Source organism: Parasteatoda tepidariorum, chromosome 8, assembly GCF_043381705.1.
Source record: "Parasteatoda tepidariorum isolate YZ-2023 chromosome 8, CAS_Ptep_4.0, whole genome shotgun sequence".
NCBI lineage: Eukaryota > Metazoa > Arthropoda > Arachnida > Araneae > Theridiidae > Parasteatoda > Parasteatoda tepidariorum.
In genome coordinates, this window is record NC_092211.1 from 74500230 (window position 1) to 74572318 (window position 72089).

Consider the following 72089-nt stretch of genomic DNA (forward strand, 5'->3'; position numbering starts at 1 on the left):
TTTCTAAGTCTTGAATTTATGACTTTTACTTGCGCTTAAATACTGTTAATCATTTGACAATACACAAACATTCATAAAACAATAACTAATAATCTCTTTTATCTATCAGAATTTAATTTCTGCTTTTTTAATGATAAGTGAGTGACATAATTTTTGAATAACTTCTCACACTTTCATTAATGTAGCAAGTTCTAATTTCCGTGTTATTACAAACAAAATTCTCCATAACTTTTAAAAATAAGTTCTTTGAATTGCTTAATGGCTCCTTGCTTATCAGATAGCATTTGACTGAGAAAACAATTACGAGAAAAAACACACTTAAAGAAACTTTTTTATTTCGCTGTATTTGCCAATCTATATTTAACTTCTCTATTCTTTCTCACAAAAGAAAGTGAAATTGAAGAGAAAGTGAAATTTTAAAAGAAAGCAATATTTAAATAACGAACTGAGAAATTGACCCAAATACTATTTCTTCCGCTTTTCTTTCTCATTAGAAGAAATTGGTTGCCAATCACTTAAATTTTTCAATTATTTTTTGTCTTCCTACTTTCTTCCGCTTGCTATGCTGAATTTCAATTTCGAGTAGAATAGTAAGAGATTACTAAAAAGTAAAGTATTAATTACAGGCTATAACAAAGCAACCCATTATCATTCAAATTACAAACGTTTCTTGGTTGAAATGTATTTGAATGTAAAAACTTCGGCAGACGAATTATATGCCTATTACCTATGTCATATTAAGTAAACATCAATAGATTGAAACGGTTTGACGCTTTGATAGCAATTGATAGATTTAGACATTTTGAGGCCTCGCAATAGAGATGTCTAGTATTTTTGGCTACAAGTATTTTATATCTGTAATTAAATTACATATGTTCCGAAAGAAGCATGTTTCATTCAAAGCTCTTTTAAATGCATTGTAACTTAGTGAAAATTGTGATTAAGTTGGATTGTCAAAACCTTATTTTAATGTGAGGGTACAACTGTTAATTGGAAAATTTCAGATTTCAGAGGTTCGCAATTGAAACACAGTTTAATCATATTTATTAAACAAATGCCAGCCATTGACTATTATGTCATTAGGCTTCTAGCTCTCCAGTACTTCTTAACAATACAGTCAGAGTCCATTAGTGCAGAGCACGCGTCCAAATGCGCAGCAGTAATGGCTTGTCCGGAGTTACATAAAAGACAATCTAATGAAGTTGTGAGCTTGAGGCGAAATAAATGAGAACGTAGACAATCATGTCCGATCAAAAGTCTAAACATGGCCACAGCAGTACAATTTAATCTAATTACAGGCTTTATTTTTTAAAATAGTAGTGATAAAATAACTATACATGAATCAATAAAAATAATTATTTATTATTTACTGTTAAACTTCCTTAGGAATTCTTCTTATTTTGTTCATAATTAATCTTCTAAAACTTAAAAGACGTTTAGAAACTAATAAAATATTTCCACTGTTATAAATTCACTTTTATTGCTTATTTCAACAATTGCGTAGGTGAACATGGCTGCTGCGTAAATTCGACTTACAAAAATTCTTGTTTCTGTCAATCATAATAATAAAAATTCAACTTTTTCGGAATTTAATTATGCTGTTTGAATTATTACTTTAAAAAATTGGGTACTTGCAACTCGAGAAGAAGACGATCACTGATACACAGACACGTGACCAAAAACCTCAGTGCCACCTGATCGTTTATGGTGTGTTAAAGTCGAGTAAAGCCTCCTTTTATAAGTTAGAATGCTAAACGTGACATTAATTAAATACAACGCCGTATCGCAAATCTTATTTGTTAAAATATAATTATTTCTGACGTCTTTTACTTAAATTAGATTTATTATTTTTTTCATGTATTTTATTGTATTCGTGATATAGTTTTTTGTTTTGTGTACCTGGCAACTTCGCTGCATTATTAGTTTGTTTATGTTCTACACGGCTTTGTGCCTGTCGTTGTGTTGAGTAATAAATATATAGTGAAATAATTGAAATCTTTTCGGAAGAAAATCGAATGTGTCGCTTAAAAGAATTAATACTTGATGTGCTTGGCTTGCTCGAAATAGACTGGACAGAACAGTTGATATCGTAAACAAATGCCACGTTTCAACAATTAATCAGGATCGAGATACCCACACTACATCACTTGTAGGTATCCCAGTTAACGCTTATTTTACTAATATATTTATCAGAATTGAGATATTCAAATTATCTCCGATTTGAATTTTCTTAGCAAATATTGAAAAGAAAAGGAAGACAAAATGTAACTTTCTTTTTCGTACGCAATAATTAAAGGCGAAAAATGAACTTGTCTATTACGAATCCAGTTATTTTCATTTTATTGCTATTACAACCCATTGGCTATACACAAATTATGAAGTTAGTTCTTTAACAATTGGTTGCTTTGGTGTCCCATTCTAGCATACTACAAAAAAATTTTATATTTGCCTTTTTGATATATTTTATTATGGAAGTGACGTTGTATTACAAATGTATTTCAAAACCGTTTTTTTTTTACAAATTTTGAGTTATTCTTTATTTTTTAGCAAAGTAACTTGATTTAGCTATTTATAGATCTGCTATTGGAATATGTGAGCCATTATAGTGAATATTCTCATTTACTCGAATATTTAACAATTTCATCTGTTTTTAAATTTACTTTGTTTATTTGTTTCTATCAATTATTAAAATTTAATCTGTTTTGTTTGTTTTTCAAAGTATTAGTTTCATGTTTTGGTATTCGTTTAAAAATGAAAATAATTTAGTACATTTTATTCAACGAAAGCACCCCAAATCAGTTTTTAAGTTTTACTTGTAACTGCTTTTCAAAATGCCAATCAGTGACGAATACTTACATTCTCTATTCTGTTTTTTTTTTTCAAAGTTCTTATTTTATTTTAATTTTTCCGTTTGTATACTGATTTTAGAGTTCCTAATTCAAGCTTGCTCTTAAAATAAATGCAGAACTAAGCTATTTAATGTTTGATTGACAATAGTCATTTATTACCATTTTAATATTGAAGAAAAGAATCATTTATCATGTATTTAAAATGAAGAAAGAAATAACATAAGACATAAACAAGAAAGTAAGAAAATAAATTTTCACATTGTTATATACCTTTTGATGCTAATGTTGTATGTTTGGTCTAATTTTTAAAAGAATATTACGTCATTTTTCTTGTACTCTATCTATTGACGAGCAGTGAAAAGAATTGATGATTGATTATTTTACTAAATTTTGTCTCCTCCCTTTAACGTGTGGGCATTGTAGGCATCTTCGGTCAATACAAATAAAACTCATAACCTCAAAAATTGACAAACAAAATCGGTCAAATAAAACAAACTTTTTTTGAAAAGAAAAAAAAAAGCACGGTATGAAACTTTAAAATTTTTTGTTTGATTAGAGCTTTAAATTCATTATACTTATCTTATAAGTTTCACTTCTTTAAATTAAAAAATATATAATTTATGTAATTTTTAATGTCCTTTTTCCATCATAGATCGCAGAAAAATAAAAAATGTTACATTATGTGGATATAATTTTCAGACTCCCTTATCACCCTCACCTTATCATTTCCAGTTTTGATAAAATTTTAAAGAAGAGTACATGGATCTCATTCATATTCAAAGAACTTGTATCATATTTTTGTATTGGGAAAATATAAGTTTTGTATCAAATAAAAAAAATTGCATCACGTTAAAAAATTTTTTGTATGAAACAAAATCTTTGTATCAGGTTGAACAGTTTTGTTGCAGGAAAAATCACTTTGGTCGGATTCAGACACAAGTATAATAGAAAGAATATCTTTTGAAAAAAACCAACAGTGAAAATGTAATAAAAGAGAAATTAATAGTTATTTCAAAAATCTACCACGTTAAAAATGACCATAAAAACCTTTTAACTGTTCTAATTTTAAAGAAATTAGAGCATTAAAAAAAGATATTTTACTAATTGTATCATCAAATTTAACTTCAATGGTTACTAAAAGTTTGTGTATGCTATCTTCATCGAAAATTTCAACGGACAAACGATTCAAAAAATCACTCTCCTTACAAAAATAATCTATGATCATGCTTAAGAAATTTTTTTTATAAAATTCATAACAATATATCAATGTTGATAGTTATCTTAATAAATAATTATTTCAGGACGTATTACCATTTAATCTATGGCCATATTTGAGAGAATTTTTTATATCGATATTGACAGTTCTCAAAAAAATATTTACTTCAAGGCATTTTACTATTATTCATTGACGAAGACGAAATGAACTAAAGCTTTCGACCATTCTAATGAAAATTGATTTTCCGTTACATTACAAAAGTATTTTCATTAGTCCTCCAATTTTTTAAAAACTAGATCAGATAAAAACTTTTTGTAGAGTAAATATTGAAAATTCAACTGGTTTTATTTTATTACACAATTTTTTTTAATTTACTTTGTAACGTGTCATTCATTTTTACATTCTATGTAACAGGCATTTTATTACTTATGTCAAGTATTTCCTCTCTATATGGACACTGCTGTCTTAGGTGTTCAACTTATTTACATTTTGTTTAATTACCCTGAGATTATAAGACTTATAAACTTACAATTATAAAGGTTTATTAAAATGATTGTGCTAATAATGTTTTAAATTATCTATGAACAATTTATGCCCAGCTCAGAACTCAAAATTGCTATTAACCAATACATAGTAACATAGAAATAAATTCAAGTAACAAAATTAGTCAGTTCTATGTACTGATAAATCGATTACAGCCGACTGTTGTTACTTTCACCAGCTTTGAACTTAAGAAAATTTATGAATAACTGAATAGCCTAGAGTGTCAGATTTTTTTTTCTGCTCGTTACATACTATCACATTATTTCTAAAAATATTGAAAAATCTTTGTTAAAAAGTAAGTTGCCCCTTTATTTCCTTAAAGATTGAGTTTTGAAAACTATGTGAAATAAGACTTTTCAGGTACATGTATTTTTTCAGGTATAAATGTTTGCTCTTTGAAAACATAATTGTTACAAATTTTTGTCAAACTAATGTTTTAAATGCTTTGTTTAGTTTCAATTGTACTTTTTTCATCAGACGTTACGGGTAGAAATGTCAGTACATTTCTCACTGCTCGTAGCTGTATCACATATTGACGCTTAGTTTTAACTATTTGGGGCAGAAGGGGCGTCGGTGTTCCTTTTGTATTTTTTTTCTGATACTCTAAATACAAGCAAACATATATTTTGGTATTTTCTATTTATAAAAAAATAGTCTAATAGTTACTAAATAAAATCTGTTAGATTATCGGAACTATTGTTTTACTAAAATATAAGATACAAAAAAATAAATACTTTGAAATTTTTTTTTTTCATAGTCAAAAATTTGTCAACAATTGATTTTGCAAATTAAAAAAATTTCAATGCAGAGTAACTGCTTTTCTTAGATCTAAATAACGGCAAATAAGTGCAAATTAAAAAAATTATTGCTTGGAAGTGAGCCGTGTTTGGAAGATTTTACCCTTAACGCAGAAAACAGACCGATGTTTAATGCTATATTTCATAACCATAAGTTATTAAAATACTAAATATAATATTTTTTTCACTTATTTTGACCTAAATTAATACAAATTAATGAAAAAAGTATTAAAAATATGTTTAATAAAAATTCTGCGTTAAGAATTAAATAGTGAGAGGTTGGCAAAGTGACTTTCATTTTCCAATGGATCATAGGGTAATATTACTCAACTAAACAAAATTACATGCAATTTAATTTTCAAAAATTTAAAAGTCATTATCCTTTGAGCAGTGGTAGCTTAGGAGATAGAGCGCTGGCCTCCCAATGAGGTGAACCTGGTTTGAATCTCAGCGATGGCTGGTCTATTCGAATTCCGCACCCGGATCGCACTGACCCCAGTGCGGGGGTAAAATATCCTCAGTGTTAGATGAATCATGGGCCAGAGTCCCCTTGCCCTGAGGCTAACCATGAGAGGTTTTCATGGTTTTTCCTCTCCGTGTAACGCAAGTGCGGGTTAGTTCTAACAAAAAGTACCCAATACTTGATCCAGGAGTTCTCTTGCATCCAGGATCTAATTCAAAATTACAAGGCTACGGAATTAAACGTTGGTAGTCGTAAACCCATAAATTAGGTCGACTGTTCAACGACTATTATAAAATCAAATCAAATCATTATTCCTTTAATGTTTATTGAATGTGAGACAAATATAAATAATAAGAAAAAATTTCAATGCTTCAAAGATTGCAGCTTAAGAATAGCTGTTTCTAATTGCGGAGTTACAACTGGCTTGAAAAGTTGATAAGGTGCTCGAATTGTTTGCTCACAAGTCACTTTATAAATTAATCATTTTCATAATAATAAACTATAATTAAATTGTAAAACATCTATCTCAATATTGTTAACAGTACAGTTAATAGTCGTGATTTGTTGCAGATTTCTCGAAAACCAATGAGTAAATTTTTTTTGTTGTTGCTCAAGGTGTTTTTAAAAGAATGCACAAAGTTACCCCGCTGTCCAAAGTAACTGCAGTTGATGGTACAAGCATTGTTTAATTATGTTCATTTAGTTTTAAGTGACGTATGAACTATTTATGTCCAGCTTACGATTATTTAAAAATCTAACAAACAATATCAAATGCAAAGTAACAAAGTCAGAGAATTTTTTATGTACTGTTAAATTCGTATACAAGTATTGTAAAAATGCGTTGCTATCGTTTTGAGTGACAGATGAATTATTTATAACTGGCTCAGCACTGAAAACTGCGACTAATAATAGACTTCACAAACGGTATCGTGAATACATCATACTGAATCATACTGTTAAATTCGATTATAAAAATGTACAAAAAATAGTCCAATTTTTCTGAAAGCCATTATTCATTGATAGTTAATTTTATAGATTACGTCTTCCTATATTGACATCTTCAAATTATTCATTCTGAATTTGTTGAATACATTTTTGGCATACAACCAAACCTCGTCAAACTTTAAGTAGATCACATCACTCTAATACAGTTCTCTATTTTTTTTTCTCTAATAAAAAATAACTTGTGTTTAAAAGGTGAAAAGCAAACAGGTTTAAATGGCTTGTTTTATGGTTTTTATGAGAGAATTTTTCCCGAATTAGGACATTCTGCAAGTATGAGGAAGATCTCTTTTAGACTTGTAAGATATATAGTGACAATTATATGATTCTATGTTTTTGTATCTTCATGAACTTAATAAAGCCGCCGCAGAAAATAAAGAGTTGAGGAAATTATATGTTTGACAAGAGAGATATTGATAATAGTATTACATCTGGTAGAGTAAATTAGACAATGAGAAGCAATTGCAATCGCTACTGAAGTTACAGTTAATGGCATAAAGATAATTGTTTTTGCAAGTTTAAAAAGTAAAAGTGGTATATCGTTAAAATAATTTTTTTATTGAAAATATCATTGTTCCATAATCATGGCGGAAAACATCTTTTCAAGAGAAAAATGAAACAGAAGTAAATTTAGTTCATAATGAATGAAAGGAAAATAATATTTTAAAATTTTTAATCTTTTTAAACTTTATATGACATAAATTACTTTTATTGCAATTATTTATTCGATTTAATTGGTTGTAATATTAAACAAGAAGTTCAAAGTAATAAGAGCGAGGAACAATTTTTTATAACGTCTTGGTTAAAACGGAAAGCATACTTAATACGGAAGTTTTTAAATAATACTCTTAGGAGTTCATTATACCACTATGAAAAAATTTGAGCAAAATTGCGTCAAAATAGTTCCGAAACAAAAAAAAATAGTCACATTTGTAAACCCCGTTAATTTACAACTGAAACAGAATATGCTTATTTTTGAGCAAAGTGCTTAGTCTCAAAAGTGATGTGGTGGCAGAAATGTGAGAGATGTTCGTTGGCCACGGGAAGGATCGAACCAAGGACCTCCGATATTCTAACAACCACAGTTATACACCCAAAAAACTGAGTGAGCTTGGAAGTTTTATAAAGTGGGCGTCGCAAGGACGCATCATGACATAATCGTTTTCAATTTCAATGGTACAAAGGGTCAAGTGTTACATATAACATTCGGAAAACATGGACCCAATAGGTTAGTTAGTTGATCAATTATTTTGATTTCACTTTTTTGATTATTTCGTTATATCTTAAGAATATTGATGATTATTCAAATTACAGTGATTATTCAAATTTATTGCATCCTTAAGTTCAACCATAATATCATACTTCATAAACTTAAGGTTGCAGCACTTTTCCCGTGTATTGCAAGGTACTGATATAATGATTCAGCGTTTAATCGATTTTTCTCAGAGTGTTGGATTTTTTTTAATTCAGCGAAATAATTTCCAAACGTTTGGAATTTGAAAATTTAAGTAATAAAAAGAGATTATGGGTTTCAAAATCAAGCATCAGCTTTAAAAATCACTATTGGTAGCATAAGTGAAGTATTGGTTATTTTATTACAGAAAAAATATAATACATCGTTGGTGGCGGGAACATTTGTTAAAATAACCGACCCGGTTTTCATAGTGGGATCGATTCAGCGGATTCTGAGCCGAATTCCTGAATAAGTTTACTGGTGCTATTTGTTGTAACTATTGCCTACATTTACATTTTTTCCTGTTATGTTAAGGGAGTTACGACTAATCTAAAGATCGCAGTGGACATTTTAGACAACTTTGATTTCAGTATAAGTCGCTAAAAACTTAGTTTGATTTAATACATGCAATAATTCAAAAATTATTAATGACCAAAATGTTCAAGATTTTTTTTGTTCTATAGCGAATTTGTACGCTTCAACATGACTTTCCGTAACTATTCAATAAAACCTTTAGTGTTTTTTAAAAAATTGAATTACAAAACATTTGATAAGGGTATCATTTCAAAATTCAAATTCCAATAAATTCCATCCAAATTTCATAGAATTCCAATAAATCAATTTCCGTACTATATGTTTTGGATATGTTCATTAAGAAACATCTCAAGAAAAGCAACATCTAAAACTTTCGTAAACTATTGAAATTTTAACAATAATTAAATCATGCTCTCCCAATATTTCTAATTTTCATAATTATATATATATCTGANATATATATATATATATATATTATTTTTCTTTATTTAATATTTTCCTTATATTTTGATAAAATAAAGACCTTCATGTTTAATAATTCCCCTTGATTTTAGTTTTATTTATGAAAAATACATCGTTCTTCCTTCAAATTTCAAACAGCAACTTGTAATCTAAACACAGTTTGTCGTAACACACATTCATTAAGAAAATAAAAAAATTTCATTATCAAAAAAACACTTATTGAAAATCAGCATCACTCCTGTCTGTATAAATTTAAAAGCATAAGGAAAAACCTTTCAGTATATAATGTACTTCCATCAACATATCGTTTTTTAGAACAAAATATTCTGATGGACATTTAGACAGAATGAGATTCTGCAACAGCATGCATGAAGACAGAACAAACAAGATAAGGTGAAAGTTCCATCAAGCGACGTAATTAAAATCTGCAATCAAAAATATTTTCTATTGACCACTGAAATATGTCTCCGCCAATGGAACATGGACGGCTACTTTTCTAAAAACATCTCATCCACTTTCGAAGCTTTCAAACTTGACACACATTTCGAATTCGGATGTGGAACAGGGCCTAAGGGTGGATCAGGGAGTCGTTGCACCTCAGAAGGGATGTTTCTGGATTAAAAGAAGAGTAGGACTTATTCCAAACCGGTGGCAGAAGGAATACCGTTCGGTCAACAGCACTAGTGCCAAAAAGTTTTAGTAAAGTGGACGATGGCTACTAGATACGAGCTGTTAGTGTGTTTTGTATTGGTCACTCTAAGTAAGTGTATGTTTTTGATATTGAAGTATAGATATTTTGTATATGATAATTGTTAAGAAAAAAGGATTTTTTTTTTCATGTCATGCTTCATTGATTTTTAAGTCTGTTTAAGTTTTAATCCGTGTGAAAGTAAACTTTCACTTTCTGAAAATAAATAAAAATAAATCACAATGAAATTTTATTTATTTATTAGGTTAGTTGCTTTTCTACATTGGATATCTATAGAAAATGCATCAAATGTTACTACATTTTAAAACGAAATGGTAAAATAGTTTGTTCAAATTTTCCTGAATGGCTATTTTTGTTTTGAAATCAATCTTATCGGTTGATATTCATTTTTTTAACAAAAAATAAAAGCATTATTTAAAAAACCGTAAATATATGTACCATTTCTTTTTACCCTATGTAGGTAAAGAAAAGTCGCCACAAATTTTCATAGTGAAATCTTTTAAAATGTAACGATACAAAAGAAATTACTAAAATAACTGTAAATTATGTAGTTATATACGAACTAATGAACTGAACGAAATAAAAAATTAATAAATTGCAATTTAATTGAAGATCAAATTTCTTTCATTGGTATAAATAGTGAGAGGTAATTTATAAAGGGGGTAATTTCATTTTTTTATTATTTCTATAATAATAAAGAATTCTTCCAGATTTTTATCCCTTATTCTTTTCCAGTTAAACAAAATGATGATTCAAATCGGTATAAAGTTTTTTATCATTTAGAGACGAAAGTTGATTTTTTTAATATTATTCCTGGACGCAAATATCCTACAAATGCTCACAAATTTTTATATGAAAATTTAAAACTTTTAATGAATGTATAAATTTAAAAAATTAATATCTTAGTTCGTCGTATTATAGTGTATAACTCGTAAATAAGATTTAAAAACAAAGTTTATTGTAAATGCAACAAAATATTTGTTTTCCAGTGTAATGATTGTTAAAAAGTCGAAAAATGATAAGAATCAAAAGTGAAAAATTTCAGTGACAAACAATTTGGCGCTTAAATAAAATAATAATAATAGTAATAATAATAGTAACAATAATAATAATAATAGAAATAATAAAGTATAACACAAAGATGGCGGGTTTTCTGTTATATAACTCTGCACACAATTGATAATCTTATAATCATCAATTTTCTTTTTTCTTATATCTTCTTATAAAAAGAAGAAAAAAACATGCTGGATTTTTCGATTTTTCTTTATTTGTGGATAAATTAGATTTCATTTTTGCAGTTAAAATTTCCTTTGGGAATGATGGAAAATTCCAAATTACCCGGAAATAGATCTGTGCAGTAATGCATGGATTTTAAATAAACACATTTTTAAATACTTTATAAGAACAAAGCTATTTTTAAACTACCAGCCAGCTGTTCTTTAAATCAATATATAGACTAGCACAAGAATAATAAACGAAAAACGTGTCTAATAATAGTTCTTTCAAAGTTAGTTTAATAATTTCTACGAATTTAAATTCTGAATGGAACTCTATTTTTTGTTTCTTTTGTGCCAATTATAATTTACGTGTTTTTTGTTTGTTGCCTTTTTCAAACAAAAAAAAAGTTTATTGTTTATTAATATTATTATTTTCATATTGTTTAATGTCAGTCTCAGGTGGATTTCGGTAAATACATTTTATGTTGAAAGGACAAAACTTTAGGAAAAAATCATAGAATTGTTGATATCCAAGTATTGGGAGGAAAAAAACACAGAAAACAATAGGGAAAAGAACAGTAAAAACACACGTGAAAGTTATTCAATATTGAATGAAAAGCAGGAAGATTTGACAGTAAAAATGTCAATGAGGCAACTTCAGTCAAGCATGAACTTATTGATAAACCGGTGCTATTTTCTATAAAATTTAAAAAAAATGGCTTACTTTGTTTGTGTGGCTACATCTAAATCTATTAAATAATTTTGTTTTCGCAATAACAGGTAATATAACGTTTTAATTAAAAATACACAAGTGAGGAAAAAATATTAATTCCATATGAAATGTTTTAACAGATTATTGTGACCCGTGTCTCCCTAAGTGTTTTCAGCAGGGCGAGTCGCCCTGCTTGCTCTTTGATCCTTGTAAATGAGCCCTCTTTGCCTTTTTTGTAAAAATAAGTAGAGATCCCTTAAAAACACTGCCTTTTTATTCATATTCCATTTTTAAGAAAAAATAATTAACTGTTAAAATAATAATTTCACACAAAAATTATCTGTGTTTATAGGTTTAATTCTGATTCCTGTTATAAATATTTACTTTGTTTGGATTATTCGGAGCTGGCTAAAATTTTTTACCTTTCTCTTTTTTCAAGAAGGTATATTAATAAAATTTTTTAATTATTTTAAATTTAAAATTGTTTTTTAAATAAATACTTCTTTTAAAAAAGATGCACCTTTAAATGTTCATTTTTCTAATAATTTTCAGCATAAAAAAATCTTTTAAACTGCTTATCAAAAAGTAATTTATTTAGTTTACGTTTTTTTAAAAAAAAAATGCATGCACAGAGATTGTTCTCTTAGCATGCCTTTAATTATTATTTATAAACAACAAATTTTCTCTTATTTAGATAATGAATGAAGATTACTTTTTGAAATATACACATAAAATAATATAAGACGGTAACTCAAAAATTGTTGAGCCGCAAATTCAGTTATTACATGATATTACACATTTTGATACATTTTTACGGTGTTAAGTGAGTGCCCTTTCAAAACTCTAAGCGCCCTTTTCTGTGAAGAAGCATCCTACCCTTTTTTTTTTATTCCAAGAGAGAATCCTGTATGACGTTTATAAAATTTCAACTTCCTATTCGTAAAACAGTAGGAATTAAATGTTCATACCTAAAAATTTATTTATTGATAAATTAATTAAAGATAAATGTTTTTCTCTAGTTTAAACAACAAAAATTTAATCATTCAGTTTAACAGTAATGGAGAAAATTTACCGACCAGTTTAATAAAAAATTGCTAAACAAAAAATCATGTGAAGGAATTAAGAATAATCTTTATGATTCAAAAATTAACTAATTGATAAAATGAAACTTTGTTATCTATTAACTTGAATTTTTAAATTGTATTTTAAAGTTAAGAACAAAAGAAAATATGCGAAGAGAAAAAACGCTATGCTTTGTTAAATATCTGGCTAATATAATTTCAAAGAAGTGTAAAATGATTCAATTAGATTGGGACAATGGTATTTTAAAATTGATTTTTTTTAAAATTTTATTTTTAGCTTTCGATTAATTGCCTGGCTTGACGTGAGATGTTTCTAAAAACTATCGCTTTTAGAGTTTAATTCCGATTGACTTAAAACCTTGGGGAAAATATTCTTGACGTAATTAATAACAAACAAAAATATTATTAGATTATTTTTTTTTATAAAAACAATACATTTTTTATTTGATTTTATTTCCATTTTTTATTTGATTTTATTTCGTTATTGAAATTTTAAAACTCATGTAATCCTTTTGAGCTTTTTGAAATCATCATTTTAACAATATTTATTATCATCAAATTCATTTTTGTCCTTAACAGCATTGTTTTCAATAACATTATTTTCAATAACGCTATTTCTTTATACATATCATTTTTTTTATATCAAATGCAATTTTCAATCCAGTTATTGCAATTACAGTCATTAAAACATAAAATTTCATTGTGCTATAAGACTTGAATTGAGGTCCCCTGTATTATGCCTATTTTAATCCTTTTTACATACCTGAGATAATGTATCTATCTCTTTGCTTTTTCTTTGTGTAACTTAATAGTTTTGCTCTCGTTAAGGTTTCGGTAATTAAAATATATAAAATGTTTACTATTATCGTTAGAAGCGTCTAATTGTGTAAATATGGTAAAATATTTAAAGTTTAGTTTCATTTTATTCTAAAAATTTTACACCCAGCAGTTTTAGAATTAAAATACATCATTAGAATTGTTAAAATGTATTGGTCTCTAACAAATCTTGTTTGATCATAGAAATCGATAAATAATTTAACGGTCATTAAATTATAATAAGTTAAATTATAATAAATTCAAAATTAGGTAAACGATCATAGTTTTAATTTTTATAAAGGAACATAGTGAAACAACATTTCTATGGCTTTTTTTATGTTCATAAAAAAAGTTTTAAAAAAAAATAATTAAAAAAAAAATGCTGGCTCAACTGTTTATTTTTTAATCAGTTTATAAAGAATTAAGTATATAAAGTATTTAAAGTGAATATTGTATAATTTCGTTCTCTTAATATCTTAATAATAACGTTCTCTTAATATCTTTTTGTATTTTTTCATAACACTTTAAACTACTTCAACTAGAAACTTTAAACTACTTAACCAATACCTTTCTACAACATTTTTGATATTTTTAATTTTTCTTTTCTTAGCGTATTCACTGTTTTACCATAACAACTTTTATGCATTAAATATAATAGCACATATGAAAAATTTACTAAAAAGCTATTTTTTTTAACTTTCATAATTTTCTTGGTTTTCTTGAAAGCACCTTTTTTAAATATTTAGTAGCTTCGTGTTGAATTTTATGAAAAAAAAATTAGGAAATATAATACTGAGTTATGTTTTCCTTATTTATTAAATCTCTTCTGGGAGGCAGTTAGCAAGTATTTTCTAAACTGCTCGTGTTTGTTTCTATGTTATTATTGTTTGTATGGTATTATTATTTGTATGGTATTATTATTTTTAAGCAATTAGTGCTCAAGTTGCTTGTTTTCAAAAAAATTTCGTATCATAATGTTAAGTGTCATAAATCAGGATAATTACTTTTACAAAAAATCTTGTCTGGAAGTTTTTGTTTTATTTGCACAAAAGTCGAAAAGTTTGTAAAATTTTGAGAAATAAATTGTCATAAAAAAGGAAAGGAAAAAAACTATCTAATTTATATTAATCTAAGATTTTAAAGAGAAAAAAGTATCTTTACAATCGTTTATTTTCAGAAATATTAGTTGAATACTAATTAATCATTCAATTAAACATTAAACAAACTTTACACTCCACCTATACGCTCGAAAATATACTTTCAAAACTGACCTAAAAGTAAAATAAAATATATATTATTAAAGAAACGCTTGATTGTATACTAGACCTGAAAATAGCCACTCGTCACATGGCAAGTCAACAAAAAACAGCGGCGACGTAAATTAAATAAGCAACCGGTTACTTTTTCCCATCAATTTCGAAAAGAAAAAAAAAAAAAACGATAAAAATACATCAATGCAGAAAAACTCAGGAAAACAGAATTTTCGTTAAAATGTCCTATGCAATGCCTCCATTTAAAATTTTGCTCCTTCAGAATCCATCAATTTGTGATGCAGAGATTTATTTAGAAAGAGAGTTCTTTAGCAATTCACATATTTCAAAGTTGTAATGTATACATTAAATGTATTTTGCTTCCATAAATATTTTAAAATAAATTTATTTATTTAGTACATGATAGTTCTTTATTTAGCTTAATATTATTCACTATGTTTTCTCTGGCTAGTAAGAGAAAATGTAAATCTTCCGGCCTATTGTATACGGTTTTTAAGCAAATTACCATTAATAAAATGTAAAAGAAAAAAATACTGAAAATTAAATCAAGTCGGGAAAAATTTGCTTATCTTATTTGCTTATCGTGTATTTTTATAATCATTCTTTAACGCTAGAAAGATTGAAATACCTATTTTGCCAAAAAGTAGTCAAAAGGACTGCATTGTGAAAGAATAACTAATGTATAAAGAAATTTGTTTAAAATCAATTTTTAATATTTTTGATATTATTTTCAGTCATATAACAAGTTATTAGTAAATATTAATAATAAAAAATTACACGTTGTACAGAAAGTCACAAAATTCTAAGAAATTGTGTCATCGTTGTTTTTCTAATTGAGATTAAAAAGCAGTCCAAATGACTTCCTTGGGCAATCTTGGTGTTAAAAGAACTCGATAGCAGTAATGTGTTAATCATTACTTCTTCTTAGAAATGGTCAAAAAATGAAGTAAACCTTCTTTTAAAGAAAATCAATTACAGGAGCAGGTATTTTTAGCTTTTGGACAAAGAATATTACAACATTTTTCTATTTTTTTCCTACATTAACTTCCGTGAGAGAAAGTAAATGCTTCATTACGAGCTTTATCTTCGATTGTTATGAATCACTCAGATGCGGATGCTTGATAGGGTATGAAAGTAACAGCATGATGGCTATTATGAAAGGGTGTTGTTTCCCGATCTTCATTAAAGAATAATCTGATCTGTTCGCTTGAGTGCTCAACTGGGACAGAGAGTGGAATTCTAGAAGGTGTATCGGTACTTTATTATTAGAAATTTGATCAACACACCTCAGGACCAATAAGAGCTAATTGATGCATAGTTTTAATCAGTGTGGTCTACAGATCCCAATTTCCTGATCACCTAGGCATCTAAAGTATTTTAGCTTAAACAGAGATTTTAGAAAAATAAACTTTTAGATTATGAGTAAAACTTCTTGAATAGTAGTAGCCGTTCTTACACAATTATTACTGGTTCCACTTTTCATATAGTAAATATTTAAAAAACTGCTTTACTGAAAAGATTAGCCAATGAATTTTCCAATTTATTATTTTTTAAGTTAGCTAAAATCACAGTTTCAAAATTACAGGCCTAATTTATAAATTTTATATTGTTAATATATAACCGTAGACAGATTTGTTTTGTCTTCTAGATAAAAATTGCACTGGGGAACAAATTTTTTGTTGCCTATTACATATAAATGCAAATTTTTTGGTTGTATTCATATAAATACTTAATCTTGACTAATTCGAGAGCAGGGATTTCGAATTTTGCTTCCAAAGTTACAGATTTTTTAAAAAACCTTTTTAGTCTATTTTTGTTAAAATGTACACGTTTAAAAACGTTATAAATAACATGAGGTCGCTTGAATACTGAGGCCAACTTCTAGAAGAGTTACGGCACATCATCAAGATTAAAATTGGTACATAGGCACCCAGGCCGGAAAAGTCGTCATACATCGTTATGAGAGCTTCCCTACCATGACCTGTTAAAATAAGCACGAAGAAACAGTTCATAATAGGGATGCATACCTATCAGCATTTCACGCCATTACCAGGCATGGGTTCCTATGCAATTTTAATCCTGAAAATGTGCTTCAACTTTCCTAAAAGTTTGCTGCCCTATTATACATAACCGTTTTAAACTTAAACATTTCGTATAAAAATTCCATTAAAAAAACTGTAGCTTTTCGAGAGAAAACTACTTTCGAAATCAGCGATACGAAAGTATCTAAAACCTGTTTAAAAATATTTCATGCAACAGAAAACAAAAAATAAATGAATAAAAAAAAGTGCTATTGATGAAAATATTGGGCTACCTATTTTATTTTATTTTAACGAAGAATTGGACGATTATTCTTGTTGCTAACAGGTTAAGGTAGTAGGTATTCTATAATGCATGTAAAAATAGCCATATTTGATGTAATTTTTATGTGAAATGCTAAATGCGTCTTGTGGGACACATATAGGCTTTTTTTTCTTAATTTTTACTCGTGTTAATCATTAAAGTTATTATTTAATTTACGTCTAATGTTTATCTTTTGCCCAAAAATATGGAATACTATAACATTCGAGAGGCTATTTTTGATCCATCATAGTTAATTATTCTTACATGGGATGGAATAGAACATTCATTTAGCTTAAATTATTTTCATTTCATTTCTTTGGTATTCTCTCTGGTTATCAGATTTTGATGAAAAATTCTTTAAGTATCTCTCTCTATATTAATTAATCGTAAGTGACGGCGGGATCAAGCTGTTTCGAGTGATTAATAATTCATTACATTTTGTTTGGCTTAAAAATAAGATTTAAATACAAGAAATTACGGAGAAGTAAAACAAATGTGCACGAAATATCATTGAATAAAATACTTAAAAGTCGTAAATAGTTTGAAAATTACTTACTGTTAAATCTGTTGTCAAAAATACCGCAAGCCGCAGAAATGCAACTAGAGTCGAAATTTTAGTAGCTGAAAGAGTCAAATTTTTGTGATTTTCTTTTACTTTGTTTGATTTACTTTACATTTTGTTTTTCAGAGCAAAAACGAAAAAAACTAGAAATTACAAAGGTGAATAGAAAAACAAGGAGTGTGATAAATTAAAAAAATAATTCGATTATTAGTTCAGAAATTATTAACTGTGAAACTATTAAATAAAAAATATCATACGGTCAGATCTACATTCCGCTGAATTGCAACTACAAAGTAAAGACAATGAGTACTATGAAATTTCAAGCATTTAACATTTGATAATTTTGCTCGAAAATTAAACAAATTTGTTCGAAAGACATTGCTTTATTTCTTTTTTGCTTTAAATATTGATTACTTATCCACAGTTTAAGGAAAAATCATTTATCTCTCGCAAGATTTTTCTCTTATATGCGAAAAAAAAAAGATAAAAATGGAGAACTTTGATGTTGCCGGATATAAATATTAACATTCATATTAAACTTCAGAATAGTAAAAACTTAATTCAATAATAACCGTTTCCAATTTTAAATATTATAATGATATAAGTATCGTCAACGAGCAAAATTATTTCTTATTTATTTCTTCCTATTGTGTAACCATATTCTATACTAAGTGTAATTCTATGCGTCAAGTACATTTGATTATTTCTTAATGTAAATAATTGCTCATTATGTTACGATAAAATCCTATTACGAAATCTTCTGATATAAAATTGCAATAGTTATAAATTTTATTAATTTATTTACCCTCAACAAAACTGTAATGTTTGAAATAGATGTAAAATTATTTGAATCAAATCTAAGCCTGTGTAATTCCTTTTTTTCAACTAGGAGAATTATAAGCTTGTTTTTAATTAGGTATGCATGCTTTTGCTTTAAAACATTGGACATAGAGTTTGTATTTTCAAATTTAATTTTGATATTGCTAAAGAAACGAAACTGTAATGTTTGAAATAGATGTAAAATTATTTGAATCAAATCTAAGCCTGTGTAATTCCTTTTTTTCAACTAGGAGAATTATAAGCTTGTTTTTAACTAGGTATGCATGCTTTTGCTTTAAAACATTGGACATAGAGTTTGTATTTTCAAATTTAACTTTGATATTGCTTAAATCTTTGTTGTAACGAACCAAATAAATTTAAAACGTAAATTGTATTGAAACTTCAGCTAGTTTCAGAGCACTTCGATAGTATATGATAATTAAAAAATTGCATAGTACTTCATTAAGGTACCTTCAAAGTATCTTTAAAGCATTCATCTTGCATTTTATTTTAATTTATTTATTTAACTTTCTTCCAATCAGGGAAAAATATTTCATCTTCGCCATGATTATCTGAGAAAGTTGTTGATCAACTTTTGATTCAAATTTAATATGATTTTTCTAATGAAATTCTTTAATATATAATATAAACTTTCGCAAAAAAGAAAGTATTGCTATAATTATGTAGCACCGAGAAAACAAAATTTTAAAGTTGAACTTCATAAAGAAATGAAATTATGCTGAAAAAATAATTAAACCACACAACCATGTGGTTTTATTCTTTAGAATAAAACAAATCTTACTAAAACCTTTCTGAAATAGTAATCATGAATTCCGTAACCATTGATTTTAATATAGAACTTAAAATCCTGATCAAAAATAAAATTTAAAAAAATGTATATTCACATGAGTTTGCAAATTAATTTTTGAGGTAAGAAAAAACAAAAACTTCATCAGATGTTGTGGAATCGCTATTGAGAAGACGGTATAACAAACTGTAAAAATTAGTGACCATGAGTGACGTCTGTGACCATGAGTTCTAAAGAATTAAGTGGTATCTGGAATAACCAGTATATGCATCAGAAATTAGCAATAACACTACAGACTTAAAAGCTCATAAAATGAAATTAAATATTTTGTAAAATTATAAATAAAAGCTTCTTAAAACTAATTAATGTAATTTTTATAGGTTCTACAGTTTTTGCTTCAACATCCAGTTATCCAGATGAAAATCGCTTATCTGCAGAAGTAAGAATACAATTTTTTTTCTTTTCTTTCTTAAACAAAATTAAGATATTATTATTTGCTTGTTTTTCGTTAACCTTTATTTACTACTACTGGGAAAAAATCTTGTACAAAAATTATAATAGCTAGCAGCCATGTGCAGTGGGTATAATCTAATAGCTGACAAAATTGGGGCATTTTAGCTCATTAAAATTTAGCCTCTTCGAAAAAGATAAAATAATCGCACTGAAATTGGATATTCTTTAATTCAATTATCACTTTAATTAACTTTTTAAAATTGAAGAGCTAACCACAACGAACAAAATCATTACTATAAGTTAAAATTTATGTACCACTTTTTTTAGTTTTATTTTTTGCCAATGTCTTACTAAAGGATCTTCAGAAAATACACTCTTCCTCCCCCTTTTTCTATTTAAAATGCAAAATTTCGAAATTTTTCGATTCGTTAAACGACAAAAAAGAAGATGAAAAAAACACTACAGTATTTTGCACGAAAAAGCACAAGTATTTCAATCTGCTTCAGACAATGCTAATCACTTCGCTGTAATTAAATGCTATTAGATTAGCTAATTTGAGTTTGAAGCCAATGAACTGCATCTCATTAATTTCAAAAAACTAAATTTCTTTTCATTTATTTAAAAAATACTGATTCAAGGCTTGCTAGTTTTAATCAAACAAAAGCAGCTCTTCAAATGAATTGCCATAAACAAAACACGATTGAAATTAAAAGAAGAAATATTTTTAAAAGTTATTAAAACTTTATAGACCTAAATCAAAGGTAGCGATTTAAGATCGTTTGTCTACTAAGAATGTTCCCCGTTAAAGTAACGATCTTATCATTCACCTAATTTCCTGATTGCTGTACTTTAATGATTCCTTTGTTCCTTTAATTGTCAAAGACATTGCTCTAAAAATAAAGAGAGCTGCTTTTGTCTTTAGTTCATTTTTCGCTAATCTTAGTTTATTGGCGTTAATAAGTTCAAGATTAAATTACTACTATTTGTAATGAATAGTAAATGATGCTAATTTTGCAAATGTAACTAGTTTGGAAGGAAAATTATGATTAGCATTTATCTCTAAAGGTGTTTTGAAATTTTTCTTGTATTTCAGTTTCTTGAAGCGAAATTTCGCTGTAACCACATCTAGAAGGTATACAGCAAAATTATCTATGCAAAAAAAATCAGGAAAGATACCTTACTAAGTAATTTTTTATGAACTTTACTGGTGTATTATAAGATTACATTGATAGTGAAGCTTCAACACTTTTAAATACCTCTCAAAAGAAGAAAAAAAATCCTAAGACTTTCAAACATTTTTACCACAATTTAAACTAATTTCTCTTCAAAGTAATCTAAAATTAAATTAACTCAAACTATTACAAATAAATATTTTTGTTACTTTAAGTCGAACCAAGCCTAATAGCCATACCGGCATAACTTTTAATATGCTGTATCACTTGTAAAACTCCGTGCCGGTTCAAAATAATTAAGAAAGATTTCTCCAAAAATTTAAAATCCTTTTTTTTAATAATATATTTAAATGATTTTTTTAATGAACAATGGGCTTTAAAACGATTATGATTAAGGGAGAAATTTCTAATTTATTTTTAAAAAAAATTTCAGTAATGAAATGAAAACTAAAAGCTCAGTTAGACATAATTTAATAGAAGTTATTTTCAATAATTTAATAAAATAATAATCCAGAAAAATGTTTCGGATCAAATAAAGAGAATAAAACATTTTAATCTTAAATTATTAGAATTTTTAGACATCCTGTTGAAGATATTTTTTAAAATATGCTTTTGTACATTGTAAATAAACTTTCTTCCTCCAGTTAACAAAGTTCAGGCAGAGCATAGAAAATTTATAAAATGCATTATTTTTATTGAACTATACTTAAAATATATTCATTAAGACACAAAAAAAAAGTTTCGCGTATGAAAATTATATTTTAGTTACGAAACAATATGGTGCGTATGATTTTTATGGTGCCAAATCAATGGGCAAACAATTTAGTTGAACAATAGTTTTTTTTATGACAATTGTTATATTATTATTTTATTTACAGACTCTTCAACTTTAATCCATCATAAAAACACATTTTCATTCTCAATACACATTTTCAAAAAGTCGACAACCATTTCAAGTTTTAAAACTAGCGTAGTTCGAAAATTTCTCAACGGAAAGTGTTTACTCCAATTAAATTATTAATATTTTACACATGCTTTAAAAACTCATGAAAACGGCAGAAAAATAAAATTAGTGAAAAATATACATATTATTAGTGAAATATACATAAAATTAGTGAAAAATATACAAATAAAAATTGTTCATTGAAATGGTGCTTTTACGCCCACGGAGATCCACGATTATCCTAAAATACACTTTCTCGTTCCTAGTTTGTAAAGGGTAAATATGTGTAAGAAAGTCAGAGGAAGCTAGGAAGAGAAAGTGAATGTTAAACGATTACCATTAATAGCAAGCATCAAAATGATTCCGTGGTCCTATTAAAATACAATTTAGCAAAAATTACAGGATTTTATGAATTGGCAATAAAATAATAGCATGCAAAAGAAAAGTTTTGTATGAAATAAAGACAATAACATTTTCATATACTAAATTATTTTATTTTATAATCGTCGTTGAACAGCCGACCCAATTTTAGGTTTACGACTACTAACGTTCAACTCCTAGCCTTGTAATTTTGAACCCAATCCAAAAGACGAGGGAGTTCGTGGATCAAGAATCGGGAGAACTTTGCCGTCGTGGAGGACTTTTTGATGGAACTAACCCGCACTTGTGTTACATGGGGAGGAAAACCACGAGATCCTCCCACGGTTAGCCTGATGGCAAGGGGACCCTAATCCATGATCCGTCTACCACTGAGGATATTTCACGTCAGCACTGTGGTCGGTGCAAGCCGGATGCGGAATTCGTATCAATCAGCTAAAGCCAGGATCGAGCCCGGTTCACCGCATTGGAAGGCGAACGCTCTATCCCCTGAGCCACCACAGCTCCATATACTAAATTTGAAAAAAAAAAAAAAGAACTTTTTGCATTCAGTAGCAAATATTGTTTAAACGATGTTTTTCTTCTTCCTTACATTACGAATGGCGTATGGCACTGAAGTCTCCCACACTTATAAACCACGACACTTTTTTTTAACAGTTTCCTTACACACAGTTACGCAACACTTTGATCATCCAAAGATTCATCTTCTCTCTCAAAAAAAAAAAAAAAAAAAAAAAAAAAAAAAAATGCAATTAAGCGCAAATAGTTTAAAGTGTCTGAGGAAGTTTGAAAGTAAGAGAATATGAACGTTAAACAATTGTCATTAATAGCGAGCATTAAAAAGAACCTGTGGACTTGGACTTATAGCGAAAATCACAGTTTTTTTTTTCTTTTTTTTAATGAATTAGCAATAAAATAATAATGTGTAAAGGAAAAGTTTTTTATGAAATGAAGACAGTAACATATTTGCGTACTAAATTAGAAAGAAATTTTATGCCTCCAGTTGCAGATATTGTTTAAACGATGTTTTTTTCCCTTCTAAATTAACTTATTACATTGTGAATGGACTATTATATTATTACACTATACCTAAGATCTCCCACACTTACAAACCACGATACTATTTTGATAGCCTCCTCCTCACAGTTATGCAATACTTGGATCCGCTGTCATCAAAAGATACACTTTCTCTCAAAAAAAGTGAAGCGCAAATAGGTTAAAGTGTCTGAGGAAGTTGGGAAGTAAGTGAAGGTGGATATTAAACAATCGCCATTACACAGATCCGGTGGCATTAACCTTGTCTACTGCTCCGCTTAAAATATATTGCCGCTGTCCTCAATTCTATTTTACGGAGAGAGAGAGAGAAAAAAAGTGAAAAGAAGTAAATAATCAAAATGCTGAGGGAAAGTTGCGACTTGATTTTGGGAAATTCCATTTTATTCGGAGATGAAAGCGGAGAATTATGGGAATTATGTAAAGTAACGGGTGTGAGCTGCGTATTGATGAGTCATCTACATTAAGATCCAAATCACAGTTACTTTTTTTTTCTTTCAGAGTATGTGATTGCATGTTGGAATTGTAAACACGTTGCTGAATTGCATTAAAAAAATAACAATGTCTTTTGATGCTCCATTTTTTTTTCTTCAGACTTGCTTTTCTATTTTCCTATTTGCTGTAATTATGTCTTTATTCCTGATTCAGTTATCTATTTATATCCCGTGTTACACATGGGTGTTGTTACATTTTAAAGTGTAACCTCGATAAAATTTGAAGTTTTCATTTCTTCTAGATCTTTTTCGCTTCTTTTGATGTAGATTTTAATAATCAGCAATCAAGGGTAGCCTCAAAAACTATTAAGATTAAGTTAATTCAATTTACCTCAGTACGGAGTTTTTTACAATACTCTTGTAGATTTTTTTATTTCTTTTTTTCATATTTTTTTATTTATTTATTTTTGTACATTTTTACTGTTATATTTATTTTTTGTGGTAGTTCTCATTTCTTGTAATTTTTTTCTATTGATTATATTTTATCTATTGATCGATATTGATATTTTATCTATTTATTGATATTGATATATTTTATCTATTGATTGATATTGATATATTTTATCTATTGATTGATATCTATTGATTGATATTTTATTAGCATTTGAAAAAATGCAAATAATTAGCAAGTTAAGGTTGTAATTGAACTTCAATAATAAATAAGATTAAATTAATTTAATTTACCTGCGTTCTATCAATAACCGTAGTGTTTAAAAAAAAATTTGTTTATTTTTTTATTTCTTGCTTTTTACCTTTACCTTTAGAATCGTACCTCTGGGGGTACTGAATGAGTCTATTATTGTCTATATTATTTGTAATTAAAGTTCATTACACCAAAAAATCTACTGCAGATAGATGACTGAAATTTGATTTGTATTTAAAAAATATGTTTTAAGAAAATGACAAACACTGTTTGAAAATTATATTTAAAAAAATTATTTTAATTACGTTTTTGAATTTTTTATTTTTATTTTTAAGTAAATAAATAAAGTAATATAAATTTTTTGATTTGATATTTGCTTATTTTAGATAAACGTTTTTAAGCATCTTAAACTATCTTTAAAGTTGAAAACATAATTGGATTAAATATTATTATTAGATCATAAAATTAGAGTATAATTAAAGAATAATTTAGAACTCTATAACTAGTAATAAGGGATTGTATTTTTACCATAAAATTATTAAGGTTTAATAAATTTAACTTATTACTATCAATAACTAGGTGTTCATCGCAACTTATGTTACCGTTTAAATTATTCTGCTTATTTTGATATCTAGTTTTTGTTGACATAAATAAATAAAAACCAAATTAATTTTTTCACAAACATTTGTTTCATTATAGCTAGAAGTTTTAAAGAAAAAATAAGAATGTAAGATGCATCTCTTCCAGAAAGAGAAAAGAGAGAATAATAAGATACTTTACTTTCTGTCAAGTTGCAAACAAAATTAAAGTTTAATAATTAGGTGAAGAATTTTGTTTTGATTAAAAGTAATTTATATTGAAATATTTGGGAAATAATTTTTGCTGATCAAAGTGAAACCACTTTTCTGATCTAATTGAATTAATTTTTCAATGATGTCTAGAAAAATTATTTTACAATTCCATTTTTTTAACATCTTTCTTCATAAAATTATTCACAAATCTGTAATATTTCATAAAGAATCTAGTTAACGCGGTAAAAACTAGATGGCACTAGTGTTGTATTGAAACTTAAGAAAAAAATTTATTGTAAAGAAAAAAAAAGTTGGCGGAATAAAAATAATATTATATAAATTTATCTCTGAATAGTCAAAATTTACCAAAAGAAATAAGCAATTGTTATCTCGCCTGTTTTTACTGCAATTATATGTGTACAATACTTATATTTTGAGATTAATAAAAAAATTACTTAATAATATAAAAATAAATTCAAAATAATAAGAAAAGAAAAAAAACTTAATGTATTTTGTTTATATATGACATATACTGAATTATCAATGTGCCGAAATAGCTCAGTTGGGAGAGCGTTAGACTGAAGATCTAAAGGTCCCTGGTTCGATCCCGGGTTTCGGCATAGTTATATATCCTCGGTAGTATAGTGGTCAGTATCCCCGCCTGTCACGCGGGAGACCGGGGTTCGATTCCCCGCCGGGGAGTATTATTTTATTAAAAGTGAATTTCTTTTTTATGAAATTTTAATAAATTCATTCTTTTTCATTATTCAAATGATAAGCCACACTCTTTCTACGAAAAAAATAATTTAATTTACGGATCAAGCTGCTATTTAATATTGTTTTCAGATAAGCACTTTACAAACATCCGTAATTTCTTCCTGAGACAGCCAAACGAGACTTAAAAAATACTCTGCATATCCAAAACAAATTTTGAAACTTTTCCTACTTTTCGTAGACTTCTATTTTCCAAAGTTAATAAAGAAAATATAATTAAAACTGAAAAATAAATCTGACAGAATTGCTGGGTTTGTTGATGTATATAGATTTTTTATACACATTCGTTGACTTTATTAATGACATTGTTTTGTGTGTAAAATAAAAATTATACATAAAATTTAAATAAACAAAAAGCGATGTACGGTACACTTGCCAAAATTTTAAAATAACTAACACAGCAGTTGCGAGCAGCTTGGCCACTTTTCAGAATTATCTTGTAGAACGTGCATACTTTATTGGTAAGCAAGTCGAATGCACAGCACAACTTTATTTAAATATTAAAATTGTACAACCCCTACTCCAATACTAACAAATTAATTAATAACCAAATTTCCTCACCGTTTAGCTATGGTCCGCGTTTAAGTAATTTAATTTCAATTTTATCTACTTTCAAGATATGTTCGTGATAAAGTCAAAGTTGTGGTCAAAGTTTGCAAAAAAAAATTTAAAAAAAATAGCTTGTTTTAATTTGTTATGAAAAAATTAAAGTTTTTCCTTCTAAAGCATGCTTACGGCAATCGTTACAAAGAAACAACGGCTTCATTTGGGCAATGGTTACATAGTATTCAAAATCTTCATTTAACTTTTCGCCCTTATGATAAATCTTTATTTAAACCAATTTTCATCATTATGATAATGTGGCTAGTTTTATAACGATTTTTCATATTAAGTGCCACAGAGTTATAAATAATGACAGTCACAACTATACGTGTATAGACAATTTAAAAAAAAGAAGAAAAAAAAAACAGAAATAAACAAATTTAGGATGGTTATATACACTGCGTCATCCCTTAATTATAACTAATGTTAATTAACGTATTAATTTTTATGAGTAAATAATCAATGATTTTTTAGGGAAATCTTTAAAAATTTATTTATTTATTTATTTATTTTCCTTTGTCCTTAAGCCTAGCTGATTATTTTCCAGTCACTCAGAACAGATTTCAAGCAATACATAATATATTCGTTACAATTCTCACGTTTGCGGCAAGTAGCCAATTTGAAAAAATTCTGCGTATGCGATTGTTTCCCAATAAACTTATACATTATTTTAGTTTTCAATAAAAGGCTTTATTTAAGCAAATAAGCTTGATTAGAGCAATTTATAAACTGCCGGAAATAAATAAATGAATTTCTTTGTAATAAGATTAAAATTTTGAGAAACGAAAAAAAAAAATACATATGTAAATTAATTACATATTTTTACTTAAAGTACATATAATTACATAATAACATATAAAGATAATTACATATTTTTAAAATTTTGATTTGCTGCCATCTAGTGATTAATTATTTAGAAATAAAGTTTTTTTTAAGGTTTTATAAGAATAGTTCATTGAAAATACATTAATGCATTAAAATTGTTTGGAAATATTTATTTAAATAAATATGTTAATGCCCAAACTGTGAACAATTATATCCCATTAAAGATTCCATAACTATTCATTTTTCATACCATAGCTAAAGTTTTACTGTGTTTAAATTTTTATTTATTGAAGATTATTACAATTTTCTGCAATATCAAATCAAATAAATGTTTATGTTTAAATATCACCTAAATTTTACTTTTTATTTGGTATAAAAATGGATGGAAATGTCACATTAGAAACACAGCTTTTGTAAAAATAAATAATAATAATATCTCATACTAGATGGCTCTAGAGGGCAGCATCAAGTACATTGAACAGCATTAAAAACTGAAGGAATAAACAAACTTTTCCTGACTGCTATCGTTATCCCTATCATTTCTTCACTTACTTAGGGATTTTGGAGTTTCTCCCACCCACTAAATAATATTGTTATTACTAGTGGAAAAAAAATCACTTTTAAAAAAAAAATTCCTTTCATCAATAATAAATATTTCAATATTTACATTCAGCTTTTAAATCCAAATTGCATTATAAAATTTTTTGCATTATATCCGACACGTTTGAATAAATATATTAATGGCCAAACATTTTATGCACAGTTTTCTAATTTTAAGACGAAAAAAAACTGGTAAAGGGTAACAAACGGCCTCTGAAGTCCAACTCAACTCAAGAACTATGTTAAGGGTCAAATTATGAAAAGTTAAAAAATATCAAATGAAAAAGTGTGCACCATTATTATTTGAGAAAATCAGATTAAGAGTATTATTTAAGCTTTACACCACAAAACTAAAAAAATATTACATAGCAACTCAATTTAAAATTTAAACTTGTCCATTATTTTATCCAAAATTTAATTAAATATTTAACAAAATTATAAAAAATTTATATCAAAATTACACCATCCTTAAAATCACTTTTCAAAAAGTTATACTTCTTTTTTAGCTTTTTAAAATTGTTTTTGAATAAAATAACAAGTCTGGAACAATTGTGAAGCAACAAGTCATTGATAAATTGAACAAAGTTTAAAAGCAATTTTGAGCATAATTATTATTAGTACTTTTTTTCTTAAGTAGCAATTATAGTGTTTTTCCTCTATTGTAGAGTATTCTAATGTATAGACATTAGAATTAGAGATAAATAACCTAAAATAACGAGGCTTAAGGCCCAAAGGTTATTCTTACAATGGGAAAGTAGACATTGGCTTGATAACGGAAAATAATTCATAGGCTAATCATTGGCGTTAGAAATATTTTTACTCAATTTCCCGTTTTTATTTATTTGTTTTCTTCTTTTTTTAAATGTACATAATTTTTTTTTTTATCTTAATATGATACCTAAAGATAGAGCAGTGACAGTAAATTTTAGACTTAACATATATCAACGCACAATATCGTGCTCTAAAAAAATCTAGATTTCGGGATCAAAATATCGCGGAAATATCGGATATCAAATGGGAATCCAAATTCATCCTATACAGATTTTATTGCAAGAATAAGCTTTCAATATATAATTATTGTATTTAGTATAATTGATTAATATAATAATTTATGTATTCAAACTGAAGAAATTCAATTTATTTTGTACACCACATCTCTATTTTTCCTCAACTACATCAATATACATTTAATTACCTTCTGATTTTGAAATTATTTTCTAATTAGTATAATAATTACAAATTTTAAAAATCAAATTTCAAGAAATGCAAAGGAAAAAATAACTTTATGATTTAACATATTTTTATTTAAATCATCGGAACGATTATAAAATAAAAATATTTTCGCAAATTATATATTAAAAATATATCTTCAACATATTAATAAAGAGATTCAACTTATGTTTATCACTCCACGCCTCCTTTTTTTATTGCTTATTGACGAATTTAGTTTCTGACTTTAGAGTGCATTAAATGTATTAAATTAATATGAGTGTATTAAATTTTAATTTTACAAAAAATAAAACTCACCTCATTCTTAATGAAATCATTTAGATGTACAAGTTTTAAAATAAGAGAATATTTACTTAAAATAATGAAAATGAATAGATAAAAAAGTGTAGAATTATACCTTTTAAATCAATCCTATTTAAGATATCTATCGCTTTGGCCTAATTTTAAAATCTAATCGCAGAAGAGTTATCTATTTTTAAAAATTAATAATCAACATGTCTTGAGGTATTAAATGTCATTTCTCCGCACGCATCCCTGTTAACACAATCAAAGTATCATGCTGTGGAACATGGAACTTTCGTCTTTTGTTTTTTAATTTTCCCGCCTCTTTGTTTTGTTCTGGTTACGGTTAATAACCTCATAACACGTTAAAGAAAAGAAAAATCGTTTTCATTTAAAGATCGACTTAAATTGAATGAGATGGTAAAGTAGGTCTTTGGTCAGCTGAGGGCTCTTTCTTTCCAATAAAACAGAAAAAACTGTGATATGAGAAGACATTGAAAGAGAAATTGTGGGCCACAAGGTCGTTTTGTTAGATCACATGCCAGTTTTTTTGAGGAAATCGCGAGCTATAAAGAAGGAAATGGTCTGTAAATAAAATTATCGTTTGCGCTCGTTCTTATAAAGAGGAATTTTGTACTTTTTTTTAATAGTGCAACTAAGAAATAAGCTGATTCACAGATGTTACATTACCTATTACTAGCAATGATCTTTCAGACCTTAGGCCTAAATTTTTACAAAAAACGAGAAAGAAAAAAAATCTCGTTAAAGAAATAAATTTAATCAAGTAGATCTCACTGCTGTAAGGAAGTACATTCAATTGCTAGTTTGAAGTATATAACTAGCAACAAGTTTTATTCCATGGAAGTTACTTCAAAACGCAGACTTTTACCCTTGTTTAGAATCAATAATAAATAAAAAAAAAGAAACGGGTACGGAAAAAGTAAAAATGTTGATATTTATAAATAGCTGAAACAATTGAGTTAAAATTAAAATTGAATCTCTTTGAAGCAAACATTTTGCACTGAAGGTTTTGATGTTCAGATGCATGTCCCATGTGTTTTAAATTTATTTATATCATTATAAATTTATTATTTTTCAAAATTTAATTCATCTTAGGAAACATAAATTTACCTAAATGAACAATATATTTTTTCAGCATGAAAATCATAAGAAATATGTAATTGAAAAAATTAAAAATTTTTGGTAACCCAATGTAACATTATTTGAAATTAGTATCATAATCCTGGTATTTTTCTTTAATATGTTATTGAAGTAAGATAACGTTCTATAAAAATAATAATAAAAATAAAAAAGTGAATAAAATGGTGAGACTGATGAGAATACTGGTCTTGCTCGACTGAAAAGCAACAAAAAAACACCATGTTTCCGCCCGGGATCGAACCGGGGACCTTGCGCGTGTGAAGCGCACGTGATAACCACTACACTACGGAAACGATACCGAATAGTGAGTAAATACGGCAGTAAAAAATAATTTTTGTTTATAAATTTTTATTTTTTTTAAATGAAATTAGTTGAGGAGCAAAAGCCCAAAATTTCCATAATCTATAAAAACTATTTATTTATATCTCTTATTTCTTGCTTTTTAAGCTAAGATTTTCAAATATTCAACATCTCTGAAAGAGGCAATTTAATTATTAAAGCGCAATATTGCAATTAAACACGATTTTATTCAATGATAAGATTTATTTGTTTAATATTAGAAACAATGTGTTTGTTATTGTTGAATGAGGGGTGTTATAAAGTTCTGTATGGCAAAAAGTTAGAAGGTTTAGTTAGTATATGCATTAAAATTGGCAACTATTATGCAATGTCCAAAAATTTTAATTTCATTAATTTGTTCCAAATGTTTATTAATGACTTTATAGGCTTTAACATATGATATATACTTTAAAAAATAAATATAATAATATTAAATGCTACTTAATAATATTAAATATCACTAAAAAATTCCTTTTGTTAATTTACTTATATTTTGCCTTGTTTTTCGTATTATAAAGAGGAAAATAAAATTTCTGATGGTGCGTTTTTTAAAATGAAACTTCTTTTTAGAAAATTACGTAATAATTTTTTTAACATTTTTATAAAATTAAATTTGTGTTCAGTCCAGTGGAATAAAAATGGTTATCACACATTTGACAGTATCGAAATGATCACATAAATATCAGAAATACCGAGTGTATTTTGAAGCATTACTCTCAACTGATAGTGCAAATGCATCACTTTACTCTTTTTATTTTATGTGTTCCTTTTTTTTTCTTATTTTGTGTAAAAAAAAAATATAAGTGTTAACTAATAAAAAGCTTTCAAAAAGAAGGAAAGGAAAAGTCAATTCAATAATTGAAAATTTATTTATTATGATAACTTAAATACATTTGTTCCTTTATTCAAGGAATGGTTGAAAAGAAAAAAATGAAGAGTAATTCCAGTAATTGAAAATTCATTGCTTTTGATAACGTAGATTAATTTGTTCTTTGTTTTCAAAAAATGAAAGAATGATTAAAAAGAATAAAATGAAGAGTAATTCCAGTAATTGAAAATTCATTGCTTGTGATAAAGTAGATTAATTTGCTCTTTTTTTTTAAACAATGAAAGAATGACTATAAAAAAGAGAAATGAAAAATAATTCCAGTAATTGAAAATTCATTGCTTGTGATAACGTAGATTAATTTGTTCTTTGTTTACAAAAAATGAAAGAATGATTAAAAAGAATAAAATGAAGAGTAATTCCAGTAATTGAAAATTCATTGCTTGTGATAGCGTAGATTAATTTGCTCTTTTTTTTAAAACAATGAAAGAATGACTATTAAAAAGGGAAATGAAAAATAATTCCAGTAATTGAAAATTCATTGCTTGTGATAACGTAGATTAATTTGCTCTTTTTTTTTAAACAATGAAAGAATGATTATAAAAAAAAAAGAAATGAAACGAAATTCCAGTAATTGAAAATCTATTGATAGTGATAACGTAGATTAATTTGTTCTTTGTTTTCTCAAAAATGAAAGAATGATTATTAAAAAAAGAAATGAAAAGTAATTCCAGTAAATGAAAATTCTTTTCTTATGCTAACGGGCAAAAATTAGTCCCCCCCCCCACCGTTTTAGTTAGTATTCAATAAAAAATCGAATAGAAATATATGATTCATGTTTAATAATGCATACGTTTAGTCTCACTATTATTGAACTGTTATTAACTTATTATTAACTTTTAAAGAAGTTCTTAAACGTTTAATGTGTAATTAATTCCTTTTTTCTGCCAGTTCCCTTGTCGTTCGGGGCAGATTTTCATGCAAAAGTTGATTTAATCGCTGTTCATCGAGTAACCAGAGCGAGGAGTGATATTTAAGTCAAAGTGCTCCTTTTTAAACTTGATAGAAGAAATCATAAGCAGTTCTTCCAGCTATGGGTTCCTCTCCATACACAGCACAAATATCACGAGCAGATTTTGCGACTTTGGAACCTTGAATAAAAACAAAAAGAAGAAAGTTTCGAAAATGATCTTTCTTCTCAACTTGGCATATTCCATTTTAAGGGAATGTTCATTGAAAAAAAATCTTCGTTCGAATGATTTATAACAGTGGTTATTAACTGGCTGCCCACGGGCCACATCCAGCCCGCGAAGCCCTTTTTTGTGGCCCGCGAACTAAAATATATTAGTTGTCATTTTTTTGCGGACAATTTTCGTAAAAATCTATATGAGTTTAAAGTACTTTTCTTCGTTAAAAAAACACCCTAATTTCTTCGTTTCTGGGAAATTTAACATACCAATGGTGCAAAAAAATTTATTTCTCAGGTAAAAATCTACTTCGTATTTTAATTTGTAATTCAATACTTTGTTTTGTACAGCTTGAGATGAAAAGACAGTAATATTTAATGTTCCTTCAAACATAAAAGAGTCCTATATAAAATTTTGTTAAAGTTGCGCCCGCCATTTGACTGGTATTTTTAATTGCCGCCCCGGCCTCATGTAAGTTGGAAAGCCCTGATCTATAATATTTTCCGAAAGCAAGCAATGATCTAAAATATTATGTCAATCATCGGTGTTGGTTGTTAACCATATAGCAAATAGATTCTTGTATCACATAGTTTCAATTTTAACAAACAGATCTTAAATTTAGATGTGCATAATGCTAAATGATTAGATTGTAATGGTCAATAGAAAAAAAAATCAGAATTCTTATTTCTATAATCTATTATTCTATAATCATTCTTTATAAAACCTGATTCATTACGACTGACCCTATAAAAAAAAAGGGGGGGGGAAGCTTTGTACTATTTTGTTTACTCCAATCTCATAAAATTTTATCTTTCTTTTTAACAGGATGAAAACGACGCGAGGGAAGATTATCCCGATTTGGATGATTTGAGTTCTTTCTTCGACTTCGATCTCGTTCCTTCCAAAGAAGCAGGAAGTAACCGGAAGCGACCTGTGAGACTCCGGCCTAATCTAAGCAAGCATTACTATTACTACAAAGCAACAGATTCTTTCTACAGAGGCGACTCTCCTCCTCAAGACAAAGGCAAGCAAGTGGTAACATTAGGCTCACATTACAAACCTGAGAGCGAACCAGAAACCACTTCATCGGAGCAAAGTGCCAATGATTCGAAAGAAGCTGTTAACAGATTTGTTATGGGTAATTACCAAGTTTCAGTTGTGGACGCCAACAGTCCAGTCCTCTCTAAACTAGGACTGAATAAAGAAGATTTGGATAAATTATCTGTCTTGACCAAGCGCAGCGCTAATACCAATATCATGGGATCAGACTCAGTACACTCGCCAACATATGCAGAGAATCCTCGAACTGATTACAATCACCCTACCTATTCCCATCCACCACCATCCTATGACACATCAAGGTATACACACCACTCTCCTCCTGAGCGACATCACAGACAGGGTGAATATTACCCAGAAGACAAGCCATCTTATTCTCATGGCCACAATCCTCCTTCATATTCCTATCAACCCTCGTCCCACTCCAGTCCTCCTCCGCAAGGATCATACGATCCTAAAAGTTACAAAGTAGTTCGTAACCCTCCTCATCGCGGTCCAAGCGGTTACAATCATCCACCTCCACGTTACGATTCATATCCTCCACCAACCTCACATACTCCAAAAAGAGGATCCAGCGAGTCGTGGAAGCCTCGTGTAACGACTCATACTGATTGGGATGATAAAGATAGAAGGCAAGAATACCAGGAATCTGACTCCTATCCTCCTCATCCTTTACCATTACCACACAGAGAACCAACCTCTAATTCAGTTCCTTATTCAAAACCAGCCTACAGTTCCGATTCTTCTTCAGACAAACATGGTTATCACCACCCTTCCTCCTACAGTAAGCCCAAGACAACTTATGGTCCCTCATCTTCTAGTTCCGGTGACTACCATGCTTATAAGCCAAGTTATCAATCTTCTCCGAATTACTCCACTTCAAAATCAACTCCATCAAGAGCTGGATCTGCTGAATATCCTTCCTCATCATATCACAGTCATCACGAACCTTCAAAGCCGGCTGGAATCACAATAAAATTCAAAGGAAAAGCTCCGGGAGGACACAGTGGATTGAATATACCTCTAAGTTTCAGTCCTTTTGACGTTGCTAAAAAGTTATTGCCACAACTGAATCCCTTGAACAATAAAAAAATCACCATTGGAATAACTATTGAGAACAAGGAAAAGCAGCACCATGGTTATCATGCCTATTAATAATATAGTGATATATAATATAAATAGGCCAGAGGCCCTTTTGCAAGCCAATTATCCACTGTGATATTAAGTGATGAATTAATGACTTATTTCGTCAGTCAGCAGTCAGTTAAAGAACAAAATATTGTATACAGTAAACGATCTCTACCTAAGTTTATTCAAAACTGGCATTAATCGAAGGATTTCAGAAAAGAATCTACGGAACATTTTACATTCTAATAAACTTTATTTGAAGTTGAATAGATTATCATGACAATGGGGGACACAATTCATAATTCCCAAGCTTTGGTGAAGTAAAAGTAGAGAGATAGAGTAATAATATAAACTTAAATAAAGGTTAAGATCTTTATTATGGTTTATCGAGGAAATTACGGCTTTCCTCGTTGTAAATCGCGAAAATCAAACATTTCCCCGTTTACAACATCTCTACCATGAAAAATCGAGGAAATTAAGGTTTTTCTCGGTGTAAATCGCGAAAATCAAGGACTTCCCCGTTAACAACATCTCTACCATGGTAAATCAAAGAAATTATGTTTTTTCTCGGTGTAAAGCGTGGAAATCAAGGATTCTCTCGTCGTTAACAACATCTCTACCGTGGTAAATCGTGACAATGTTAGTTTTTTTCGTTGTAAATCGTGAGAATCAAAGACTTCCCCCTCTAACAGCACCTCTACCATGGTAAATCGAGGAAATTATGGTTTTTCTCATTGTAAATTGTGAAAATGTCGTAAGAAAGGAACTTTTTCAGGCCAGGTTCTATTACTTTTTTTAAGGCCATATTTTTTAAAGGTGTGCTTAAATTGTTTAATACTTATGTGGAAAAAAAAATAGAAAATGGAAGATTGGAAATAAGCATTAAAAAAAAGAGTTTGAAAGTGCCAAATTATAAATTCGAAGTAAAATCGATTTCAAACTTAAATGAACACAATGTCAGATGATACAATAAACTCAAAAACAAAGTAGCCATTTATGTACAAAACTTCAGCTTTATTTCATTACAATGCGCAGGGACCGACTTACAGATTTGGGGGCCCCAGTTAAAGAGCCGATAAGTTTTAGTTAACATGCAAGGTATTAAACTTAATATTGAAAAAGTATTTTTCAGACCATAAAAATTGCAAGTAACATGAAACCTTATTTAGAAGTACGTCCCCCAGATATTCAGAATTTAATTTAGTGAAATTGTTAAAAAAAAATACAAAAATTTAATAAATATGTCTAGAGGTTTTGGCTAGAATGTTAAAAATTATGAAGGAAACAAGATATTTGTACCGAAATCTGATAAAAGTAATTGAAGTCTGATAAAAGTAATCATCAACATTCGAAAATTTTTAAGATACCATAAACAACAATGATTAACTAATGCAACAAGCTTCAGAGAAATTACTAACAGAAGCTTATAGCTTAGTCTTGTAAAAAGAATGGCCTTGCACTAGAGCATTAAAAGTTGTTATAATACTGTAATAAATAATGTCAATAGCAAATTATTTTGCTCTAGTGTGAGTGCGGAGTAAATAGTAATGATATAATGGAATAATGAAATAATGCAAGTACCCCATTCATGAAATTTGATAGTTGTCCCTGTTCTAAACATTCTTTCAAAGGGATCTTCTACACAAGGTTTTGTATTGGCCATGTAATGTAAAAGATCATTTATTGGGAAAGGGGGCCCTCAAATGTTGGGGGTCCCGGGCACGTGCAACGAATGCCCTCCTGTAAATCAGTCCCTGACAATGCGTCAGTACTTATAACCTCTTAAGTGATTAAAAGAATGAAGAAGATTTTAGAAGATTATTTTCTATTTACAATTGCGATACAAATATGAAAAGTAAAAATCTCAAAGTCAATAGACAGAAGAAAAGGGAAAGAAAAACGAAATGATGTGCAAAGATCGTACGTAGCTTGAATGACTTTATCACAAAACCAATAATCTTTCAGTTTTATGTACTCGAGAGTTGTTCCCGCTGAACTTTTAGTGAACGAGATATTGATCCTCAAACCGAACCACACACATGACATGTCTTAATTTACAGGAATTGGGATAGGGTACTTACTAGCATTCTGGAATGTCTCAGATCGAAAAATTAATTATAATTATAATTATTAAATGACCTGATTATTTAGCATATCGAAACTAAAGAATATTTATAGTAAAATAATATGAATGTTCGTGATGAATAATTATTAAATAGTTTTTAGGTGATGGCCACCCTGAATATATTGGATCACCGCAGACTTCAATATATAAGGTGTTCTATAACCATTACCCTTTATATATGCTTTCAAAATCATTTTAAACAATTAACTGTAAATGTGAAAGGCGTTTGTAATTATTGCCGTTCATTTCCTTTTAGTTTGATCCGACAATCAAGCATATTCTGAAGGTTTTAATTCTATATTCAGAGCATAGTTCGTTCACCAGGAGTTGGTACTTGGCTCCGCCTTCATCACGTGGTATCCGACCATACTATTTCGCTATTTTTGGGAGAAGGATGTGAACAATCCTGAACAGGGCTGCTATTTTGCGATCGTATGACAAAAATATTTATTTCGCAATCTTAATGTGCATTTTTTTAACATTAAATATTTTATAAATTTGATGATACTTCTCTCTTTTAAGTGAATAGTTTGTCCTTTTTGAGACATTTTGTTGAGAAAATAGCAGTTTTTAAATTTCAAATATATTTAATTTGCTAGAGTAACGAGAAGTATAATAGCGGATGGTAAAGCGAAGTAAGTGACTGAAAAAGAATTTATTGTTTGCGTTTGGCGCTCATTAAGGGTTGTCTCATTTTTAAGCGCGGAAATGTTTCTTTACTTAACTTTATTTACAAAATCTGGGCACCGAGGCCGCGCAATAGGCCCATATTTCATACATCATGAAATATTACAAAAAGTTAAAATAAAAAACACTTTGAATTCAGCAGTCTATGGGGTGGCTTGAGATATTTCTCCTCTTACTCCCGCGGTGAAATGAACTCAGCGTCCGAGGAGGTGGAGGCACGTGCCAACCATAGAGTCTATGGTATCAGATATTGATATTTCATCATTTAATTATCAATTTAAATATATTTGAAATGAGAATATATATATAACTACATTCTAATTGTAATGTTTACGTAATATCCTATATTATGGCTTCAAGTCACAATGGTGAAATTCTGCATATCAAGTGTTGTGTGTGTATAGTTTGTAGTGTAACTATTATGTATATTCAGGTTTTTATAGATTTATCTCGTAGAAGTGTATAACTAAACTTCGATATGGGAAGTTTAAAAATAATAATAAAATTGAGCTTATTTTAATAATATTTTGTCTTTGAGTAGATTTGAGTTTCTTTCATTGCTATAAGTTTCTTAAATATTAAGTGTTTTAAATTTAAATCATTAAAATGAATCAACTTAATAATCTGGCATTATCTACGAGCACATGAGTGTCGCAGTTTAACGAAATTAAAATACACAATCACGCTAGGTCTCTAAATTTTATTCATAAAAAATTAATTAAAATAATTAATAAAAAATTAAAAATCAATAAGCTGGAATTATCTCTGAGCACATGAGTGTCGCAGTTTAACGAAATTAAAATACACAGTCATACTAGGTCTCTAAATTTTATTCATAAAAAATTAATTAAAAAAATTAATAAAAAATCAAAAATCAATAAGCTTGAAATATCTATGAGCACATGAGGGTTGCAGTTTCACGAAATTAAAATACATAGTCACACTAGGTATCTAAATTTTATTCATAAAAATTAATTAAAAATTAAAGATTAACAAGAAATTAAAATTAAAAAAATTAATAAAAAATTAAAATTAAAAAAATTAATAAAAATTTAAAATTAAAAAAGTTATTAAATACAAAAAAATCTTAAATTTTCTAAACAACTGTAAAAATCTTGTGTTTTTCTTTAATGAATTTAAATTGATAAGGATTGATTAGAATATTCTCTGTTTGTCCGAAATATTGAGGGGACTTTTAGAAAATGTTAATTATTGAGAAGGACATATACCCTTGCCTTGAATAGACATTTAAGATCAACTGAAACACTCTGTGTAACTGTAACTGTGCGTCTTTTGAATTTTATTTAGTTTCAATAAATTTATTCGATTCTAAACTGCTGATTTAATTTGTATAAACATGCGTTCTCAATAGCTCATTTAATTCGAATTGCACAGGTTAATTCGATATTTCCGACATAACATCATAATCGAATTAACATAATTTTGAAGTGAAATTATTCAGTTAGTTTGAATTAATAAAGGTTTGATTCGAGTTAATTCAAATTTATATTAACTCGAATTTAAATCTATTTTAATGAATTCGAATTTTCTAATTACAGTTTATAAAAAAAATTATTGCTTGGTTTTTTGAAAAATGAATATGTCATTTGTCAATTTTATTGTAAGAGTCTGAACTTGTTTCCCTTTTTATATTTTGTACTATTTGATGGAAAAAGAAATTGTAGAATGTATTATTAAAAAATATATTTAAAATAAAGTGTTGTTTTTCTTAAATAAGGAAAAAAAAAGGAATTTGAACATTTAGTTTAGTGTCTTTTGTTTGCTACCTATTAAAATGAAGAAGAAAGCATGCTTTTTTTTTCTTCTTTTTTTGTACTGATGAAAACAATTTTGCGTCTTACGTTAAATTTTTTTGAAATTTAAATCCATAATTGCCAGCTAAAATTAAATTTTTTATTAAAATTTTAAAGTTGCTTGTGAATTTTTTTAAAAATATTTTTCAAAATTTCTAGCTATTGTTAGTTTTTTTAATTGTTTTTTTTTAGCTTTAATTATTTATCTTATTTAGTAATCGAAATATTGATTTAAATTTTAAAACATGTTCTAAAATGCACTACAAAATTTCCTATACTATGTACCTTTTCTATAAATTTTTACGTAAAAAATTAAAAATAGTTCACCAAGTCAGTAGTGGTGCCATCTATCTTCTAAACCCTGAACTTAAATTTACAGCATTATTATTCTTTCTTAAAATTTTTTGCCACTTTATATTTACTAAAAATACTTTTTTTCTTTAAGAGAAAAAAAAAGGAAATTACTGCTTTGTCTATTAAAATCCTTACAAAGGTTAAATTTTGAAATTGATCAAGGAAAATAATAAAAAACCTTTTTAATAAAGAAAATAGATTTTCTTATATAAAAAATCAAAATTTATTCCATTTTTGAAAAAAAACTGTATGTAAATCATAAAAAGGATAAAATATAATTTTAACTTAACTGTATTTTGCAATAGTTTCATTTTTAAATAAGAATTACTTATAAGTAGAGTTTCCTAATAATAATAGAATATATTCACTTTGACACAAATTGAATTTATTTTTTATTGAAATAAAAAGATTTTTTCCAAATAGTGCAAGCAACTAAAACAATTCATTTATATATTAGTTATAGAATATTTCTTGAATTTCCAGAGGAAACCTTCCTTACTGTTTCCTTGATTTTAAATGTGTTAAAAACAAGAGTGGATGATATTTTATTTTAGTTTTTTTATGCTTTCGGTAGTTTGAATTTTAATAGAAAATCTATAAAAACAATTAAATCTAGACAAGTGCATAAAATATGCTAAGTGGAATATTTAAATTTATGTGTCCAAAACAAATTCTTGTTTATATTTTGACACAAACCTACAGGCCCTTTTTTAGAAACAGATAAGTTAAAAATTGGGTTAATAAAAATAGTAGTGCACTTTTAGTATTAGCATTCACGTTACAGATTATTTGTGTTCAAAATATTACATAAATAATGCTTAATTCTTTATTTGTAGCTGAAAAAATATCGGAAGAAAATCATCCACTTACCATAGAATTTTAAATATTTTATAAAATATATTTTTGCAACATTTGTTTAATGTCAATTGAGGAAACTAATTCGAAATAATGAACAAAAATTCGTTATTTTATTTATTTATTTCGTGAAATAAATTTGCAGCCTACGGCGAAATGACTTTCTGCCCCCTAACATTTATTATTGCATAACAGTTTATTATTGCACACTGCAAAACTTCTTGTTATTGTATATACAAATAAAAAATTTAAAAACAATCAAAAAACTTACCTTCGACATCTATAGTTTTGAAAAGTTTTTTGAGGGAGGAAAAATTCCAAAATAAAATATTAAATTTATTATTATAAGTACAAATAGCTAAATCATTAATTATATTATGATTCATCATATTATGATTCATTATATTATTGTTGTTATTATTATTATTTTACTTACATTGTAATTATAACTAATGAAACATAATAAAACAGCATCCAACTTAAGTTTTAAACTATTGAAAAAAAAATGTTTTTTTTTTGGAAGTGTGATATGCTTTTTAAATTTCTTTAATACCAGACAATATCAGGTGATCCAATCAAAATCAAAATCAACCCTTTTCCCCAATTATAAGTATTCTCGTTGGGTGCATGTCTTTTGAAATACTACACAACGTAATTGCTGGTGTTTCGCAATCGGCTCAGAATGTTTTGCTCATCTTAATTTCTTTTACAAGTATTGCGAAGTCTACGAAAGAAACACAATCAGATAACAATTGTTGCAGTTTAAACACGAATCAGTAATAGCAGAAAAATGGCAGGTATTTCAGAAGTCAATTCTACTCTAGATACTTTAAAATAAATTTTTTTCAGACTGTTAATTGTATTCTAGCTATCGTTAGAGGCCATTTAAACACAGTTCTCCAGTCTATTTCAAAATACCAGAACGGGTAACATCCATATCATAAAGGTATTTTAAATCTTCTTTAAAAATTAAAAGTTGACAAATAAGATGTATCCGTAAAAGTCACTACGTTACAAAGAAGTTTTTTTTAAATTTATTTTTTTAACTTTTAAAAACAGAAAGATCTTTTTTAAGAATGGTTTGCAAACAGATTTTTTTCCTAAAGAATGTGATAATTGAGTTAAATTTACAATTCGTTTGCATATTTTTTACCACCAGGTGACTGAAACAATAAAATAATCAATCTCTAATAATAATAATAAGAGTTAGTGCTGCTTGTTTGTCTACGTATGTGTCTTACAACTCCAGGACCATTTGTACTCTTGAAATTTGAACGGGGAGTTCAAAATGGAGTTTAAGTACCCAATCCTAGTAATTTTTCAAAAGTTCCAATTAGTACATGTACGTACTGGAGGGGCATTTGAAGAATTTTTTAAATATGTTTAACATTGGACAGGCATTGTAATAAATTAAACTGTAAACGATTCTGTTTTATATATATATATACAGCTCTATTTGATCAGAAAGTAGTTTATTATACACTCTTAAATCAAGGAACAACATAGATGGCATGTGAGAATCAATAAATTAGTTTATCTTAAATCTGAAACCACGTGTTCATTTGTTGTTAAACTTTTGAAGCGTATTTCTATAAAAATAAATATCAACGGTACTTGAAATAGAAAAAAAAAGCTAAAATATCTACTAAATTGAAAAATTAATGGAGAATAGCTTGATTGAGGTAAATTTTGACAATCCTGAGTTTGTCGTGAGCAATAGCCTCATTTTATGTGTCGAATGATACTGAGTGAACGATTTTGAAGAGTTGAACGTCCGAGAACTTTATCGGCTTAATCTAATAGCGTAAAGTCTTCTGGATGGACAATAACAAATAATATTAAAAAATACATTAAGATTATATTAGCTTTTTTATTTGTGGCGGTATGTGTCTTTAAGTTGAATGCATAACCACGTAATGGTTTTAAAGAGCAATTTATTGTTTGTTCCCGTTTTTTTTTTCATCCCGTCTTCAGATAGTAAAAATAATGAAGCATTGTCGAATTAATAATTTTAAAAGTATTTATAAAATGTAAAATTTTAATTACTTTTAATCACCTGTAAATAAATTTTAGGTCATCCGGTTTATTAGGTATCTAGTTTTGCAACATCTAAGTCAGTGATTTTCACAATGTCACAGTCTGAACAAATGAAAAAGATGTTAAAATAAAATGCAGACATGTAACATAAAAATATTTTTTATTCAAAGTTGTCTTACAATATTCCTTGGACTTTAAAATAACCATTCGCCGCTTGGCAATTAAAAAAAAAAAAGTGGCGACTTCAATAACAATCAATAGTACATTGTTTTTTTTCTTTTTTTTCTTTTAAGTCGTTTAATGCATCAAAATGCTTTAATTCTCCTTTCAAAATTTTGATTCTTTAGAATCCATCAATTTATGATGGAAAAATTCATGAGGAAGAAGAGTTGTTTAACAATTCACATATTACAAAGTTGTAATGTATGCATTAAATGTATTTTGCCACCCCGAATATTTTTAAATAAAGATCCTTAAGGTCAGGTTTAACTAAGTTTTATCACAATTTCATATTGTTACTATTGAGCTAACTTTTTACAACCGTAGATTACTTCTATTAGGAATTTTTTTAACTCCACTGAGTCAGTTCATCTCAACCGCGGCCTTCCCCGCTTTCTTGTTCCAGTGGGTCTAAAAAGCTGCATCTTTTTTAGTGTATTGTCATCACACATTCGAATCACGTGGGCCATCCAATTCATTCTATTTATTTTTATGTATTTAATAATATCAGGTTGTTTAAAAATCTTGTACAGTTCAAAGTTTGGAAGATATCACAGATAACGGTTAAAGTGTAGTTTTTCTTTCTCATTCAAATTTCGCTTGAATTTAAATGCCTTTAAAATCACAAACGATTAAGATTTCTCTAAAAAATTATTCATCTGTGGTTAGTTAATTTACTACTAAATAGCTAATCAAACACCGAACATAATAGTAAAGTGGAAACAATATAATATAATAACTTGAGATGTGCCATCATTTGACCTTAATGTGGAATCCCCGACAAAGCAAAGATGTCTTCCACCCCTAAAAGACCCCTCAGAAGAAGAAAAAAAACTTAACATCTCAAATTACGTCTGCAGTCAGAACTAAACAAAATATTTTCCTGTTATGATCTTAATATGAAGGATTTCTTTTTCACTTCATGAAGCACACATACAAAGATGTGACTGTTCGCTTTTTAACGGAAAAGATTTCGTTCTTTTTGTTCCATTTTCAGGTCGTCTGATGTCTTGATTATTCTATTCCACATACTCATTTTCGCCTCGGTTATCTTTTTCATCTCACGCTTCAGAACATGCATCAGAATTTTGAAAATGCAGATTTTGTTTTTACTTGAAGCATGAAATGTGTCGAATCAGATGCAAGTTTTAAATGTTGATGTTTTTCAGCATGCAAACTATATATAAGTTTCAAGATGGAGTATTCAAAATATATAATCAACATTTTATGAACTACCTGATTTTGTTATCAGATTGTTTCCATTTTGAGCTTTTAAAGGTTTAACTATAAACTACCTTGGGATTATTTGGATAAAAGATTTACAGCAATTGAATTAAATTGGGCATTGTAACTATAATTAAATATTTGGTTTGAAAAAAAACTTGGAAATCTGTTATATTAACATTTTTACTGAAACAATTTGTTCTATGCAAATCATTTAAGCTCTTTAAATAATCCCGATTTAAATTTTCCATTCCTCCTTCTTTTAAAAAAAAATATTTATTACAATAAAAACAAGAATAAAAATAAACTTGAACAGTAACTTTAAAAAATACGACTAATTTCAAAAAATTGGTATAATTATCATTGGCATAAGTCGTTAATTTTTTTAAAAATTTATTAATTACACCAATTATTAAGTTAAATTTAGCTAACAAACTTATTTTAATAGATAACTATTGAAGTATAGTAAGATATAGATATTAGCAAGCTATATTTACTTTAGTTATTATGCGTAGCAGGCAAATTTGAAAATTTAGCTTTTTGCAAACTTCGCCGTTATTTCGCAAATCATTAGGCTAATTAGAAACAGTTCCTGGTAGCTTCGATTCAGCTTTGTATTTTTAGGTTCATTACTATTAATCTTTATGACTTGAGGGTAATTTGGAAATATGCGAAAGATTATTCAATCAAGCCGAATTATAAACTTAATATGAGCCCATATTACTTTAGAGTAATTAGGAAATATGCGAAAGGAATATTCATGCTTATTATGAACAGCTCTTATGACTTTTGTGTAATTAGAAAAAAGGCGTAAGAATATTCAATTAGCCTCAGTTTCCTTCTGCTTGTTGCAATGCGCCTTGCTTTCTGCAATTGCTTTGAATCGAGAATATTACTGAATTAATTTATGATTTACAAATACTTATCAATTAGTAAGAAATTAGAAAATAAGATAAATATAATAAATTATAAATCAGTTTAATTGAGTAATAAATCATATGTTTTCTCATTTGCATCAAGGTACATCAACTCCTTGCCGTAAGGGTAAAAACTGTCAAGCTAATTTTAAAATATTGGACATTATTCCAATTATTCTGACAAATTATAACGCGCCACTTTACAAAAAGCCAAATTTTTAAGTTATGTCAAGGTATATGTAACTTATACGATCGCAAAAAACTATTATCGTGCGAAATATTTTAAACCTGAGGATTAAGTGTTATTATACAAAAATAGATAATGATCTTTTTGCTAAAGGTAACCAAAGTCTCATACTTCTTTTCCCAATTTCGAATCCTCTAAAAATAAAAATAAATGAAACAGGTGAAATATATGGATTTCCCATGCGCTGCCCCTGACACCTGGTGAATTCCCCACTTTCGATTTTAAAAGATTCTTTTGAATAGTTTGCGAACGTTAAAAAAAAATGGCGGAAGTTTCGAACTTTATGGTAAAGATTCAGCCATGAAGAGGCTCAGAAAGGGGCAACAGGTGGAAATGGAAGAGTTGTGGTTGTAAATTAAAAATGTCCCTCCTTTTCAATATTTTCAGGGGCCTCATCGAACAAAAGATGAGTCCCAAGTATGAAATAAAAAATGCTCTTTTTTGAAGGTTACCTTCAATGGGGTTTGCAACTGGTGGAAGACAGATGTTATGCAGACTATTTCTAAATTTGAATGAATTTTTTGCACAAAAAATCAAAATTATAAAAAAAAACACTAATATGTGCTGTGAAATATCGTTTCCTTTTGTGAAAATTTAGAAATTTTAGCACCGTTGCATCCTAGAATCATTTATTTAAAAATTATATTGTTATTCAACAAGTGCAAATTGTGTTCCAAAATACACTTGTTTTTTAAAACACTTACATTATCGTTTTTTTAAAATTATTATTTTGTTCCTTTTTTATATAATTCTCACAGGTTTCGATCTCTAAATATAATAAAAAAGTCATCAAGTGCCTTACACTTGAAGCAATGGATGATTTTAAAATACATACGTAATCCTGCCGTGAAGATATACTTGAGCTTTAAAACAGACAAGTGACTTAAATATTTTAAAAGTTATTAACTTTTCAAAAAATCGCCAATTTGGCGACATTTTTTCATTTACATGAAAATTATCGAAATCACTGCCTTATTCTCAGTTTTTGCAAATTTTTATAATCCCAGCTAATGCAGCATTGGAGTAAGTTTTTAAATATTACAAAATTAGACCATAAACTCAATTTAATTTTTTCAAAACTGTGGCTTTCTCCATATTGACGCTTTGCGCCATTTTCAAAATGAGCATATACATCGCTGGTTAATCTTGACGTAACAGTTATAAGTAAGTGTTGCAAACTCATATTTCGAATAACAGCATATTATTTGCAAAAAAGCATAATTTCATATGACGGCGGAGCCTTGCAGCCTTAATTACAGGAAATTAAGAAAGAATACTAAGGAATAGCTAATGTAAAAATGTCACTTTAGGTTAAAAAAAATGTGGTTTATCTCTTAATTATTCCAAGCTCTTGAATGTAACGAACTGGGTTTCATGATTGCTTTGTCTCATGTTAAAACGGCACAAATTAATAAAAAATAAGAGCAAAACTTTTGCAAAATACAAATAAAGACACAAAAACGTTAAAAGGCTACTTTAAAAGCAGTATTCCTTTTACTTTTAATATGTTTTTTATTATTATTAAAAAGTTTATTATTTATTTGAACTCTTCATGCAAAATAACTCACTGAAACGAGTTATGAGTTATTAGAAGTAATTGCAAAAAATGAAACAAACTGCTGAACATATTACAGTAACTTTAAAATACCTAATTTATCCAAAAATAATATATTTTTTTTTCAATCTGATTTCTCAATCGAATGTTTATATTTTATTCTACATTGCTTTTATTCTTTTTAGTATAACTAAGGAGGTTTTAAAATTTTTTAATATTACATTATTAAGTTAGGAAACTAATCGATTCTTTTTTCAAAAAATGTCGAATTCTTTAACAAAAATCAACGAAAATCTGAAGAAAAAAAATACCAAATATAAGAATATGAAGGAAAAAACAATTTATTATAATAATAAATATATATAATTTAAAACTATTTAGGAAGTGATTTCGAAGAAGTAAACAAAAATTAATTTTAATAAATAATCGTTTGATTATTTTGAGTTTATATACTAGACATTGCGTCTTTTTCTAGTGTAATTTTTTCTCTTGCAATGATTTAAGATAAAATAATGAAAAAAATAACGAACTATGTACTTCTAGGAACTTTAAGTAGCCCAATTTGCTTAAAAATAAAACGAAAATCTTTTTGTAAATTTTTGAAAGTGTAAGCAGTGTTTCTTAACGTTAACTTAAATTCAAAAATAGTTTAAAGTACACTTTTTGTGATATCGTTTTACAAAAAGAGATAATTTGAGTAAGCTTTGGCTGTTCACAAAATGCATGCTCACAAAATTCGGAATTTCATAAAATGCATTTCTGAAAATGCATAATTATGAAAACAAGTAATCTGACCACGCGCATAGTACGTATTGTCATTTTATCAAACTGTAGCAAAACATCCTGCTGAAAACAAGGCTTACGTTTTTAAGCAAACTAAATAAATAAAAAATTATAATAGGCATTTTAGACTTATTATTCTTCTTCTTTAGTATAATTCTAATAGTTCTACTCTTCTTAGTATAGTTCTAATAACTCTATTCTTCTTATTGTAGTTCTTTTTTAATTCTAATTCTAATTTATATAATTTTAGAGAAGGTTTAATTCTTCTTCTTTAGTATAATTCTTCTTGGTATAATTATAATAATTATATTTTTCTTAGTGTAATTCGTTTATAATTGTAATTCTAAAATATAATAATAGGTGTTTTAGACTCAGTATTATTATTCTTTTTAGTATAATTCTAATAAATCTACTCTTCTTTGTATAGTTCTACTAAGTCTATTCTTCTTATTATAATTCTTTCATAATTCTAATTCTAATTTATTTAATTTTAGAGTTAGTATAATTCTTCTTCTTTAGTATAACTTTTCTTAGTATATCTTTTCTTAGTACAATTATAATAATTCGTTTCTTCTTAGCATAATTCAAACAATTCTATTCTTCTTATTATAATTCTTATATAATTCTAATTATAATTTATATAATTTTAGACTTAGAATAATTCTTATTCTTTAGTATAATTCTTCTTAAAATAATTATAATAGTTTTTTACTAATTCTAATTTATATAATTCTGTTTTTTTATAATTTATACTAATTTATTTTACCAATATTACTATAATTTTACTATATATCTTTACTATATTAATATAACTTTACTATATATCTTTACTATATTAATATAACTTAACTATAATTTTACTAATTTATATAATTCTGGCTATTTATATAATTCTAATTTATATAATTCTGGCTATTTATATAATTCTAATTCATATGATTCTAATTTATATAATTCCAATTTATATAATTCTAATTTATATAATTCTAATTTATATCATTTCAGTTTTAGTATAATTCTAGGATACCCATTATTTGCTTTTTAATCGTGGTAATGTTTAACTACAAGTTTATTTCCATAAAATTATAGGGGGGTAGGCGGCATTAGAAATTACTTCTAAATGCAGTCATGCCTAGATATTTGACTGGGAACATTTTTCGAAATAATATTTGAATTATAGTTTTTTGTAGAAAGCTGAGCAGGACCGCATCAATTTAGGACAATTTCTCTGCATATAGCTAAACCACTGGCTAGAGAAGCTCAATCTTCGATACACTATGATTTTTTTATTTTTTTTTTACGAAAAATAAAGAAAAGGAATTTTCCAAATTGTATAAAGATAAAAAATTACCAAATTGAATTAATATGAATATTTATTTGTGAAGAAATTGTATTATAAGTCTTTTTTTTTTAATTCGAAGTAAGTTTTATTATAAATGAAAGCTAGAAGTGAAATAAATTGTAACGGATACTGGTCCTTAAAAAAATTTTTTTTTTCAGTGTAAAAACTCTAATGAAATAAATTCGGTTAAAAACGTTTTGATGGGTGTTTAATCTATTGGAGGTACAACAAGCTGTGAATCTTGCATTCGTTCATAGTATTTTCAAGTTAAAAGTCGATTTTCTTAAGATTTTGTAGTTTGATACTAGCTTTTTTTCTCCCAGTGGAAAAAAAAGTCTCACCGAGGTTTCAATTTCGTTTTAAGTAAGCGTTAGAGTGAAGAAAAAAAATCATCCTAAAAAGAATTTTGAACAACTTATGAACTTTAATAAGGGATTGGAAGAAAAATTGATTTAAGGAAGCATGAATTCGTTAAAATTAAAATAACACTTGGATAGACGAACACGTTTAATTTCATGCAAAGCTCTCAAACTGTTTTAAACTTCGAAATTTCAAAAATATTATTCATTTATTTCAACGGTCTTACATTTGATTCCTATTTGCGCTTAGAATGAATTATATTTCATATGTCTATGCAGAGAGAATTTTCCTTTCAATTTTATTATATAAACAATCGTTTCACACTCAAAACAATAATAATGATTTTCCTTAAATCTGTCAGGAAATTTATCTGTCATTTAAAAACGTTATAAAATAAAAATTAAAGTAAAAGGAATTTTTTTACTTTAGAAAACATGATTTTTGAAGAAATTCGAAGGTATACGTGCCATAAGCAGCATGATTTAATTTTAGAAGTTAATATAAAAAAGTAGTGCTTTAATGACCTTTGAATATTACAAGTTAGATAAATTATTCCCCAATGCATTTCCGTAAATTTAAAATTATTTAAAGTTAGAATTCTATATAGTTGGAATTCCATAAAGTTAGAAATTTAACAATTTTGTTTAAAGTTTTAATATCAAATTTTTTTTTATAAAAATCATACTAAAGTTTCATTTCTAAATGTTAAATAGTTACATGCTTTTTCTGAAAGAATAGTATTCCCTGAAAAGAATTTTCACAAGTTAATTTTATTTAAAATGAGAAAAATGACAAAAAATGCTATAATAGGAAAGGAAAAGATTATTATTTTTTTAAAAATAAAGTAAATTTACTTATTTCAATATACGGTATACTCTCTATATCTCAAAGTTGAAGGGACGCTTAAAAAATTTTGAAATATCGAGTTTTCGAGATAATCACACTACTATTTACTTATTTCAATATACGGTATACTCTCTGTATCTCATAGTTGAAGGGACGCTTAAAAAATTTCGAGATATCGAGTTTTCGAGATAATCACACTACTATTTACTTATTTCACTATACAGTATACTCTCTAAATCTCAAAATTGAAGGGACGCTTAAAAAATTTCAAGATATCGAGTTTTCGAAATAACAAGTTTAAAACTAAATATGTTCTTAAAAAATCGAAAAATATATTCTAAAATTACTCTAAAAAATAGAATTATGAAACGTAAAAATAACTACTACTATATATGTATATAATGATAGATAACTACAACTCTAAATACAGTAATGATAATTTTATTTTCAAAGTAAGACAGAAGTAATTAAACATTAAATAGAAAATAATTGATTTACAATAAACTTTCATTGTTATTTTTCTGAAAGAATTCCTGTTCTATTTTGAAAAATATTCGACATAACAAGGTTTGGAGAAGAAACTGTTTCACATAGGAATTCGAATTATCAATATGTAGATATGTAATGCCAAGGGGGGAAATATTTTTTTGACATAACAAGGTTTTTGAGATATAGAAGTTCGAGATAACGAGAGTAAACTGTACTAATTTTTTTCAGTTTTTCCATGAAATGCTCAAAATAATAAACTTTAGCATGAAAATATAAACGTTTATTGCAGAAAAGAGATATATTCTTTTTCCTAATTTAGCATACATTAACCCTGCCTTAATTCTTCTCTTAATCAAAGTAATTTCAGTTAGATGTGATGATCCGTACACTAGATCCGTACACTAGGTAGCACATTGGGGCAGCATCCAAGGTTTCGTGGTCAAAATTAGTATTTCGATAAAAAAAAATTTCAAAATTTGGGGTTTTTTATGTGCAGGTAAATTGAATTCATAAATTTTAAAATACACTAAAAATACCCCCCCCCCCCAAAAAAAAAAAAANAAAAAAAAATGGCGACTGAAATATGGCGAGCAAAAATGAAAAAAATAATATAATACGTTTAAATAATTAAATACAGCAATGAAAATATAATAGTTTTCGTAATTTTATGTTAAAAATGAAAAGCAATTAAATTTCCGAAGTAATATTACAAAATAACGCGAAAACATGAAAAAAAAACATAATTTTTGTTTTTTCGGTATATTTAGTCCACTTTTGCAATACGGGCAAAATAGGGTAGGTTTTTTTCGAAAGAAGAAACAACAGAAAAGACAATAAAAAAAAAGTTTAGCTAATTACCTCGTGGAACTTTATGGAGCTAAGTTTCGAAAGTCATTCAAACATTGTAAAATGTCAAATGATAAGATATAAACTATAAGTTTGCTAAGAGTATTAACTAATCCAACAAATTGAAAATTTTTACTGTAATTTCAGACTAATTACTCGGTTGAAATGTAACAATAAGGTGAAATTCCATTATGTATTTCTAAATAATTTAAAAGTTACATTAAAAAAAAATTTTAACATATTTTTCATTACATTGTACTCCAAAAGTAAATTATAACGTTTGGAATGATTATGAATACTTAATTTGGGCTATATTGAAACTGCTTACACATATTTTAGTTGAAAATTTAATTTTTGTCTTTTGGTCAAAGATCATGGTTTTCTGGCCCACAGAGAGTTGGTTAGTTTTTCAAAATTTCTTATTCAATGTTATTACTCGTACAATGGTATTTATTGAACTAGATGATTTCGGCTTACAATATTTGAATGCTTGATTCTCTCGTCGATTCGCCTGTGCAATTTGGAAGAAATGATGCAGTGATCTAAACTTTGCTAGAAAATTTTCATTTTTGAACCCGTCTTATGTTTTTTTTTTTTTTTTTTTTAAATTTTTTTAATTTTTTTATTATTTAAACGACTTAAAACTCTTCATGCATCACAAAGTATAGCATGAGGCTTACAGTTGTAAGTAGAAAACAAAAAGAAGAAAAATTTACAAATTTACATTAAAAACAAAATTCCGCAAGGCCGCAGGACTTTCTGATAAGACAGGTGGCCAACAAACAGAAAGACGTCTCAAATCAGTCTTTAAATTCATTCCGTCTTATGTTTGAAGCAGAAATGAATAAAATTAATTTTGCTATCACCAGTTACGTGTATATTGTATTGATGTACTGTCTTTTGCAAGCTTTTGATAAAACGTTAACGAAAAAAACACGTAGTGTAAGAAAGAGATAAAACTTTCATAATTTTATTTTAAAAAAATATAATTTAATAAAACTGATTTTCTAATGATTCTTTTTTTTTCGTAAAAAACTACAATAATAAAATTGCTTACACGTTTATTTGAATGATAAAATTTTTATTTAGGTGATAAAATAGTCTTTTAGCTCTAGAAACAAACAAAAATTTTTAAATATCTAGTTCTTTTAAAAAATTTCATTCTTTTTAATGAAAAATTTGTTATTACGTATTTACTTTCTTTCGAATTTTTCACAAATAAAAAATACATCTATAGAGTAGTTTGTTTCTAAAATAGTAATTAAGATGAACACTTCTTTTTATTCAGCATTTATAAATTATGAATATCAGAACAAATCAGAAAAGATTTTTAAGAAAAGAAAAAAGAGACAGCTTTATTAAACTGAGAATCAAAAATCTGAATAAAAAAATTTCGAAATATGAGAATATAAAAACATCTATATCATAATAGTGACCATGCCGTGGTTGCTCAGAGGATTGCCTCCCAATGAGGTGAACCAGTTTCGCATCCCAGCACACGCGGCTCACACAGTGCTGTCACAAAATATCCTCAGTGATAGACGGATCATGGGTTAGAGTCCCCTTGCCGTCATACAAACCATGGTAGGTTTTCGAGGTTTTCCTCTCCATGAGGTTTTCCTGACCAATGCAGGTTAGTTCCATCTAAAAGTCCTCCACGAAGGCAAATTTCTCCAATACTTGATCCAGATCTTGTTCAAAATTACAAGGATACGGAGTTCAACACTGGTAGTCTAAAATCCAAAAATTTGGTCCGCTATTTAATGACGCTTATAATAGTGAATACAATTTTGTAATTAAAATTGTTTCGTTTATTTAATTTTTTACTTTAAATATTAATACCTGCTATTTTCCTTAGCTTTTTCCCGCTCTCTAAATCGAATCTTTATCATTCGAATCCTTATTTATTTATTTATTTTTATTTAATAAATCCTTAAGCCGTCATAAACTACGTAACTTTTCTAAGAGAATTTTTTTAAAAAAATGGCGTCTTATAGTTTCTAATACTTTCTGAGTTTACTGATAGATAATAGTATGCAGCAATGTAATAAAAAATGCTAGATTCTGGTTTTATCTCCCCGGCCGCTTTTGGCACAATCTTCCCTACAAATAATTCTAATTTCATTTCAAGAATTCTGTTAATTCATCTGTTGGTATAATCTTCAGGTCTTATTTTTCACATTTTCCTTCTTTATATTCGCCGCAAATTTTAGCTTATGATAGAGGAAGATTGATCGTTTTGATTTGAATTCAAATTGGGGAGGGTTTGTTTGGTTGCTTAATGCTGTAATACGTTTACTGAAGCAAAAGTTCGCCGTTAAAATATGTATGAGTGTTTTTAGTTGGGCAATAAGGCTATCTATATTTTAGTTAAGTCTTTGTAAAGTGTATTAAATAATTTTATAATGTGTAATTTCTATCAGCCTTGTTTCAATTAAGCCTAGCTCGAATTCGACTTGATATTATCTCTTTATTCCGCGTATGTTTGATTTATAAGGACATTTATACGGATCAAATTACGGTATAAAGTACTGGCATCCGTAAAATCCATTTTACCTTAAAATTAATTTTTACTGTAAAATATCATACCGTTACTTTTACAGTGATATTTATTTATTTCGAGTGATTCAGTGATTTCACGGTAATTATTACTGTAAAAATTACGATATATCAGATTTTTTTGTACCCTATCCGAGTAAGTAGAGTAAGTAAAAATTGAAGTAAATTCAAGTAAAAATGAAACTTACTGTAAAAAGTGTCGACACCCAAGGTGCAAGTACCTGCAAGCTTAATTAGAACGAGAAATTTTTTACAATGTATAGGCATCTTATATTCTTACATTATGTTGTCTCGTAAAAATAATTTTATTGATCTTATTTGTATCTTATCTTACTGTAATTATAAATATCTGTGTCAATGAATTCCGAAAATCATGGCGGCAACTTTGCATCGAGTAGTGTAATGTAGAGTACAACATTCATGGTGTTTCACAATGCTCTGAACTGTCTTTTGTCTTACTGTCTTTTGTTGTCTGTTTTGCCTTTTGTTTAAAGTAGTTGCAGCAATTTTTGGTGCTGAGAGGTAGAGAGTGTTTAGAGTGTAGTAATCGATATTATGTTCCAGAAACTTTACGTCGAGTAGTGTTGCGTAGAATAGAACATTCCTGGTGTTTAACTACTTCCGGAACTGTATTTCGTTCCACAACACTTTGACTTTAAAGTAGTTGCCACAATTTTTGGTGCTGAGAGGTAGAGAGTGTTTAGAGTGTAGTAATCGATATTATGTTCCAGAAGCTTTACGTCGAGTAGTGTTGTGTAGAATAGAACATTCCCGGTGTTTAACAACTTCCGGAACTGTATTTTGTTCTACAACGCTTTGACTTTAAAGTAGTTGCCACAATTTTTGGTGCTAAGATAGACTAAATATTTTTCGAGATTAATAATCGATATTATGTTCAAATATTGAACCGAGTGTTTCCTTGAAATTTGAAGACTTTACGAGGTTTATTGCTTCTTTTTGGAAAAAAGTATAAAAAAAAATTAAGATTGCTTTTTTAAGTTCGTGAAAATCTGAAGATGGTCTTATTTTAAATCAAAAGTTAGTTAGGATGTTTTTTTTTCTTTTTAAATTTTTATTTATTTAATTTTGCATTTAACAAAACATGATAAGCACTAGTTTAAATTTAAACTGCTAAAAATAATTTAAATTGATAGTAAGTTTGAATTTGCTATCGTGTACCGATTAACTATAGTTAGTTTCGGTAGAAATAAAATTTAAGCACTGATACCTACACTGTAAAAAATGTAGAATCAAATTACGGTAAAAAGTATTGTCATTTCTAGAGCAGCATCCTTGAAATCTTTTTTCACAGTAAAATTTTACACCGTGTTTTTATAGTGACATTTATATAATTACATGGTTTATCCATTTTACAATAAATATTACTGTAAAAATTACAGTATATCAGATGCTTTGTTCCGTAAAATTTTACGGTAAAAAGTACCAGCACTCAGGATGCCGTAATTTGATCCGGACAACAGCGTTTTTAATTTCGTCTACTTTTTTTTCAATTTCCTTAAAAAATTTTAATTTGTCTTTACCATAGTTTTTCTTTTTAAATAATATAAAAAAATGAAATTCAGGTTTTAAAATAACCTTTGAAGTTGATGCGTTCTGTTCATTTTTAATCCATTGATACTTGTCACGGTTTTTCAAGAATATTTTAAGTATTAAATTAAATGGCGTGAATTAGTCTAAAAAATTTTCAAAGAAGTTTCACAGAAAACCTTTTGTTTCAATTTAAAAATTAGGAATTAATTTGTACAGAAATGTGCCAAAAATAACATTAAAATAAAAAGTCACGCAAGAATTTAAGACAATAATTATTCTTACGATTCTACTACCTAAAAGTTTATTGAATTCAGAAAAAACTTAAACATATTTTTAAATAGTCTATTTCTTATAAATTTTGACAATGGTTGCAAGTAACAAGCGTTTCGTTGATAAAATAGCTTTTTTCATTACTTTTTTTACTTACTTTTTTTTCATTACTTTTTTTTCGTTACTTCTTTTACTTTCATTACTTTTTGATTCAACATAAGTTACATGTGAAATCTAGTGAAGAAGATATTATTTAATAGTTATGTCAAAAAATTCCTTCTGTAAACTTTTGATGTGTTTTTGAAAACTATCCATAAAATAGGAAGTAACGCATTGATAGGTTAACAACCTAAATTGAATGAATTTTCAATTCCGTCAGAAGTAATAATTAATATTCTAAACGAGTTTAGTTCAATAGGTAGAAAAAGTTATAATTAATTTTGTAACATAACATTTAACGAAACATATAAAGTAAATAATTTGATCACATGTTCCAAAGCAAACGATTTTAAAATGACTTCTATATGCTACTGTTAGCGTAAAAAAGCAGACGACAAATTTGTACAAAAAAAAAAGATGTAAACAAACGAAACACAATACATATTTTTTTCAAAGATGGCTTTAAAAAAAAGCAAATCACACTTTCTCGAACATATTTTAGATTTTTATTCTCGAACATATATCTAGTCTTCCAAACTAGCACTTATTTCAACTGACATGCGCACATTGTAAACAGGTTTCGATTTATTGTGAATCAGTAATAAATATATTAAATTATAATTACTTAAAACGATTTTTATTTGGATGCATGTAAGGGACGTCATCGTAGGTACATCGTGTCAGTTGTTAATTTAGAAAACCAATCAAGTTCGACACATACGCGTGACGTCGCTTATAAGTCTCTAATTAAATCTGGTTTAAATCACATGGTTAGACTTGTTCACGTCATTCTTATCGAGTTGCAAGTAATCAATTGTTACATATCTAAAACAAACTGTACAAAATGGAAAAATATCAATGAAAAAAAACTTGTTTTTAAAACTAATAAACAAATAAATTATATAGTTCATCTTTTTAATTTCAATTTTTTTATTTAAAATGAATTAAGATTCATTGCTAGAATATTTATTTAAACACCGGACATTTTTAAGTACTAGCTTGATGAATGAAAAAACAAACGTTATTCAACTTAAAAAGAACTTTTATAGCTGTCTATAATAATATAGTTAAATTGAATTTAAAATTTTACGGATTATTAACTTATAATTCTAAGAATTGATGGAAAAAGTTTCGGAAGCGATTTAATTAATAATAGTTTTCACATATTAACTATATAAGTTAGTTTTAAGGGACTACTTTTACTACTGCTACACATATTTACTTTTATTTTACTCTGAGAATACTATAAAACAATATGAGAATAAAGAATGAATTGAATGAATTACGAGAATTAATTACTAATACAATATTTTTTATTATTTTAAATACGGAATGGATATTTTTGTACCAACAAAATGTTCTTTGTGAAGAATTTTTTGCTCCGTTTTGCTGCTTTTGCTATTAAATATGTCACTGAAAACTACCGCTTTGGTAATTAAAATTTTATAAATATACTCTTATTAGAAAGGAAAATTGAGTGCATTGATTAAATAGAAGATCCAAATGTATTAACATTGATTAAAAATAGCAAAATGTTTATGACTTTTTAAAAAGTTACTAAGGTAGTGAAAAGGTTATTTTTTTCGAGTAGAACCAGTGACCAAATTTTTTGTAAAAACTTTAACTGTTTCTTTTAACAAAGTTTTTACAACACATTAATTAACTATTTTTCACATCAGCATAACAAAGTTTACATGTTATGAAAATTGTCTTAAAATGAAATAAAGAACGATAGTACATTATAAACCGTTTCGCAGTTCCATCAACGAAATTTTAGAACCATTTCGAAGTTGCTTTTTTAAAATTACTGTTTCATTGATTCATATAAATGAAAAATGATATCTCTAATGAAAATTTCCGAAAATAAAAACAGTAAAAAATCGAACAATTTTTTTTAACTTAATTAAAAAAACATAAATAGTTAATAAAAATTTAAGTTAATGAAATCTAATACTAACTTAACTAATTAAAGTTACTTAAATAGTTAATTAAGTTACTATAAAACAGAAATGATAAAGACATATTACATAATTAAATAATCATTGAAAAAAGTATATAAAATGTAAGTAGTAATTTAAAAAATGAAGAAAAGATACTAAAAAAGATACTTAAGAAATGCAGTATATAAAAAATTCAAGAAGAAAAAATGTTTTATTAGAAGAACAAAATAGTTCATGAAAGTACATAAAAAAATATTTATAGAACTGAGAGAGAGAGACTTAATTCTTTTAAAGCAGAAAATGTAACAATATCGTCAATTTTAATTATAAACTCATAAATTTATACAATATTAAATAAGTTCATTTGAATATCGTTTTTGATCAAGAATAACTGATTTCACAATATTTCCTTTGGAAGATTTAATTTAGAATTTAGGCTTTGATGTTATTGGAACATTTTTCTACAAGAAAAAAAAACATAAATTTTACCTTTCGAACAGAAAAATAAAAAAAAAGCAGTAAAATCCATTTAATTTATTTCAAAAAAAATATCTAAAAATGAAACGTAAAAATTAGTTTTTTGAGGAAATGTAACTAATTTTTAAGAAATTAATAAATTTAATTTGTGTAATATTTATAATAAACTAAAAACGATTTAAATCTCATTTTTAAAAATTTATTTAAAACACTTGACTTATTTCACTACAGAAAAATTTGGATAAAATTAGTTTGCAATACATTAAATGTTGATCGAAAAAATGTTTAAATGTCGTTAGAAATTATTTTAAAAGGAATATCATATTATTTGAAGATCCTGTTCAAGTTACCTTATGTCTATTTCTAAAGCTTTTAAAAAGAAGAATTTAAAATAAATTTTTTAATAAAATTAACTTGATATATTTTAATCAAGAACATTTCATCATAAATTAATTTGTCTCAACCAAATGTCAAAATGGATTGTTGGAAAACTTATAACAGCATGTTATTGAGAGTCAGTAAAGTGAATGGAAAATATCTGTTTTGAAACTGGAACACAGATTTGAGTAACTTTTTTGTAGAACTAGTGCAAATCGTAAAGTTTATAAACTTTCCGTATAAATATGATTTCGACCAAGCAGTAAAATTGAATTTCGAAATTACTATAGATTGCGCATTGTAAAAAACAGTTCCTCAAAATTAAGCAAAAATATGCCGAATTAGCTCCCGAAACAAATAATAGTTGAATTTGAAAATCCCATGTATTCAAAGTTGAAGCTCTCATTTTTGTACTCATCTGTATGCATTTTGCGCAATTTTTTTTTTCTCATTTTGCTCAAACTTTTTTTTCTCATTTTGCTCTTAGAAGTGCTCGTTTGCTGCCGGTAGGGTTCGAGCCAAGGACCTCCGGTTTGGTATGATCTAATCACCATAGTCGTATGTCCCAGTTCTGGGAGAGTTAGGAAGTAGTGGTCATTGCAATGACACATTATTGCATAGTACCTTCCAATTTTGATGGTACAAAGGATTGGAAAATATGGTGCCAATAGCTTAGTCAGGAGATCGGTAATCATAATTTCCCCTTTTAGTTATTTCTTTAAATGTGAAAAATTTTAAAGCGATTGNACGATTTAAATCTCATTTTTAAAAATTTATTTAAAACACTTGATTTATTTCACTACAGAAAAATTTGGATAAAATTAGTTTGCAATACATTAAATGTTGATCGAAAAAATGTTTAAATGTCGTTAGAAATTATTTTAAAAGGAATATCATATTATTTGAAGATCCTGTTCAAGTTACCTTATGTCTATTTCTAAAGCTTTTAAAAAGAAGAATTTAAAATAAATTTTTTAATAAAATTAACTTGATATATTTTAATCAAGAACATTTCATCATAAATTAATTTGTCTCAACCAAATGTCAAAATGGATTGTTGGAAAACTTATAACAGCATGTTATTGAGAGTCAGTAAAGTGAATGGAAAATATCTGTTTTGAAACTGGAACACAGATTTGAGTAACTTTTTTGTAGAACTAGTGCAAATCGTAAAGTTTATAAACTTTCCGTATAAATATGATTTCGACCAAGCAGTAAAATTGAATTTCGAAATTACTATAGATTGCGCATTGTAAAAAACAGTTCCTCAAAACTAAGCAAAAATATGCCGAATTAGCTCCCGAAACAAATAATAGTTGAATTTGAAAATTCCATGTATTCAAAGTTGAAGCACTCATTTTTGTACTGATTTGTATGCATTTTGCTCAAATTTTTTTTTCTCATTTTGCTCTTAGAAGTGCTCGTTTACTGCCGGTAGGGTTCGAGCCAAGGACCTCCGGTTTGGTATGATCTAATCACCATGGTCGTATGTCCCAGTTCTGGGAGAGTTAGGAAGCAGTGGTCATTGCAATGACACATTATTGCATAGTACCTTCCAATTTTAATGGTACAAAGGATTGGAAAATATGGTCCCAATCGCTTAGTCAGGAGATCGGTAATCATAATTTCCCCTTTTAGTTATTTCTTTAAATGTGAAAAATTTTAAAGCGATTGTGGCTGTCAGTATATAAAGCTTCCAAACTCACCCTGGGCCGGGATAGCCTGGTCGGTAGGACATTGGGCCCATGTCCGATTGTTCGTGGGTCTGAACCCCGCCCCCCGAAGACTTCCCGTGTAGTAAAGTGACTGATGCACGTTAAATCTGTCGAGTCGCAAAAGTCCTCCGTGTTCCCAATATAATAATAAATGACATAATAGCATAATAATATAATAACAAATCAATACGTCTGGGGGTACTGGATAGGAGATCGATCGTTCTCTGATTCAGGTCAAAATTACGATCTGTGGATGAATGAATGAATGGATGTATGAATGGGTCCGCCCTATAAACGGGTGCGACGTATGGTGTTGCAGAAGTCGAATTCTTGACCAATGAAAAACAAGAAACGAACACTCTCCCTTAAATTTGCTCGGTTTCACCCAGCAGGCTTGCCCGTGTGGCAAGTGGCATTAGAAACAACAACAAACTCACCCTGGGCTGGGAGTACAGCTATGGTGGTTAGAGCTACCTACTAAGAACTGGGAGGCCCTGAATATGAATCCAATCCGCAACCAACGAACAACGAACACATTTCTGTATCCACATCACTTTTGAGACTACGCTTTGTTCAAAAATGAGTATATGCTGTTTTGATTACGAGCACATACTGTTTTCAAATTCGACTATTACTTGTTTCTGAGCTATTTTGACACATTTGTACTCAATTTTGAGAGACAGTGTTCGAAATTGGTACTAAATTTACAATGTACGAAAATTGAATGAATTATTAGTTAAAAGTTTTAATAGTTTGTCATTTGGTACATACATTCTGAAAGGAATTTAAGCGTTCCTAAATCGTGCAGATAACTGCAAGGTTCCATAAGTATATGTAAGAAACAATCATATGAAAAACATTAAATGGTAAATTGTAACATTCCTTACATTTAACTCCTGATTTAGTTCAATTGTAAATAATAAAAGTCTAAATTTTTTTTCCATTTATAATGCTTTTTTAATCTGGAATTGTAGTGATTAATTTTATTCAGTTATTTTTAATCTACAGTAAATAAACTTTTTTTGTATAATCTTGTACAAAAAAATATTTAAATTTGTTATATTTCATTGTTGTAATTTCAAAAATAAAATAAAAAGAATTCAATAATAACAGGAGAAATTCGTGTTTTGTAGTATAGTAAATAAGTATAATGCCTTTAATTCATTTCTTTACGCTTGCAAGCAATTAAGTTTGAATTTCTTGCAATGAAAAAAATATTAATTTTTGAAACTTTAAGTTTCATGAGAAAATAAAAATTTCCATGATGTCAGCCAAAATTCGATTGCATGGCAATTAATAACTTAACTTGCAAACTTTTACTTAGCTAACAACTCTCAATTTTTATTTAGTAACTTGATTGATTTAGGGAGATTTTAACTGGTCATGCAGCTTTATAAATTTTTTCGAACATTTAAAATTCTAGTAAAATTACCGTACCGTATAGTAATGACATTTTTAATTAAAAAAATTACAAAAAATTTTAAAAACCATATTTCTGGAAAGGAAACCAAAATGTTTGGTATTTGAGCCATTTATGTGGTACTTTTCCCGTTCTTAATGTAACGGTTTACCGGGAATTCTGGTTTTCAAAATTATACTTTTATCATCCCACAACTGGTAAGAATACCAAACTGGAAAGTCAAATGAACCGTATGAATGGATTTTTATGCCAGGCAAAATGATAAAATTGACAAATTTGACCACATTACTAAATTTTAACACGAATTATAAAATTTTATTTTGCTACTAATTTTATCAAAAGCATCTCTAAAGCATTTCGGTAAAGATTGACAAGTTTTAGGTGTTCCCATAGAGCCAGAAACACGGTAAATTTTTCCATGTTCTACTAGTTTTTTTTTTCTCAGTGCAGAAGTTTCAATTTTCTACTTATTTCTTCAGACCATATATTTTATTCAAAAATAAAAATGAATACACTTTGAAATATCAAAGAATCTAAGATTGCTTAAGAAAAAATATTTCTTTTAATCCTAAATTCCCATTCCTTTATGAATCTATTTAACTAAAACTAATAAAAAATCACAAACAGCTAAGCAAGGATCACGTACATAAAATACAGACAAATTTTATTTTCTGAACTTTCATCATTTCATAATGCTACTTGAATAATGAAAATTAACAAAAATCATGATAAGACTTAGGAGGAATCATAAACATAAAATAACGACAACAAAGATATGTTCCAAATGCATAAAGATTTATCCTAAAATTTCATCCTTCCATAATTCTATTTAACCAAAAAAAAAAACTATGCAAATACCATATCGACAGAATATAAACAATGATATGTTCTAAGTTACCAAACAGAGAAGGATTTATTTATTAAATTATTATAATTGATGAAATCCAATAGAAAAGGACTCTAATCGAGATATGAAAGAAAAAATAGAAAAGGATTTATTTTATTGCTTCATATTTCTAAACTACTTTATCCCTCCTTTGCGTGGAAACGTAAGCGTCGAAATAATTAAGTTGAAACATTAGGTTTTAATTATACATTAAGTTTTAATTGCACATAAATTTAATATACACCTGTTAAGATACATTCTTTGTTAGAAAAATTATCCTCTTAAAGTAACCGCCTAGTTTGCCACAATATCTTTTGAAAATAGCCTTACTTAAAATTTTAATTTTATTTTTGGTAAGCAAGGCTCCTACCATTATTATTATATTATAACCATAGTTGAACAACGAAAGTCATGAATTTTGGGTTTGCGACTACTAATGTTCAACTCCGTAGCCTTGTAGTTTTGAGCTCAATCCAGAAGACAAGTGAACAAGTGGGTCAAGTATGGGGAGAAATTTGTTTTCGTGGACGACTTTTTGATCGAACTAACCAGCACTTGCGTTACATGAAGAAGAAAACCTCCCACGGTAAGCTTGATGGCAAGGAGACTCACGTCTACTACTGAGGGCATTTCACGTAGATCGGTGCGAGCTGGTTTAGTATCACTCAGCCATCGCTGGGATTCGAGACTGGTTCACCTCATTGGAAGGCGAGCGCTGTATCCCGTGAGTCAAACTATCACAGCTCTCCTACAATATTTTCCTGAAAATAAGGGCGAATTGGAGCATAAAAACTATAGATTTTTTTAGTAACCCGCCAACAGTTCTACAACAAATACTATTAAATACCAAAATAATTTTTTCCTAGATCAATAATATTAATGCCTCTGCTTGGAATTGAAAACTTTAAAAAATGTCAAATATACAATGAAATGGAACTAAATATATTCGTCAGTATTGATTTATTAAATAAAAATTCTAAAAATTCTTACTTAAAGCATGGTAATAATAATAAATTTTCACTTAGTCCCTAGGCTTTAATTCGAAACGTTATGCAAAATCTGTGTGCAAAGTTTTAAAGAATTCAATACTAAAGTTTCGTATGGGAAAAAAAAACGCCTAGAGCTTCCGCAAAATCAACCTATTTCTTAACACTAGGTTTACGGACGTTTCTTATATAACTATCTCTACGAACACGCGTCAATTTGACGCATGAACGAATACATATAACAGCACTTACAGAGATGCCAACTTGCTCCGGACAGCAAATATATATTTTAAAGTGGTAGTTTATCAATTGATATTCTTGGTTTAATAAATTCAATTTAGTAGATTTTTATCCACCACTATTTCTAAATAATTCGTCGGCTTATATAATTCACCACTTTATATTTGCAAATTTTACTTAGTAGTTATTTACCGTTTTTTGTTTAATTAATTTGGCGGGTCCTGAGCTGTTACCATCTCAGTACTTAGAAAGCAATGTAATTATATACTATAAGAAAGAAAAATTAAAATATGAGATATACATTTATGAAATATTCTAGTATTTTTTTTTTTTTAATACTTGAACTAAGCAACTGAAACCTTCAAAATCTGACACTCTGACATCAATTGACATTCTGCGTTAGTTCTCTCTATTATTGCTTATCGGCAACAGTTGTTTATCGCTTGTTTCACTTGAGATAACGATATCGGATAACGGATCGAAGTATTGTCGGTACATTCCTATTTATTACTGATCTGATGTTTGCATGCTTACTCAAAATTTTGTCTAAATTACGATTGCGTCAAATTGACGCATATCCGTAGAGATAGGTGTACCACAAAGAGAATTTCAATATTTCAACGCTTTTGAAGAAATTAGACTTCAATATATATTTACCTCGATCAATGGATAAAAATCATTACAATAGATAAAATAAAAATGCAAACGGGTTTTGTAATTTTCTTCATAAAATTCGAAATGCGTCAAAATGACGCGTCCCGTAAACCTAGTGTTAAAATTCATTTACAGTATGTAATTGCTATTCTGTTTCATTTGCCAGCAAGCGAAAAAAACAACTACAACTTTAATTTTAAGGATCCAAAAATTGAAAAAAGAATTCGTTTTAAAGCTAATGAAAAGTTCAAACACAGCCAATAAAAAAGAAGAAAAAATAAAACTTTTCGTTAAAATTGCCGATATTCACCCAGTCGAATACCCAAAAAAATAAGAACTGAAAAACATTTGGTATTATTCTTGAAATTAAGAAAATATTCCCGAAACAATTTATTGTGGGCTAGGACAGATAATGGAGGGCCAGAACTCCATGAGAGCAACCATGTGGTCAGTACTGTGCACCAGCCACCTCTACTTTTCTGATTAGCTGGTACCCACCTGTCTTGACTGAGAGCACTTCTAACAACCAACGTGGATAAACCCTTAGTCCACCTCAATGATAGCTCAGTGTCTTAACCATTGAGCCATATACTAATACTCAACAGAATATAATCAACTAATGATCACAAAAAAATCTATGATAATATAAAAATCTTATTGCTTCCTTATTTGTAAAACGTAAATAAAATTTTAATAGCTCTACTTAAGAAATGTAAATTAAAAGAATAATAAAAATAAATAAATTATAAATTATAAAAATAAATAATTATAAATTAACAGAAAATAAGTCATTATAAATTAATAAATAATGAAAATAAATCAGTAAATAATAAAAATGAATTAATAAATAATGAAAATAAATTAATAAATTGCTGTATACGTTTCATATAGCTGCTTATAATCATTATTTCAAAATTCAACTTATGTTTTTTATTACGTAATATATATTACTGTTTAAAATTTTAAATCGTAATAATTTTAAATAATTTTTCAAAGTGAATGAAATTTAAGCATTTTGTACAATAAAAAAATTTGTTCAATAACACTCATATCTCCCAAATACAAATAAAAATGATTTATTACTTACTTCAGTTTTAATAGAAAGACTAAAATAAATAGTGATTTCAAACAAAAATAATATAGCAGAATTTATTAAAGCTATCAAACCTTTCTTAAAATTACATCCAGTTAATTATTAACATAATCATAAGTATAATATTCATCATCAATATACTAGGCAAAAAAAAAANAAAAAAAAAAAAAAAAAAAAAAAAAAAAAAAAAAAAAAATAACCATCTTTACCTGAATGCACCCGAATCATTGAAAAGATTTATTTAGTTTTTTTCGTCTTCATTCTTCATTTCAGTTTCGGTGTGTAACGAAAGTGTTGAATTTGGCCCTCCTCAACGTTTGATCATTGCTCGAAAGCCTGACGTCTGCACGCCTTCTGAGCAACAATCAAAAGGCGAGAAGACTTAAATAACTGATTTCATCCATAGCACATCTCCTGAAATTGAAAACATCGTTTTTATTCTATCAAAACAACTTTAAAAACGCTAATAATAGTAAATTTTATAAAGAAAAAATTATTTGTTCTTTTTTCCGTTTTCGTCGTTTTAGTAAAAAAAAAGCGCATTATTTAGTTTTTTGAATTAAATCATAAAATGATATAAATGTAAGTTTGGAACTCTTGGCAAAAAGTCAAAAAATCTATACCGTAATTTAAACAATTATACGGAAAAAATCTTATTACTTTTTTTTAATCTTAAATTCAGGTAAAATAATAATTTAAACTTAAGAAATCTTGACAAAGTGTCAACAAAAAGCTACACCATACATTAAAGGATTTTCTAAAAAAATCGCATAATCACTTAAGCTTATTACTTTATTTCTATTAATCTCAAATTGTAATAAATAATAAAGCATGTTTAGAAATCTAGAAGTGTCACAAAATGTCTAATTATAACCATAAGCAATTAACGGTGTCTAACCATAACTATGTACAATAAACGATTTGAGCAAAATTATTAATCAATTGAGCATATAATTTAGCTGCTTACATGAAATTATAGCAATTTTTAACGTAATTCATTAAATTAAGTAAAATATATTAAATTTCATAACTATTTTCAGAAAAAAATATCATGTATTTCAGATTTTTTTAAAAAAATTGTTTTATAACTAAAATTTAGCCAACTTCATATTTAACTATGCAACAAAAACAAAACAGCAAAAGTAAAATTCGTGGAATTTTTTAAGAATGCAATAGTTTGTATACATGTATAAAATAGACTTTATAGGTGCCAAGCTTTCTTTTGATATATATTTTTAAACTGCTCAATATCAAAATAATTGTTTTTGTTTCAAAACTTCTCAAAAAATTTGAATCAAAATGTAAACTCATATATTAACTACAAACTAATGTAATCAAAATGAACTTAAAATGTTTAAAAAAATCTCTCTGTATCATTTTCGACTAATTATCTTACAATCAATCTGAAATCTTTTTTTAAAAAAAAGTGGTTAACATAAGGGTGAATAACGCATCTAAAAACATGTAGATATAAAAGTTTCTTAGGCTGATAAGTAAGCAGATAAAATTAAACTTTTAATGTTATATTCAAATTAAATATTCATTCAAGCAAAATTTATTCCTTTGAACTAATATCTTTTATATCGCAAAATAAAATATTAAAAAAAAAACAAAAACTAAACACCAATTTATAATAAATTGAATGAAACTAAGAAAATATATTTTCACCCATGCAGAGATTGAAGTTCTACGTTTTAAAATTATGCAAAAATAAAGTTTAAAAAATAAATATTTAAAATAAAATAAAATATTTAAAAATTAAAGTCACCGTAATTCCACACATATAACTCTGAAACATTCACAAATATATTATTTCCCTTACGACATTTGATAACAAATCTCTAAAAAACTGATAATTATTGCCAAATTATAATTTTGTATCATAAATAATAAAAATATAAATAATAAATGGAAATTGTCTCTTCGAAATTACGTAGTATTATATTGTACAAAAACACCCTAATGTTTTCCGATTTTTTCATTTTTCTCAACCTTTTTTCTTTCTTCGAAAATAGGCCTTACAGGTTGACTAACTTTTTATACATATTGCTCAGAGAAGTTACTCTAGTCCTACTTTCATACTTTAATTGGAGTTTTAAATTAAATACTTTGCAGATTTTTGAAAAGAATATTTTCGGGGAAACATACAATAAAATAAATAAATTACAGAAAAAAATATTACGTTAGTCACCTATTAAAAATATATGAACTACGGCAAGAATCGTAGAATAAACAAAGACACATGTTTCCCTGTCTAAAATATAATAACATTAAAAAAATATTCCAAAAAGAAAAATACACTCAGAAAAAAGGTATTCTTAGAAATGCCAGGATAAGAGTAAATCTACCGCATTTCTGGCTCTATGGGAACACCAAAAAACTCGGTTATTTTTACCGAAGATCTTTAGTCCTGATTTTGGTAAAATAAACAATAAAATATGGTTTTATATTATGTGAAAAAAAAATTGGTAAATGTCACAAAATTGAGCAATTTATCATGATACCTTAGAGCATGGCATAAAGACCATTTATTTGGTTAAATTTACTTTTCAGTTTTATATTTTTTACTAAATCTGCGATAATATTCTCGAATTTCCGCTAAGCAGTTTCCATATGAACAGAAAATAATGGAATGATCAAAATACCCTATATTTTGGTTTTATTAACCAAGTTATTATTTTTTTTCTTCTTTTTTTTGATTTATGATTTTTTTTTAAATCAAAAATTTTATTACCATGCAGTACAATGATTTTACCAGATTTGTTTTCTCCGTGTAACGAAGGTCGGACCTCAACGTCCTAACTTAAACATTTTGTTAAAAATATTTCATCAATATTTTTTATTTGAATACGACTGTCAATTAAATATAAATAAGAACTATATCGTTTTAACTTGTAAAAATTATTGTCGAAAACATATTACAATTGATTAAAAATATGTTTAAAAAAATACCTACATAAAAGTCCCCACTAGTAAACTTTACCACAAACACCCACGTGTTTTCTCGAGTTCAACATTTTGGGAAGTTTCAGGAATAAAAAAAGGGGAATACCTTTAGGGGTGAACGACACTGCTATACCCCATAAAAGAGTCGATAAATGAGAATACCTAAAAGCCAACATCCTCTAACTACTAACTTCAGATTTATAAGTATGAATGAAAACACAGGAAGGAAACAGCTGCAAATAGCTCCGAAAAATAAGAATAAAACCCCAAGATTTAATAAAAAAAAATCTTAACACATCTCAGGCTTCCCGCTTGTTCCATCCCGTGGAATATTCCTCTCCCTCTCCCCCACCGAATCCCATATGCAACGCAATCCACTGTGACGTCATTGTCAGCAACAAGTGTGACGTTTTAATGACGTCATTGGGTTTTAAAAATAGAGTAATTTCGAGAAATATGTTTTAAAAATAATTTGCAACGGAAATAGGTAAATGGGGTAAGATAGAATAGAAATGGAATGGTTAAACGACGTTCATATTGAGAAATATTTCTGGGAGAAATAGGGAGAAAAACACGTCATTATTTTTTAGTTTGATCTAATTAAGAAATATTGTATTCTAATTTTAAAGTATAAGAAAATTTTATCATTATATTTTCCAGAAGCATTATAAATTTACTTTGAAATGTTGATTTAATTTTAAATCTGGTATTGTATTGAAGAAATTTTAAATTAATTTAATTATTGAAAAATTTATTTAAAATGAGAATACATGTTTTTAAATAAAATATAGAATAATTTAATTAAAAACATATGTTCAAAATAGAATTTACTATAGAATAATTTTTAGTTTTAAATTTTTTTTTTCATTTAATAATGTCTGAATAATAGGTTATTTTACAGCAATAATGTAATTTTTGAATAACAAGTAAAAGTTACAGTACAGTAAACAGTAAAATTTTGAAGCTTGAATTAAACCTTATTCTACAGTAGTAGCGTAAATTTTTGTATAACAGCTTATTTGACCGCAGTAGTGTAATATTTGATTGCAGGTTATTTTACAACAATGGTTTTACATATAGATACAGCTTATTTTACAGTAGTGTAACTTTTGTATAACAGGTAATTTTACAGCAATGATTTCATATTAGGATAACAACTTATTTTACATAATTTAAGTAATTTTTTGATAACAGGTTAGTTTATAGCAATATTTATTTAAATTTTTTTTTTTTTAGTTGCACAAAATTTAAAGCTTACTTCATCATACTTCTGATGTATCAAATAACAACAATATTTATTGTTCTCTTTTTTGTCATTGTCAATTTAAGTTATTGTCATATATATACACGAAATGGCTTATCTTGACATAGTATTAAGGTTACAGATATAGTGAACGAATTATGGTTCGAAATGCTTCCAAATTTCTAACAATCTATATTAAAGTATAAGACAAATTTGAGTTTAAGTTTTAACAATACATTTTGTATAACTTATAAATATAGCTATAGAATAGCTTTTATCCATTAGGTCTTGACAAGAGGTCTAATTCATTTTATCGACAATCACTTTATCGACAGGCCATTTCATCGACACCACTAGGTCATTTCGTCGACAGAATCATTTCGTCGACAAGTCATTTCGTCGACGTGGGTCATTTCGTCGACAGGGTCATTTCATCGACAGGGTCATATCGTTGCCCAGGTTATTACGTCGACAGGTTCATTTTATCGACAATGTTATTTTATCGACAATGTTATTTTGTCGATATGAACATTTCGTTGATAGTGTCATTGGTAATTTTGAAATTATTTCAGAGACTTACTTTAAATATTTTTATTATTAATTAACAAAATACTATTACTTAACTTTTATACTAAAGCAAAATTTTTATTGCTGTGTATTGTTCCAATTGCAATAAAAGAAGCTTTTTTTAAAATAAAAAAAAATCATATCGGCTTTTCCTTTAGTCATATATTCAGTTAAATGGACGAAACTTTTATGAGTTACAGTTATATTTTTCAAAAAGATACTTGTTGTAACTATTTGTTGAAAATAATTCGTGATATAGGAAGTGAATGGAGGATGAAAAAAAACAAATAAAAACGAGACAGTGAATTTATGGATCTAAATTGGAAAAAGTAGACTAGGGAACAATGATATAGTTTTGGAACTGAAAATTATGTTTCAATTTCTCTTTTTAAATAAATTGATAGGTAGTTGTCAAGCGTTTAATCGAGAACGGTTGATGGATTAAAATCTACTTTTTTACATCTAAATTGTAATAACACTTGCTTTCAGGATAGGTAAGGATTGTCTTCAGTACATTACTAAACATGATATCCGGACCGTTGTCATTTGTTGATATAGTGTGACGTTAGCAATCAAATTATTCTAAATATCAAATTAAATTAATAAAATATGATATCCTTATAATTAAAAGTATTAAAAATATATTGCAAAGCCAAATTTTTTGTTGTAAAAATTTTCAACATTTTCAAATACATTTTAACAAAACCATAGACCTCATTGAAATTCCCACAGCGATTAAAATAATCATGGACCTTAAGTAATTATGTCTGCATAAGTAAACTGATTCACATGGTATCTTGCAAGTAAATTCTTAAAAAAAAGTAGCCTCGAAACATTGTTTACATAAGGTTAGAGTAGACAAATAGAATATTTCGGATATTTTATCAATCGAAAATTATCTGTTTTGGTAAAAAGAAAGAATGTG

At 27.5% G+C, this 72089-nt stretch overlaps 1 protein-coding gene, 1 long non-coding RNA gene and 3 other non-coding genes across 5 annotated transcripts in view; 3 read left to right on the forward strand and 2 right to left on the reverse strand.

Moving 5' to 3' along the window:
• Nucleotides 1–9619: 9619 nt before the first annotated feature.
• LOC107448622 (uncharacterized) lies at nt 9620–39909 on the forward strand. The gene is made up of 3 exons (XM_016063892.3): nt 9620–9860; nt 19820–19878; nt 34019–39909. The coding sequence occupies exons 1-3, from the start codon at nt 9812–9814 to the stop codon at nt 35405–35407; spliced, it is 1497 nt and encodes a 498-aa protein (XP_015919378.1). The 5' UTR covers nt 9620–9811; the 3' UTR covers nt 35408–39909.
• On the forward strand, nt 25914–25986 carry TRNAF-GAA (transfer RNA phenylalanine (anticodon GAA)). Its single transcript has one exon. It is a non-coding gene; the product is annotated as a tRNA-Phe (tRNA).
• Nucleotides 25997–26068, forward strand: TRNAD-GUC (transfer RNA aspartic acid (anticodon GUC)). The gene has a single exon. It is a non-coding gene; the product is annotated as a tRNA-Asp (tRNA).
• On the reverse strand, nt 31062–31134 carry TRNAV-CAC (transfer RNA valine (anticodon CAC)). The gene has a single exon. It is a non-coding gene; the product is annotated as a tRNA-Val (tRNA).
• A 22152-nt stretch (nt 39910–62061) lies between the features above and the next one.
• LOC139426224 (uncharacterized) overlaps nt 62062–72089 on the reverse strand; it is a 24563-nt gene continuing 14535 nt past the window's right edge. Inside the window, exons 2-3 of the long non-coding RNA XR_011637449.1 lie at nt 66618–66822; nt 62062–64196 (exon numbers count right to left, since the gene is read on the reverse strand). This is a non-coding gene — a long non-coding RNA (uncharacterized lncRNA). The remainder of the gene's footprint in view (nt 64197–66617; nt 66823–72089) is intronic.

Excerpts from the sequence above, each read along its gene's own strand:
- LOC107448622 (XM_016063892.3), top strand. The coding sequence starts at position 9,812 with ATGGCTACTAGATACGAGCTGTTAGTGTGTTTTGTATTGGTCACTCTA. Across the intron at positions 9,861-19,819 it reads TTTTGTATTGGTCACTCTAA|GTTCTACAGTTTTTGCTTCA; the intron begins GTAAGTGTATGT and ends TAATTTTTATAG. Across the intron at positions 19,879-34,018 it reads AAAATCGCTTATCTGCAGAA|GATGAAAACGACGCGAGGGA; the intron begins GTAAGAATACAA and ends TCTTTTTAACAG.